The sequence below is a fragment of the Lithobates pipiens genome, unplaced genomic scaffold, assembly GCF_037356315.1.
Source record: "Lithobates pipiens isolate NorthernLeopardFrog02 unplaced genomic scaffold, aLitPip1_a1.2 Scaffold_10, whole genome shotgun sequence".
Classification (NCBI taxonomy): Eukaryota; Metazoa; Chordata; class Amphibia; order Anura; family Ranidae; genus Lithobates; species Lithobates pipiens.
Window position 1 is genome coordinate 161,282,507 of NW_027507686.1, and position 60,948 is coordinate 161,343,454.

General features: G+C 41.5%; 2 protein-coding genes across 2 annotated transcripts; one reads left to right on the top strand and one right to left on the bottom strand.

Moving 5' to 3' along the window:
* Positions 1-7,169: 7,169 nt before the first annotated feature.
* On the top strand, positions 7,170-28,381 carry LOC143935099 (solute carrier family 22 member 20-like). The gene is made up of 11 exons (XM_077458727.1): positions 7,170-7,280; positions 7,875-8,268; positions 8,884-8,987; positions 9,643-9,797; positions 11,170-11,338; positions 20,454-20,577; positions 21,080-21,195; positions 23,952-24,166; positions 25,191-25,299; positions 25,783-25,989; positions 27,186-28,381. Exons 2-11 carry the CDS (start codon positions 7,885-7,887, stop codon positions 27,280-27,282), a joined length of 1,680 nt encoding a protein of 559 aa, XP_077314853.1. The 5' UTR covers positions 7,170-7,280; positions 7,875-7,884; the 3' UTR covers positions 27,283-28,381.
* A 561-nt stretch (positions 28,382-28,942) lies between these two features.
* Positions 28,943-59,971, bottom strand: LOC143935105 (solute carrier family 22 member 20-like). The gene is made up of 10 exons (XM_077458739.1): positions 59,597-59,971; positions 57,725-57,828; positions 53,965-54,119; positions 49,213-49,381; positions 48,983-49,106; positions 48,484-48,599; positions 43,381-43,595; positions 39,891-39,999; positions 39,589-39,792; positions 28,943-30,193 (listed from the first exon to the last, which is right to left on the bottom strand). Exons 1-10 carry the CDS (start codon positions 59,969-59,971, stop codon positions 30,112-30,114), a joined length of 1,653 nt encoding a protein of 550 aa, XP_077314865.1. The 3' UTR covers positions 28,943-30,111.
* Between the last annotated feature and the right edge of the window lie 977 nt (positions 59,972-60,948).

Genomic DNA, 60,948 nt, shown 5'->3' on the forward strand with positions numbered 1-60,948 from the left:
AAGGTGACTCTACAAAGTATTAACGCAAGGGGGCCGAATAATTTTGCATGCCCCACTTTTCATTTTTTTATTAGTTAAAAAAGTTTCAAAAATCCAATAGATTTCGTTCCACTTCACAATTGTGTCCCACTTGTTGGTGATTCTTCACAAAAAATAAAAATTTTCTATCTTTATGTTTGAAGCCTGAAATGTGGCAAAAGGTTGAAAAGTTCAAGGGGGCCGAATACTTTCGCAAGGCACTGTATATATATATATATATATATATATATATATATATATATATATATATATTAGATAGATAGTAAGGAAGTAAGGTTGCTACTTATGCCTGCCTTTAAAATTGTACATAAATATTTTGATACTTTGTCATATATAATTCACCATATTTTTCTTATATGTATATTTGATAACTATGTTCATTTAATTTGGTCTACCACATTTATATATTGTTACATTGCTAATCCTTTCCTGTTTTCCAGGACATTCGTTCTCAGGCTTGAGAGCTCAAATTATTTTTCTGCAAACTCAGAGATGTAGTTTTGTAGGCAGGGGGAGGACGTAGCACCCTGGTGTTTAGGCAGGGTTGCTCTTAAATTTTCCTGCCAGGTATTACCTTGGCTAATTGTTGCGGATCAATTGATTTCACTCTAAAGCCTCATACACACGATAGGACTTTGTACAAACTTTCCCTTGGATTTTTGTACAAAGGGCATCGGCCCTGAACTTGTATTGCATACACACAGCAGGACTTTTTCAGCCAACGTTCACCAAATCATGTGGTTTTTCTGCTCTTTACCGCCACCTTTGGTCAACTTCTGTATTGTTGTCTGATCTTTTGCATTGGTTCTGAGCATGCCTGTTTGTACAAAAGTCCTATGCAGGGGCGTAACTATAGGGGGTGCAGCAGTTGCGACCGCAACCGGGCCCTGTGATGCAGAGGGCCCATGCAGCCCCCTCTACATATGGCCGGCAGCAGCATAGGCAGCTAGGGGTACCAGTGCACCATGCACACGGGTGGCTGGAGGTGGAGGGTGACTAGCAGAGCTCCATGCTCGACTATCGCACTGGCTGCTCTTTAGTTGTGCATTCCCTGCATGACCTGTGTCCTCAGCCGGCTCCTCAGAGTACCCCTCTCCTGCTCCATGCATTGCCACTCAGTCTGATGTCTGTTCTCCCCAGCCAGACAGGGACAGTCCCCCAATTAAAAAGAAAATAATAAAAAAAAACTACTGATACCAGTGGTGGAACTACGGGGCTCACAAAGGTCATAGCTGTGACCACGCACTGGAGTTCCACCGCCGGACTCGGAGGGAAGGGCCCTGGCTGGGGTTCAGGGGGGCCCTTCATGGTTTCTTGCATCGGGGCCCTGAAGGTTCTAGTTACGCCACTGGTCCTATGGTTTTCTGTACACACGATCAGACTTTGCTCCATCTGACTTTTGTTGCCAGAAAGTTTGTCCGTTCGCACAGCCAACAAAAGTCTGATGAAAACCAAAAAAGTTTGTCCGATGGAGCGTACACACGGTCGGATGTTGCTCCAAAACAGCTAATTTGCATGTTTGTTGTCAAAAAGTCTGATCGTGTGTATGGGCCTTAATGCTGTGTACACACGGCTGGATTTTTCTACAGCAAAGGTCCGACGGAACAAACCCGTTAGACAATTCGATCATGTGTGGGCTTCATCTGACCTTTGCTGTCGAAAAATCAGACGGACTTTAGATTTAGAACATGTTTTAAATCTTTCTGATGGACTTGAGTCCGGTCGAAAAATCCATTCGTCTGTATGCTAGTCCGACAGACGAAAACTGATGCTAGGGCAGCCATTGGCTACTGGCTATGAACTTCCTTATTCTAGTCCGGACATACGTCATCACGGTCGAATCCGTCAGACCTTGGTGTGATTGTGTGTGTCCAAGTCTGTTCGTTCGGAAAGTCCATTGGAAGTCCGCTGAAAGTCCATCAGGAAGACCGTCGGGCCTAGTCTGCCGGAAAGTCTGGTCGTGTGTACATGGCATAAGTCTGTAATTGCTACACTTCTCTCTTTTGCTGCCAGGTGGCCGGGTACCTGGTGGTATTAGATATGAGAAGGGCACTGCAAGGTCAGATTATAGGTACAGTGGTGTGAAAAAGTGTTTGCCCCCTTCCTCATTTCCTGTTCCTTTGCATGTTTGTCACACTTAAGTGTTTCGGAACATCAAACCAACTTAAACAATAGTCAAGGACAACACAAGTAAACACAAAATGCAATTTGTAAATGAAGGTGTTTATTATTAAAGGTGAAAAAAAATCCAAACCATCATGGCCCTGTGTGAAAAAGTGATTGCCCCCTAAACCTAATAACTGGTTGGGCCACCCTTAGCAGCAACAACTGCAACCAAGCGTTTGCGATAACGTGCAATGAGGCTTTTACAGCGTCCTGGAGGAATTTTGGCCCACTCATCTTTGCAGAATTGTCCTAATTCAGTTACATTAGAGGGTTTTCGAGCATGAACAGCCTTTTTAAGATCATACCACAACATCTCAATAGGATTCAGGTCAGGACTTTGGCTAGGCCACTCCAAAGTCTTCATTTTGTTTTTCTTCAGCCATTCGGTGGTGGACTTGCTGGTGTGTTTAGGATCATTGTCCTGCTGCAGAACCCAAGTTCGTTTCAGTTTGAGTACACGAACAGATGGTCGGACATTCTCCTTCAGGATCTCTTGGTAGACAGCAGAATTCATAGTTCCTTTTATCACGGCAAGTCTTCCAGGTCCTGAAGCAGCAAAACAGCCCCAGACCATCACACTACCACCACCATATTTTACTGTTGGTATAATGTTCTTTTTATGAAATGCAGTGTTCCTTCTACGCCAGATATACTTGGACACACACCTTCCAAAGAGTTCCACTTTTGTCTCATCGGTCCACAGAATGTTGTCCCAAAAGTCTTGGGGATCATCAAGATGTGTTGTGGAGAAATTGAGACGAGCTTTGATGTTCTTTTTGCTCAGCAGTGGTTTTCTCCTTGGAACTCTGCCATGCAGGCCATTTTTGCCCAGTCTTTTCCTGATGGTGGAGGCATGAACGCTGACCTTAACTGAGGCAAGTGAGGCCTGCAGTTCCTTGGATGTTGTTGTGGGGTCTTTTGTGACCTCTTGGATGAGTCGTCGCTGCGCTCTTGGGGTAATTTTGGGCGGATGGCCACTCCTGGGAAGGTTCACCACTGTTCCATGTCTTCGCCATTTGTGGATAATGGCTCTCACTGTGGTTCGCTGGATTCCCAAAGCTTTGGAAATGGCTTTATAACCCTTTCCAGACTGATAGATCTCAATTACTTTCTTTCTCAATTGTTCCTGAATTTCTTTGGGTCTCGGCATGATGTGTAGCTTTTAAGGATCTTTTGGTGGACCTTACTGTGTCAAGCAGCTCCTATTTAAGTGATGCCTTGATTGTGAACAGGTGTGGCAATAATCAGGCCTGGGTGTGGCTAGAGAAATTGAACTCAGGTGTGGACAACCACAGTTATAGTATGTTTTAACAAGGGGGGCAATCACTTTTTCACACAGGGCCATGATGGTTTGGATTTTTTTTCACCTTTAATAATAAACACCTTCATTTACAAATTGCATTTTGTGTTTACTTGTGTTGTCCTTGACTATTGTTTAAATTGGTTTGATGTTCCGAAACACTTAAGTGTGACAAACATGCAAAGGAACAGGAAATGAGGAAGGGGGCAAACACTTTTTCACACCACTGTATATGGCGTATCTCAGCCAATGGGTAAGGGTTTTCTTAAATCCCTTGGCCTGCTGGGAAATCCTATATATTTGGGTGGAGTCAAGTGATCAGGGTTCAGTGCCACCTGGACCGCTGTCTGGGCGGATGTGTGTTGTACTGCTAGGCCAGAGATCGGGCCTATCCGGGGCACATCTGGCTGCTGGGCTGTCTGGGGGCCTATCCAGAAGCAAGAGAGCAGTGCAGGGTTGGGATTGCAGCTTGCAATCCAACCAAAAGTGCCGGTCCTGCCAGCCGGAGAACCTGTCGTGGTCAGAGGTGGAGGGGAAGCTTATTACAGGGGACCACAGTGCGTAACTGAAGCAAGTACCAGACCAGTATTCTCACTAACTGGGAATGGTGAAGAATCAGGAAACTTCAGTGAATATCAAGCCAGGAACCCAGCCAGTGGAGGTGATGCTTGAAGAGCAGCCTTGTGTGTCGAGTCAGGGACCAAGCAGGCCAGAAGGGTGAAGCTTGACAGGAATCCTGAGTGCCAAGCTAGAGAAGCAGGGGTGACATTTGAGAAAGATACCACCATGAAGATTGGTGGAGCTCAAGGGATTCAGTGTCAGTGAATCATCTAGTCTAGTGAGAGAGACTGGGAGAACTACAAGAAGTGATTGTAGTGGAAGTGAAAGAACTGTTACGCTTTGTGTTAGCAACTGTTAAAGACTGTTGCCATAGGAGACAGCATTCCTACCCATGCAGATGTGGCATCCTCCTGGATGCCTTTCCATGCATGACTGTCCTCCTGTTGAAGTCTCGGAGTCTGTCAATTAATCTTGCAACTACCTAAGGGTGTCCTGGCCCTAACCCTCTCTCCTAAAAGTTCTGTTAAGAGAAATAAAAATCTCTTTTGCATTCAAGAAGTGTCGGGCTCCCAATAACTTTTACTATCTTGCACCCACTACACCTCACAACCTACCATATTCAGAAGAATGCCAGCTATTTCTGGCCCTGGCAGTTCTCATTAGAGCGAAGGAGGCCTGGGACCTTGCTACATTTAAACCACTCCTCAAATTCTGATTCACCCTTCTGGGGGCACCTCCCCCCTCAAACTCCGGGGACCCATGTTAAGCTTGATTTATGTCTCCAAGAAAGCGATATCCCACTGAGTATGAATTTCAGAGATGGTTAGATTTTTAAACCTGGTGAACAGCTCACCGAGATCACCCTCAGTGCCATTAAAGGTTTCAAAAACACCATCAGTGTTGACCACTTTGATGGCCCAATAATCAAAAATATCCATCTGGATAGAGGATATACAAGTGAATTCAAAACACCTATAAAAGTGCAAACGGCTGCTGTAATCGCATATCACATAACTATAAAAACAATGGGTAATACAGTGCAATCAAAAATCACGCAAAAAATTATCGCAATCAAATAACAGCATATAACAATAGATCAAAAATAAATTGTGCTAAATTAAATAAAATGTTTTAAATTATTGATGAATTAGTGTTCATAAGCACATAAAAAAAGAGAAAAGAAAGTCCATAAAGTGACGTGAAGTCCAATGTATCCCTCTGTGTTTTACACTTTCACCAGAATATTCACGAATTAGCAAGAAAAGCCTCCACCTCATAAAATTGGTTATTTTTTGGAATATAGATTACCAATTTTTATATGATTAAAATATTTTGCGGGTTTGTTTCGTTGATTTATTTAGTATAAACTATTGATTAATTTAATAAACTGATCATTGTTGCTATTTAGGTTCACTTCCGCTAGTGGCCGCTATCCTGTCTTTTAGAATAGGTGTCCCCGTAGGAGTCTTTTAGGGTCCTCCGGATTTATTAGGATATTGGTAGGAGACCCTTAGAACTATTTGTCTAAATATAGTGTTATATTTATTCAATAGGATTGGTTTGACCCTCATAGATTGATACAATTTGAGGGGATGCCCACGATAGATGTATGCAAATTTAGCTTGTGCGTAACAACTACATATTGTCGATCTTTCGTCTTTTTTGAATAGCGACATCAACGTTGGATCATTAGTTTTATATATGTGGGTGTTAGGCATTTCCTAAAATTGAGTCTGTACGCCACCCGTGCCTGTGGATTATGTCACCTGTGAAGAAATGCCCAGGGAGGAGCGACGTGCTGACATCACCACGTTTGCACAAGTCCTATTCCACAGGCTGCTACTATTATCTGGCCAACTTAATTTTTATGTTAATACATTCCTTGATGTAAGTGCAACCCAATTTTAAACCAATAAACACAGAAGATTTTATACTATGGAGGCCTTATCTCTTTCTGTGATTTACATGTGATCGAACCCATGAGGAGCTGGTAAACGGCCATTTTATGAGGCGGAGGCTTTTCCTGCTAATTCACGAATATTCCGGCGAAAGTGTAAAACACTGAGGGATACATTGGACTTCATGTCACTTTATGGACTTTCTTTTCTCTTTTTCAATGTGCTCATGAGCACTAATTCATCAACAATTTAAAACCTTTTATTCAATTTAGCGCAATTTATTTTTGATATATTGTTATGTGCTGTGTGTATTTCTCAGCATAATTGCTGCTTTTATACTCACATTTTTTTATTGCAGTCATTTATTGCGTGATTTTTGATAGCACTGTATTACACATTGTTTTTAACTGGTAATTTCAGAAGGAGGGCTTTTCAAAGGCCGTTTCTATATGTCTTCAGTAAAAATGTCCTTTATGATTGGTAGTAACAAGGAAGTAGTTGGTGACAGTATGGGGTGTGTTCATAACAAATTTGCATAGCAATTCCCCAGTGAAAGTGCATGTACATTTGTTGTATAGAAATGGGGGGGGGGGGGGGGAGGGGGAAGCCAAATGTTATTATGTTATCATTTGGTCACTAGATCAAAAGGAAATTCCTATGATGCTTAGCACAATCTAGTGACCAAATGTGGTATTTTCTGGCTTCATTAGTCCAGCACATGAAATAGCCTAATAACAATCTTTTTTTTTCCTCATTCACATAGAACCAATGTGCATGCACTATAACTGGGTGCATCGCTATATAAATGCTATATAAATGCTATATAAATACACCCCTATTTGTATAACCTAAGGTGCCAAAATGGTCAGTGACTGCCTTGCTCCTGACTATATTGGCTACATAAAATAAAGGCTGTAGTTGAATTACTTCTGTGTGCTAAACTGTGATTAAAGCATCTTAGCTTACATCGTTTCTTCTCTTCTTTTCCCCTAAACTGCCTGGATGTTAAAAGATTTCCACTTCCCTTTTTTATTCTTTGAATCTTTTTCAGAACATTCTAGGAAACTAAATTAAAAAGAATCTGACGAAATCTGAAGGTTAAAACTACTGAACCACGTAATGAAACATCCAACAACAAAGGTGAGTTATTAACCTACACGGGCTTGGTCTCCAAGGTGTGAACTGTATATAAGGGTTCAGGATATTTTCAGATATCGTCAGATACACAGCCCTCCACTGGAAACCCGAAGTCGGGAGGTTATCCAGAGTTCTGACCTCATCAAATTCTCCAAACAAAACATCTGACAACTCACCAGGTGATCATACAATAAAGTGAACTGTGGCAGGTAGTAAACTGTGTTAGGCATCCTCACAAGCGGCATCATCTTTACCTATTCAGTGTGCATAGCATGTATTAATGATACATTTTATTGCTTGAATGAGTTGAGACTAGAACAGGAACAGAGGGGAAATCATTCAATGGGGACACTTGTTCTGGTGATACCTAAGAGGGGATTTTTGTATTTTGGAGAAATCCATTTATTTTCTGTTGTATCTGGTAGAGGAAGTGAATTTAGTTCACCCCTGAGGGTTGCAGCTGGCAAAAAAAAACAAAAACAAATGAAGGGGTTTTTAACTATTCTCTTCTCTAGCTAAAACAAAAATATAAAATAAGCATGGGTCTATAAATCAGGCATATAGCTAGAACGTGCTCTGTATTCTCTGCATAGAGGTTGATGAGTTCTTATTAACCAATAAATAACTAGAATTTGCAAGTACTACTTGCTGACCCAATCAGCTGCCTGGCCAGGAGTGGGTGCCCCAACTTACTGTACTAAACAATTGCTGCATTCAGTATTTGACAAAAACTGTCTTGCTTATTATTATTACATTTCCTCCTTGCAATATAGATTTGGCAACATGGCATTTGCAGATCTTCTTGATCGACTGGGTGGAGTTGGCACTTTTCAGATCGTGCACAGTATATTTCTGGCATTTCCCGTCCTCATGGTGGCAACTCACAATTTCCTACAGAACTTCACCGCAGCTTTCCCAGCTCACCACTGTGAACCAAAACCTGGCATCAATGGCACTGATGGTCTAACGTACCAAGAATTTTTAAGGATAACTGTGCCCACTGATCAGAAAGGCCAACCAGAGAAATGCAGGAGATTTACTGAACCCCAGTGGAGCTTCCTTCATCCCAATGCTACCCTGGCAAATATCACAGGAATAGAAACAGAGTCATGTGTTGATGGTTGGGTATATGACAGAAGCGTTATCCGGTCATCTATCATCACAGAGGTGAGTCACTGGTACCATCATAATGTTCCTATCTAATGTAAATGTGCCCCCCTAGAATATCTGTTAATGTACGATCTCTGCTGACCCTGATCAGGTATTGTCCTAGCTTCGATCATTTATTGTCTAAAAGTATGCCAATGGCATATATAGGGGTCTAGGTAAAAGAACTGGTTTGTCTAGTCACTACAGTAGTGGGGAAATTTACCTGTTGAAAAGTTTAATCTGTTGACAGTGTGAAATCAGTTGAGCCATTATATCATGACCTGTAAATATGCAAATTTCATACTGCTCCCCAGCTGGTTGCCTTTAGTGCCGTCAGGAGACGTTTGTCTTCATTGAGCCTTAGCACAGGCCCCCTAGTGCATTCTATCATGATTTTATTAACATTAACTGTTCAAGCCCTGAGGAAGGGTGAAGTCATTAAAGTGAGATGAACTCTTGTACTAGGCATTCTTCAGTACACATCTGAGAATCTAAAACAAGTATGGCTGTAAGGTGAGGGTCACCAACGTTTATAAAGGCTGAAATTTATTTAGATCTTACTAACTTTATTTAGATTTATTTAGATGTAACTGGCAGCTCTATGAGGATTCAAATTTATCCTTTCCATTTCAGTGGGATCTGATATGTGACCTGAGTTCCATGAAGCAGATGGCACAGTCTGTGTACATGGTTGGCGTTTTGCTGGGTGGAGCCATTTTTGGAGGCCTTTCAGACAAGTACGTTTTTTTTCATTGTAACAACTTTCAGATATTTCCATTTTTCTAGCAGTTATAGTTATGAAATGTTTTAGAATTGTGGTTATTATCATCTGCTATGGAACCACAGTTCACTGGAAAGCACTTGGACTTGGTTAACCCAGTTTTGCATAATCTGAACTTGTAAATCGACCGAATGGTATTTTACCTTCCAAAGCTAGTGGTGAAATAAAACTAGATCATCAAGCCTAATTCAGGCCAAGAACCCCATCTCTATACTACACAGTTGCCCAATGAAATAGTTACATGCCTTCATTCATGTTTTTATATACAAAGTATTCAACTTAATGCAAAACAAGAAAAGAACATCTCCATAAAAAGTCACTGGGGGATATTCTAAAACTCTCACTTTAACTGTATTTTCAGAAATGTCACATTTGAACCTCTGAGTTTAAAGATGAAAAAAATAAAAATAAATATAGAGTTAAAATAATGCTAAAATTTTATAGTTCATGCAAATTCAATTCAATTACTTTATCATCTGTAAAGCTGATATTTGCTAACAAGCCAACCTGTACTTTCCAAAGTAAAATTCTGTTTAATTTGTAGCCCTGGACCCCTCTTGTGATATCTACCATTGCCTGCATTAAAAAGTGAATCTTCTGTTTGGCTGCAGGTTCGGTCGACGGACAATCCTCATCTGGTCATATATGCAGATGTCAGTAGCCGGTACTCTTGTTGCCTTCCTGCCCAACTTCCCATGCTATGTATTCTTCAGACTTATTAGTGGAATGACCTTCTCCAGTGTCCTACTTAACACACTGTGCTTAAGTGAGTTTCCATCATTCATGAGAAAAAAGATTTATATATGTGTTTTGATGCTTTTGCAATTCTTAAAGAGTGACTAATTCTATATCACTGATCAGAACAGCAAAAAACAGCCCAAAGCAAATCTGCAGAGTACAGTACAGCAGCATGTAAATGTAAACTATTCAATAATTCAGTACCAAACTGGGCGTAAAAAGGGGGCATACTAAACTGCATATTGAGATGATGGGTTGATTGGATTATTGGCTGCACTAGATGTCAGTATACTTTATACACATATACAGTATATGGTAATGATGTTTCTGGAAATGTTATTCTTTCCTGCAGCGCTTAATACAATGCTGCAAGAAGTAGTTGCTAATGTTTAACTGTTCACTTTCTGATATATATATATATATATATAGAGATGTACAACAGAATCATTGTAAATTATACAGAAGTAATGGAAAAATTACATTTGACCTGTTTTTGATGGGAATATGGGTAGAATTATTATTTCTCATGGGGTTTATGGGAGGAATATCATGTTAACAACTGGCAATGAAAATATTTAACCCATTACCGATAATAACATGCATATAATTATTTTTGTAGATGGGGATTATGGGTGGAATATTGTAGTTAACCACTTCAGCCTCGGAAGTTAAATATGTTCCCATGTATGTTTAACTACAATATTCCACCCACAATCCCCATGTAGAAAAATAATTATATGTATATTCATATCAGAAATAAGTACATCACAGTATTGCAGCCAATAATCCAACCATCCCATCATCCCAATATGCAGTTTAGTACATCCCCGTAAAAAGAAGCCCTTGCATAAAAATTATGTTACCCTATATCTCTGCATGTAACCAAAATTTCCTGTGCCAAGCAGAACAACAAGGCTCATGAACTGGTTTTATGATGACTTGGCAAAACATTTGAGGCCATATAGATTATGTAGGTGATAGAATGATATAGTGTACTGTATAAATATTGATAAGTAGACCAAAACACTCATACCAGCCAACAGAACATTCCACATACCCCAGAATGTTTGGCATCTGCCAGGTCTTATATTGATGTATATACAGGTCAGCAGATATTTGATCAACAATCTTCAAATCCGTTGGATGACATTAGTGGAAAACCTCATATATTGCAACAAACCAACTCACTGTTCTGTAGTGTAACACCTAAAGGTCATATGGTTGTTTACAGATAAAAAGATTTAGACAACTAACACTTAATACTTATAGTTTAACCAATGTAAAATATTTAAATTGACACAAAACAGCATATTTTAAATGTCTGTTAGATTGGTCTTAGCTGATGTCCATGGTTACATGAATCCATAGTCCTATAACTAATGTCTCTATTTGTTTTACAGTGCTGGAATGGATGCCAGTCAAAGGACGCACTCTCGCTGGTACCTTCATTGGATACGTTTTTACTTCTGGTCAAATGGTGCTTGCAGGACTGGCATATGCTATTCGTGATTGGCGCTGGCTGCAGTTTTGTGTCACGGCTCCTTTTTATTTTTTCTTCGTATATTCATGGTGGGTAAAAATGTTCCATTAACTCTTCGATTTATGTAAAAGTGGAATAGAACAGTGCTTGGAATAATTTACTTTGGATCTTAATGAGCCTTTGGATATAAATGGTATATTTATTGCAATAGCAATTGATCTTGTTATTATGGAGTCTGGGGCGGGGTAATTCATTGACAGGTCATATGCACTGATTACAAAAATTAATTGTCTTTCTGCTGTATTCCTAGAGCCAGGTAGGGTGATAACCAAGTAAGACAAGGGTAGGCTCTAAAGGGTCAGTTTACCAAAGGTAAACAACAGTGTGTTCACATTGCATAGGAAGTTGCACTATGCAAGGGAATTTCCCCCAAGCTTAGTGAATGTGGTGAAGCTCTGCTGATATCCATCATCCAATCATGTGCAAGCAAAAATGAATTTTTTTATTTTTGTTTTCCTACCATGTGATTAGGTATCGTTTGCAAAGTGAAATATACCTGCATTCACTAAACTCTGGGGAAAATTGCCTTCCAAAATGTAACATCCCTTGCAAAGTGAACACCTTTTTGCCTTTTGTAAATCAATTCCTTTGTCACTGAATTATTCTGCCTGCACACTAGTTTTTGCCAAATGGCAAAGGGGATTTAGATGAACCTTCTGCTTTCAAGAAAGCCATCAATGCAGTCACAGCTGTTTCACCAATGTAAAATAGGGCTTTAGAGTGTCTCTCCACTGCCTGATTACCAATGTAAAAGGGGGCTTTTACCTAAATGGGCACACCGCTGATCATTAATGTTACAGGGAACTCTTTCCTTGTCAAACTACAATGTAGAGCAGTCTAGAGTAAAGTAATGAGGGCTTACTGTATTATAAAGGACCCTTTACACTATAAAAGTGGTGGAAAAAGGGTAGCGTGCAGGGGTGCAATATTGGCTGTTAGCCACCATTGGCAACTGGGACTATCATTTTTTTTTTTAACCAATTTCTCTTTATTAAGTTTTTTAAACACAAGTTTACAGTGGCTTTCACAAATCAAAAAAACCCATCGTCTCATACATATATAATAAAAACAAAGCCATATACAATATTCGAGTTACTACAGGCTTTCCTACTTAACTATCCCTCAGCCCCCCTCCCCAGCCCTCCCCCCCACCTCGAGCACGCGCTGTTTGTCCCAGCCACCTCAATCATGGTTGGCTGGTTGGGAGGTCCTGGTCGCCATGAGGAGAGAAAAAAAAAAAAAGAAAGGTAGAGGAGTAGCACCCGCAGAGAGGTCCACCAAAAGGGGGTGGAGAGGTGGAAAGCCCCCCCCCCGCGGCCACGAACCAAACTAGCAGGTTCTGGGTCTATCCTTCGGCAACCCCACTCAAGGGGTAACCCATATCACTCAACCAGGGGTTCCATAGTGCCCTGAATTTCTTTAAATAATTTTGCTTTATGAACATCGCTCGTTCACACCAGATTGTGGAGTTAATTGCATTTGCCCATGCTTCCAATACAGGAGGCTTTTTGGCTTGCCAGTTTATTGCTATTAACCGCCTAGCCTGGTACAGGCACCTTAGTATAGACGTCCATGTTGGAGAATGAATTCTACCCTCCTCTAGGATGCCCAATAAGCAAACCTTGGCCTCTGGTTTCAGAGTGGTCTTAAAAGTCCTATTTATTCTCTGTACAATTTCCATCCAATACCTGTACAATTTTGGGCATTTCCACACCATGTGAAGAAGGTCACCTGGTGCCCCACATCGGGGGCATTCATCCCTGCGTTTCCTACCCATTTTCCACATCTTATGGGGGGTATGGTATGCTCTATGTATAAGAAACAAGTGAGACATTCGCTGTGATGGAGATATGGAAACCAAACTTCCCTGTTCAAGTGTCTCGTCCCATTGCTTCTGGGTTATCGGCCCCATATCCCCTACCCATCCACGCCTGCTCTTATCGGGTCCCTCCCCCTTCAAGGTTCTATCCCTAAGTTTTATGTAAAGCCTAGAGATCTGGCCCTTTGCCTGCCTTCGGTCAATAAGGCCCTGGAACAGGGAAGTTTCGGTCCTTTCAATAACTAGTGACCCATACTGTGCTAGAATTCCATGCCTCAGTTGCAGGTATTTATAAAACGTCTTGTTGGAGATACTAAATTCTTGCCTAAGGTCTTCAAAGGATTTCATAAGATTCCCTTCATATAGTTGCACTAGCCTACTAATCCCCTGCCTCTCCCATTCCAAGGATCTATCTATGCTGCTTAATTCAGCCAGGTTTCTATTGCACCATAGAGGGGTATAATCGGTCACTCCCACATAACCCATAAGTTGCTTTACTGTCCGCCACACCTTCCCCACTAGTGCATTAGTAGGGCACCTATGAGCAAATGAGTCAGCTTCCAGAACTTCAACCAATGATTTATGCGGGGCATTATCAGTCATCAATTTATGATTTGGGCACTCTCCACTTTGAAGCTCAGCCCCAGCTAAATGCTGGAGTTGAGCTGACAAGAAATATGATCTCAGATGTGGTATCGCCATTCCTCCTCTCTTGACCGGGAGCTGCAGTGTCTGTAGCCTAATCCGAGCTTGCCCTTTCTTCCAAGCTAGATCACGAAATAGCGATTCCAATTTCTTGAACCACTCTTGGTTGATCCATATTGGAGAGTTGTGCAAGATATATAAAATTTGTGGCTGCCAGATCATTTTAATTAAGTTGCAGCGCCCCGCCACGGAGAGAGGGAGACAACACCAGTTGTTAACCTTCTGTTTCAGTTTTATCAACAGTGGTACCAGATTCTCCTTGACATACTGATTTACTTCTCCAGTAATCCAGACACCCAGGTACTTCAGCTTAGACACCACCTCTAGACACATAATTGTAGGTGGGGATGAATCCCCAGGTCTGGTCAACGGCAGGAGTGCTGATTTATTCCAGTTTATTACCAGACCCGACTGTTGCCCAAACTCCCCCATCATCTGTACCACATTGTTCAAGGTAGAATTCATATCCCCGATAAAGAACAAAACATCGTCCGCAAACAAAGCGATTTTATCTTCCCCCCATCCACGTCGGAATCCCTGGATGTCCGGACGCGATCTCGTCAGGACAGCCAGGGGTTCCATAGCCAGTACAAACAGGAGGGGGGACAACGGGCATCCTTGTCTCGTCCCCCTTTCAAGCTGGAATGTTTCAGAAAATACAGTTCCCATTTTAATTTTTGCCCTAGGTCTATTATACAGCAGCTTTACCCATTGGATAAATAAAGGGCCAAAACCAAAGCGCTCCAGCACTCCCCATAGGTAGCCCCATTCCAAGCTATCAAAGGCCTTAGTGGCGTCTAGAGCTAATATAGCTCCAGGTCCATCGTTGTCCCTAGGTATTTGTATATTAAGAAAAATTCTCCTTATATTAGTGCTGGTTGACCTGCCCGGGATAAATCCAGACTGGTCTGGGTGTATCAATTTATGGATACAGTTGTTTAGGCGAGTCGCTAGGGCCTTGGCTAGTATTTTTACATCGGAACATAGCAAAGATATTGGCCGATATGACGAAACTTCTTGATGATCCTTCCCCTCCTTAAGTATTAAAGTGATGTTTGCCTCCAGCATGGAAGTGGGAAGTTCACCCACCTCCAATGCCTGATTTAGCGTTGCCAGGAGTTCCGGCAACAGCACTTCGCCATAGCGTTTATAGATTTCTATTGGTAGCCCGTCAGGGCCTGGGGATTTATGATTGGGCATTTCCGCCACTGCGTTTTTTAACTCTTCTAGCGTGAGTGGTAGTTCAAGACTCATTTTATCATGTTCTGATAGAGTTGGAATTGCTGTTTGGTGTAAAAAATCAACAGGATAGCCCTGTATAGTGGATTTGTATAAGTTTTTATAATAGTCGCTGAGTACCTTCATGATCACAGAGGGATTGGAGACAAGGTCGCCATTCGGCGTTTTGATCGTTTGTATCGCTGTCGAAGAGCTATTAGTTTGAACTAAAAGGGAGAGGGCACGACCCACCCTCTCCCCCTCGCCAAAATAATGTTGGCGTTGAAATATACGCCTATTCTCCGCCTTCTTCAAGAGTGCCATTTTATATACCTGTTGGCTTTCCTGCCATGCCTTCTGCCTGTCTAGCGATGGATCCTCTATGTACGCTCGCTCCGCCTGGATAACATCATTTCTTATTAAGCTCTCCTGATCTCGAGTTTGCCTCTTAATTGTCGCAATTTGCTGTATTAATGTACCTCTAATATAGGCCTTTAAGGAGTCCCAAACTATTCCAGGTGTCGCTGAGCCCCTATTGTTTTGGAGGAATTCCCCCATCCTGTCCATTATATGACTAGATCTTCCAATGAGTTCCAGCCAACCTGGATTTACCCTCCACTCCCCAGGGCCCAGTCTATCTCCCGCACTCAGAGTAATAGACAGGGGGGAATGATCTGAAATCCCCCTTACGCCGTACTCTATGTCCTGTACTAACCCCGATGCCTCCTTATTCCCAAGGACCATATCTATCCTTGATAGGGTACGATGAGTGTTAGAGAGGCAGGAGTACTGTCTCTCCTGGGGGTGTCGTATTCGCCAAAGATCACTCAGTCCTATTTCTAATAAGAACCCCTGCAATCGACCTATTTTATTCCCATCCGGGCAAGGGAATCTATCCAGGCTACTATCCAGTGTTTCATTAAAGTCCCCTAGTATTACCCACGGGATACCTAGTTTATCCAGGCTGAACGCAAATAATTTATGCATAACCTCCAGCTTGAAAGGAGGAGGTATGTAAATATTAGCTAAAATATAATGTTGCCCATCAATCAGACAGTACAGAAAAACAAACCTACCCTCCTCGTCGATTAAGGACTCCTTACATAGAAAATCCGTACCCCTCCTTACTAAGACACTCACTCCCCTAGAGTAGGAGGAGTGGAAGGAATGGTAGTATGCCTGAAACTTCCGATTGTTTAATTGCCAAGCTGTATTTGGGGTTAGATGCGTCTCCTGTAGAAAAAGCAGACCAGGTCCCCTTCCCTCTGTTTCTAGCATAACCGCCGCTCTCTTGTTTGGGTCTCCCAGGCCTCTCACGTTCCATGAGGTAATACTCACTCTACTCATTGGTGTCAGTGTTTATAAGAAAAAATAGTGAAGGGCGAGGGGAAGAGGGCGGCCCCCCCTTCCCAAAACACCCCCCACCCCACGTCCACCATTCCCCCAGTACATACAGCGCGTGCTCGAAGACCCACCCATCCCCCTCCCGCCCACCCACCCCTCCCCCTCACCCACCCACCCCACCCACCCCCCCACCCTTCCCCTCCCTCACAGCCCTACCCACTTGGGTCTCCCCTAGGGGTCCCTGCCGTGGCCCTCTCATTCTCTATACACCCTAATACCAGAGCACCGTCCCATCCCTCCACCCTCCCCCTCTTTTATAAGCCCCACCTTCCCGATATCAATCAGACTGTTAAACATCAAATTCCCACCCTTTAGTTCTAGTCCCTCATCCCCCCCCAAAAAAAAAAAAGAAAAAAAAAAAAAGAGGCTAAAATTTACAATAAGAGGGAGGGGTAAGAAGCGAGCTCGTCCCCCCCATTCACCCTATGTATTAGTATACCATGATTATGCATATTTTAAGTTTCCACTTATCTCAAACCCCCCCACTCCCTACCCCTATCCCCTTTGTGATACATTCCCAGTTCGTACCATGGCATGGCGTAATACCCCTCATACCGACATTTCCAATGCTGTGCATTTCAATACCAAAATAAAACCAAGGATAAAAGTAAGAAGAAGAAGAAAAAAAAAAAAAAAAGAAAAAAGAAAAAAAGAAAAAAAGAACAAGAAAAAAAAAAAAGATTTCCAATGGAGAGGAGGGGGATAAGACACCAGCTCGTCCCCCCCATTCACCGTGTATATTAATATACCATAATTATACATATTTAAGGTTTCCACCTATCTCAAACCCCCCCCCACCCCTCTCCCCTTTGTGATACATTCCTGGTTCGTGACATGGCATAACTTGGCACCCCTCATACCAACATTTCAAATACAGTGCATTTCAATACCATTAATAAAACCAAAAATGGAAATGAAAAAAAATAAATAAAGCCAGGGGGGGAAAAAAAAAGGGATTTTTTTCTCCTTTCCCTTCCTCCCTTCTTCTCCCTTTTCTAAATGCCCATATTCCTACACCTCACGTGGGGGGAAAAGAGTAAATAAGCAAGTTTTAAATTGATTCTTAACATTTTTTGTGTAAACAAGTGTGGTATACATTCTTACCCTGTAAGATAATACCTTGTGTATATTCCCCACCCACCTCCCCCCGACCCCTTTTTGGTCACTATCTAACTGACGACTAAACACACCACACCCGATACTTTTACAACTACTAGTTAACAGCTCCCCTCTGCTTTTTTCCAAAGCACAAACAAAACTAAGCAAACAAAAGAAAAAGGAAAAAAAAAAAAAAAAGGGGGGGGGGGGAGAAATCACAATTTCTAAAACGTAACAATCGTTAGAAGTCCCCTTTATGTTCCTCCAGCCATCTTTCAACGTCCTTTGGGGTATTGAAAAAAAGGGTTGAGCCCAAGGCAGTCATCTGTAATCGGGCCGGATACAACAAAGCGTAAGTTATTTTAAATTTCTGAAGAATGCGCTTAACAGGGATAAACTCTGCCCGTTTTTTTTGCAACTCCGGTGAAAAGTCTGGATAGAACGATACTCTAGTCCCCTTATAGAAGATGCCCCTCATATCTCTGGTCTTTTGCATCAGAATCATCTGGTCGTTATAATTCAACAATTTAAATAATAATGGTCTAGTGCGTTCATCTGGCTGCCGAGACCTAGCAGGGACTCTATGTGCTCTTTCTATTGCAAATAATGGAGAGAAAGAGGTATCCCCTAGAAGTTCTTTCAACCAGCTTTCTAGGAAGGCTACGGGGTTAGAGCCCTCGCTACCCTCCGGCAGCCCAATCAAACGCACGTTGTTCCTGCGATTTCTATTGTCCATTTCGTCCAACTTATATGCCTGCTTAGCAATTTGATTCTGTAATGCCATTTTGTTGTAGTGGTGGTAACTCGTCCTCAACTGAGCTTAGTCTACCTTCAAGTGCAGCAGTTCTTTCAATGGTGTTGCTCAGCAATTGGCTCATTGATTGTAATTCACTTTTTATACCACTCAATTGGTTATTAAGGCCAGAGATAGAGTCCTTACATTCATTTACCGCTAGGAGTATATCCCGCAGTGTAGGTTCACCATCCTCAGTTTCTGGGAGTTCTACTGGGTTGCTTACCCCATAGGTAGCCCTACCATCCCCTGAGCCTAGATTGCTCACATTTTTCCTGGTGCTTGGGGTAGCGGAGCCTGGTACAGGTTGACCTGCACTTCTCCTATCTGCACCTGCGACCTGCACCTTTGTTTGCCCCGCCAACTGATGATGGCCTCCTTTTGGTGGTGAGGCTGCATGGGCAAAGCGTTCAAGTTTTGCGGCTGCTGCCACTGCAGAAGCCTGATTCGCTTTCTCCTTTGCTGCCCGCGTTTTATGGCCCCCTCACCATGCGCCATGTCTTCGGTGGACCTCTTGCTTAGCATAATTGTAGATTTATATAGCAAAACAATTAGATCAAGCAAAGGGGAAGGTCAATCAGGGAAAGAATCCGGCCAACATAAGGAAAGGGAAGGAGTTTTGGAAAAGGGAGCGCCAGGAGGGGGGGGGGGAGCAACGCCTTATCCCCACTTAGACAGCCCCCAGTCCGTCCTCTCTGGTGTCAGTATGAGAATGCATGTCCAAGCTATAGTGCCCCCAGTAGCCCAGGGGCTCCCCCACTCGCTCCCCCACAGGTACCTCCAATAAGCAGGTCCAGTCCTCCAGTCCTCTACAGCGCAGCCCTTCTCCTCTCTGTGGTAAACCTCTACGAGTGTCCCTCCGAAGTCCCGCCGTAGCTCTTTCAGCAGTGGGGCTGCTCTCCTCACACTTCCATACGCTGCGCTCCACGCTGCATTCCACCACTCCGGAAGTCTCGCGGGAGCCCGAGCAGCGGCGAGATCTTCCCCCAGCTCCTCCGAGTCCCCGCTCGGTTCTCAGTCTCAGCTCCTCTTCGGCACACGGTTCGGGGGCTGGGCAAGCACAAAGCGGCTCAGGCGGCAGGGCTCATCGGGTGGGTCAACGCTCGCACCCAGTTCCCATCAGGGAGAGCGGTAGGACGGTGGACGGTGCATCTGCAACCACTCACACACACTCACACCCCCATCCGGCCACGCCCCCCCAACTGGGACTATCATTAAATGTGCAGCTCTAGTTAAGTAACTGAGTAGATGCTGCTTCTTTCCCCTAGTTATTATGCTATAACATTGTAATATTTTAGTAAATCACAAGCTGAGAGGTCTAATTTTTCTAGGACACCATATGAAAAACAGCTAAAAAGGCAAGACTGTGTCACCTCTGATCCACCATCAAAGGTCAATAAATATTATGCTGACTCATTCACACTAGCAGCAATCTCTGAAGAGAGATCCATGTTTGGATTTCTCCTATTACAGAGCATTTGAGAGGTGTTTGATCGCCACCTCACTTTAACCGATCAATCTTTTCACTCGTGTGTCACAACCGTATGCATTGTATTCAATTGAATGCGTTGCATCCTAGAAAAGTGACAGGGATATAGTTCTTGCCACAGCGTGTGTACACCTCCGGTCTCTACCTCTGGAGCTAAAGAAGGTAGTGACTGGAGGGAAGTAAAAGCTTGGCTCAACCCCCTCAACAAAATGTGATTATCATGCATGCAATTAGCATTAAATATTATGTTTGATGCTAGGTCCACCTTAGCACAAAGTCATCCACTTACAGGGCTACCCTCTCCTCCAGCCAGCCCACACATAGGCCCTTGATGTGTAGAGACTGGTACAAAGTGCCTCTGCCACTGGTTCTATGGCTATCACTGCTACGTCTTTAATGTTAGAGATTTCACAGTCTTCTGACCTCTGCAGGTAAAGCAGAATGGTATTTTTGTGGTTCTGTTTTCAGTAAGATGTCAACAATGGAAAAATCATGGCTTTATTTAAGTCCGCCATTAACAACAATTCTGAAAAAAATTGTTTTCTAATGTATATATGCATGAATGAAGTATCACTACAAGTGCTTATAACCGATGGCTTCTGTGTGTGTTGTATGAAGGTTCCTGCAGGAGTCTGGTCGCTGGCTTATTTTAAATGGGAAGACAGATCAAGCACTGACCAATCTTCGACGTGTGGCAAGAATGAATGGCAAGCTTGAAGAGGGACTTAAGATGACTAAAGATGTGAGTTTGGAATCACAAAGACAAGGCTGGATAATAAATGGTTCAGGAGAACCTATGTTGTTATATGTTGTATGAAGTACTATCATCAGCATACAGTATGTTAATATTACAACTATACAATATGTTATTAATAACACTATGCTGTATAGTCCCTATTCCTTTTGTCACCAACTGTCTGATTATTATGTAAAAATGAAATTAAAAAAGGGCAGATAAGCCACCAAGAAAAATAAGTAATTTTCCTGAATTAAAGTCCGATTTTTGGTGACAGCCCCCGCCACCTCTCCCTCATCAGTTTTTACACTGAGTCTTCCCCCAAATATCCAATGTTGACCAAGGAAGTACATAGGAAGTATAAACACAAATGTTAAATGTTGTGTTCCCCTCCATATACTGCTGTCTCAGGCACAGGTAAACACATAATTGATGGCAAATACGGCCCTTTCTGATAGGCAAACTTACACTGGTTATGAGGCTCATCAATTGTGCTCTTTATTTGTAGGAGATGATTGCAGAGATGCAACATGAAATTTCTAGCAGAAAATCTTCTCACAGCATACTGGACCTTGTGCGAACTCCAGGAATGAGACGTATCACGGGGTGTTTGATGATGGTCTGGTGGGTCTTTAGAATTACTCAATTAAAACAAATATTTTTCAGTTGATAGATTAAACGCAGTAGTGGAGCTGATTACTGAAAATAGCAGCAAAAAAAAGAGAAAGTTAACCTTCCAGTTGGGTTTTTGTGATTTATCTGTAAACACTTAGCCCTTGTACACACGGTCGGACATTCCGACAATAAAATCCGTCGGATTTTGTCCGACGTATTTTGTCCGAAACTGGTGTTGCATACACACGGTCGGACAAAGTTGTCGGAAAATCAGATCGTTCAGAACATGATGACGTTATTTAGTTACGACGGGACTACGTTCAGGGTAGTAGCCAATAGCTTTGGTCTAGGAATTTGATCTGAGCATGCGTGGCACTTTGTCCGATCAGAATTGTTTACAAACGATCGGAAAAAGTCTGATCGGATCATGTTGCCGGAAAATTTTTATATCCAGCTCTCAAAGTTTGTTGGTCGGACATTCCGATGGTAAAAGTCCAATGAAGCCCACACACTGTCGGATTATGCGACAACGCGGTCCAATCGGACATTTTCCGTCGGAATGTCCGACCATGTGAACAAGGGCTAAGGAGTTAAACCATTGTAATGTTTTGAGAAGAATGTGACTCACTGTCTTGGCAATTGCTTGCTCAGGCAACCATTGCTATTACATGGGTTTAAGAAATAGCATTCTGCCCTGTGTAAGCTCCAATTCATGACTTGAGGCTTAAACAGGGCCAGCAATCCCAACAACCAAACAGGGTGAGATAGCGAAGAGAAGGTATGTGCTACTGGTAGAGGCCAGCATTAAAGTGAACCTGTTGCTGTCCTCTACTTTTTTTCAAAGCATATATTTCTTTTAATAGATTGGGGTTTGTGCACCTGTTTGATGTTGATCTATTCACATGGTTGAACGTTCTTCTTCAGCCTTCAGTTATAGATAGATCAATGGTAGAATACCGCTGAAAAGGTTGTGCCTGTTCATTCAGCCCCCACCTGCAACTGTGTTCAAACACTTAAAGCAGAGTTCCAGCCATAATTTTTTTTTTTTTTTAAACACCTTAGATGTTCATCTAACCTAATTTTACAAATGCTAAATATATTGCCGGATTCTGTATTATAGAAAATTATAGCAAATTTAACACTTAGGAGTTAAACCATGGTAATGTTTTGAGAAGAATGTGACTCACTGTCTTGGCAATTGGCTGCTCAGGCAACCATTGCTATTACATGGGTTTAAGGAATAGCATTCTGCCGTGTGCAAGCTCCAATTCATGACTTAAAGCTTAAACAGGGCCAGCAATCCCAACAACCAAACAGGGTGAGATAGCGAGGAGAAGGTATGTGCTACTGGTGAAGGGCAGCATTAAAGTGAACCTGTTGCTGTCCTCTACTTTTTTCAAAGCATACATTTCTTTTAATAGATTGGGGGTTGTGCACGTGTTTGATGCTGATCTATTCACATGGTTGAACGTTCTTCTTCAGCCTTCAGTTATAGATAGATCAATGGTAGAATACCTCTGCAAAGGTTGTGCTTGTTCATTCAGCCCCCACCTGCAACTGTGTTCGAACACTTAAAGCAGAGTTCCAGCCATAATTCTTTTTTTTTTTTAAAAACACCCTAGATGTTCATCTAACCTAATTTTACAAATGCTAAATATATGTCAGGATACTGTATTATAGCAAATCTTATGAGAAAATTTACCTCTATTTTCTGCCTGCAGCATGCTCCCATCTTAATTGTGGGCATGTGAAGCCTACAAGTGTTTTCTTCCGGGAATCGCTGCTGCTGGTTACCCAGCATACGCCTCCGGATCTCATGCTTGCGCATAAGACACAAGGTGGGGTACCTGATTGTGTCTCTGGTTGCCATCACAACGGTGGGGTCGTAGGAAGGTCCCACACCATTGTTATGGCAACCAAAATCCAGCTAGACAATAGACTTCTAAATATACACACAGATCGCCACTCTATCCACCTCCGCCACCACAGCTGCCTCTTCTGTATACAAAACACAGACAATGGCAACAAACACCTTGTTTCCCTTTTCAAAAATGGTGCTTAGCCCCATCTTGCATTGCGTCATTTTCTGTTTGGAAATAATGCTAGCAGGAAATGATGTCCACTGACACCTGGGAATGATGACACACGTCTCCCAGGAGCAGAGACACTGCAGGATATGACGTACCTCGCTGCTGCGCCGAAAGAAGAAAATAGAAAACACCTTAGCAACAAGGTAAACAGAGCTTGAAAACAAAAATGCCCGAATGTTGTTTAACGTGCGGGATTGTAGCAATTAAAGCAAAGATGAAAATGTGGGTGGAACTTCGCTTTAAGTGTACATTTGGTTAATACAATGAAAGCAAATTAAACATATTACCTATTTAAAATGAAAAATATGTGTTAGAATAGTTAGGGCTTGAAAAATAAATCACAGAAGAAAGCATTTGCAATAATTGTAATACAAATGATTCTGTAATTACATATAAACACATGGGGGGAGATTTACTAAAACTGGTGCACACAGAAGGATGCAGTTGTGCATGGTAGCCAATCAGCCTCCAGGTTTTATTGTCAAAGTTTAATTGAATGTGCTCAAGTTAGAAGCTGATTGGTTACTATGCACAGCTGCACCAGATTTTGTGTGCACCAATTTTAGTAAATCTACCCCATAGTTCATGGGGTGAGAAGGTAATACACATTTGAATAATAGTAAATGTGTTTATGTGTATTCTAAAGAGTATATTTCCTTGTTTTGTTATGTGTAGGTTCTCCACTAGTTTTGCATACTATGGCCTAGCTATGGACCTGCAAAAATTTGGAATCAGTGTCTACCTTGTGCAGTTTTGTTTCGGTGCCATTGATGTCCCAGCTAAGTTTGTGGCAGCCTTAATAATGAGTTATGTAGGACGACGAGTGGCACAATCCACATTCCTTATCCTTGCTGGTGCCATGATTATCATCAATATTTTTGTACCAATAGGTAAGATACTCTAAATCATTATATTGTCTAGTCTAATTTCTGTCCATCATTCCTTAACTTTCAAATTTCCACATTGTATATACTGTAAATTTGCTCCAGCTTGAAGGGGCCATTTTTTTTACCAGTTTTCCAACTATGCTAGTATGTAAACATCAAAGCTAAACGTCAAACTGATATAAAAGATTCACATTGTTGCAGCTCTGTATTAATGAATATATCATTAAACCTACTATATATTGGTTACCTGAATTGGATTTGTTGTCAACCTTTTGTAATCCACTGTACAGCAGAGTTCAGACTCAGAAAGGGAGGATCAGCCCAAGGAGCCAGACACTTGTGCTGTAGTGCTCATGTGCTAACATAGAACATATTGATAGGGGGGAGAACAGAGCTAGGCAGCCCATACTTTGATCATTTTTTTTCATTCAACCAGTGGGGTAAAATAAAATAAAATTACCCAGTTCCCCCATCCACATATTTGGTGGATGGGAGAATCACTCCCTCCGTGCTATTGTGTACTGACAGTGGGGAGACTTCCCTACCATCAGAAAGCAATGATCAGTGCTTCTGGCTTTAGCCAGTGGCACTGATTAATCAGGAATGACCTAAGAGGCTGAATGTACAGAAGTCAATCGGTACATTGACTTCTGTACTACCAAGTTGCCCATACATGGATTGAAATTTGGCCAGTTCCTGCTGAACCCGTTGAATTTTGATCCATGTATGGTTTAACAGAGAGGTAAGCTCATTATTGTGCAGCTTCTATGTCACTGTTCATCGATAGACTAGGGGTAGAGAGAAGACATAAGTGCAGCAGAGAAAAATCAGGTCTCCTACCTTGGCATACAGGGTTGTTTTGTGTGGCAGAGATGTGTAAATCTCCGAACACGATAGATAGATAAAGGACAGAGAGATTCCATATATGTATTTCATCTTTGTATTGAGCTGTCTGCCTGGAGGTCAGCTTTCAACTGTGAAGTCTTCCAGCAACTGTTTAATTATGATCCTCTTACTCTTGTCTTAGACATGCGAGTACTGAGGACCGCATTGGCTGCTCTAGGTAAAGGATTCTGTGCCTCGGCCTTCATGTGTGCCTACTTGTATTCTGGAGAACTCTTCCCCACCGAAATACGGTAATTGCTACATCTAAAATTCTATTATAGGACTGTTACAACTAGCTTGCAATTTTACCTTTGTAAAAGAAGTCATAACCCATGGATAAATATGTAAAGATTCAAAGAGATTATTTATTATTACAGACAAATAAACAATTTATTTGAGTGGAAGATTAGCACTTTTGTAAAAAAAATAAAAAAATTTGCAATGTTCCATTTGATAAACTTACCTTACTTCCTGCTCCACTAATAGAGATTACAACACAGTAAACAAATTTTAAACACAATGTATTTCCTGTCTAGTAATCTCAGGGGAGAAAATCACCAAGTGTAATCTTGTGTCACCTGTTTCCAAAAATAAGAGCTATGTAAAGTAGTAAGCTGCACATCAAAGGTTTATACTGTAAAGGTCAGCTGCTTCTAAAGAAATAATTTATATTATTGCAATATCTACTGTAATACACGCAGTGCATAATGCTTAGGATTTAATATGTCTTACAGGCAAACTGGCATGGGATTCTCAGACGTCAATGCTAGAGTTGGTTCTGTTGTGGCACCAGTGATTCATTTAATTGGAGAGCACATCCCTATCCTACCAGCCATCATCTTTGGTACAGCCCCCATTCTGTCGGGTATTGCTGCTGCATGTTTTCTTACCGAGACCCGCAACCAGCCTTTGAATGACACTATACAGGAGGTGGAGGAAAGGTGAGAAGTTGGGTGAATAGCGACATACAAGAAGGTTGTGGTAATTTGGTGTTGGACCTGCTATTAGCCTATACTACTGGTTATTTCACAGAGTTCGCTAAACGTTTTCAGGAGAGCAATCAAGTCAAGAGAATAAAAATGCAGGACTATGAGGTCTACCTAAAGGCTTGTGCCCACAATAGCTGTTTTTTCACAAATGCATCTTATTGTGTATATAAAGCCAAAACATTTTGTGTTTTTGTATAGAGTAGCGAAGGGTTAGACCCCCTGTCTGATTTTATGTATTGTTGGCTGTGTATCTCATAGGGAGATGCATCCTCTCTATATGCTCTGGTAATCACTGTCTCAGTTGTCAGCAGAACAGAAATTGAGAATTTTTTCTAATGTTCTAGTGACAACTGTATAAGGTTCGTTTACACCTTCACATTTTAACACATATGCTGTAAAGCAAAACAATGCATGTGTCATAAGAAGCAATGTTTTTCAATGGTGCTGTTCAGACCCTTGCAATGTGTTGTTCTGCAGTTTTAAAAATTAGCCATGTCCATTTTTCTGAGCTGTGATTCATAATAGAATAATGAAAATACATGTAAACACGCTACAATGCATGTTTAAAAATGCTTTAAAAATTTACAAAAGCAAACATGGATAGATGATAACCTAGCCTAAGTGGAAATTTCCCTTTCACTTCCCATCGTGTGTACAGGACAGGACATTTTAGTTAAATAAGGGAAGGCCTAAAACCTCCATCTAGGAGATTCACCCTTTCTATCTATCTTGATGACCATAATCACTGGGACAGAAACCTATTGGAAATCCAAATTTGCAGTTGTCATAGGAGATTAGGGAAATCATCCAATGGGGACATCTGTCCCTATAACAGTTAATCTAAGAGCATATTTCCCCTCAATTTAGAAAGCTTTTCTCTGACTTCCTGCTGTGTCTTAAGAAGAGAGTAAAAGAAAAATCTCTCAAATAAAAAAAAAAACAGCAAAAGAAAACTATCCAACACTAAAACATATAGCCATATAGTTTAAATATACTTTAAAGCAAGGCTGTGATATTAACAAGTTTTTTTATTTTGCTTGAAAATCAAAAATGTTAACAATAAGCCTTCAATGTTGTTTGTTTCATAACATGAAATTGGTGGTGGCAAGAGAAGACAAGCAGAATTAAAATGTATTTTTATTTTTCAGGAGGTTAAAAAACAATTGGTTAAAGCAAGAAGCATTAAAAATGGAGATTACACCTCTTGCCCAAAAGCCAAACAACTGCTATAAGGATGCAATTTGAGCTCCCGAACATTGAGGATAATAGGACAGAACATAGCTTGAGATCACTCTGTTGCACAGAGAATATTACAACAAGGAATTCTGGATGTTGAGCCTTAACCACCACTGAATCTGGCATATAGGAGTACAGAATATGGCCTGTGTACCTGCCCAGGGTATTGAAGACTGTCGAGTAACTTATAAACACAGGCACAAAATATAGTGAAAATGTATCATTATTAGTGAAAATGGATTAAAAAAAGATTCCCCACATCAGTGAACTGGTATTCTATTAGAGCATTCATATACTTTATAATGAGTTTGTTCACAAGTTTGACGAGCTTTTAATAAATTACTGTGTAGATATAGACAGTTCAAACTACTATCTTTAGTATTTGTTAAATAAATGATAAAGATAGGCAACATGTTCTAGAGATAGACAAACACAAGTCAATTGTGTATATATCACTGTCATCATTCAACAAAATACAATATATATTAGCTTGACATTAACAAATATATATTATTACAGTATTTTGTTACCAATACACATAAGATTCATATTGTAGCAAAACATGTAGATTAAAATAAAAATCCATACATTTTTTTAATTTTTTTTTTACTCATGTCAAACATGATATTTCACAGATATTCATATGTTATGAATGTTTATAGATTCTTAGACTAATTCACAGTTACTGATATTATTTTGAGATCGGCTGTATACAGCAAAAATCTTTAAAGCCACTTATAACAACTTGCAAAAAAAGTCTGTTCACTGTCCTGGGACTTCACTACTTTTCTAATGAAAGTGGAATGTCCCTTTAATGAATCAATCAAATCACACAATTTGACTGCAGTAGATGATGTTTTAAGACTTTTGTAGCTATCTTTCAATGTAAAGACTAGCTAATCACCATTTTATCTTAGGTATGGTAAGTTAAATGTCTGAAAGAAAGAGATGTTTATATTTTATTTCCTTACTCTAGTTTGACATGTTATATCAGAAAGAAGGCTGTCAAATTGTACATTGTTTAAAATAGTTTTAAAATATGTATATTGTATCCTGAGCAATGTTGTAAACATAAAGGGGCTATAAAAATAAAGGGATTATTTTTGCATTCAGGCTGTCAGATATATTTTTGTAGCAGTTTTATTAGCTTGACAAAAGATTTCCAGTCAGTAAGACAAGGACTGGCAAGTACTGTTGCTGTTTGTGTTTGGGAAATGTAAATCCATCACAGATTCAGTTTTTAAAAAGCTAGAGTGCACTAAATTTGTGGCACAAAATGTGCTAAAAATGGCACTGCATCCATACGTGTGTGTACATAGCACACATTCTGCACATATAATTCTGCATGAAGCTCTCTAAAGTCAGCAGGACTCTATTTACATGTTAAATTATAAACCAGTGCAGGGCTGGTTTTCAATTCAATAATGTATTGTCATCAAAATGACACAGAACCCCCCTCCTAATGTTCCATTCAGATCCTTATCAAGGCATAGCTAGTCCAGGTTAGTAGAGGGAAAGCAGTGAGCATGTGCCCCCAGCCTTTTAGTACCAGGCCACAAACTTTCTAACATTGGGGAGGAGGGTTACCTTGCAAGATGGAACAGCAAGCCTCTCCCACCTTGTAGAGCATCCCTGTCCCAATACCGAGGGACAATGGCCTCTTCCCCACCTATGTGTGCCCAAAGAATAAGGTGAGGGTAATAGGAAAATGGGGGGGGGGGGGACTTGGGGATTCATATGGAAGACTCTTTATTATAAGGGGGTGATCAAATATTTGTCTTCTCTCAGGAGAATGTATACAGGGGGACTAATCCTTTTGCTGTTCTCAAAAAGAGTTAAAAATTAAAAAAACACATAAACTCCAAATTAAAAATCTTTTAATCAGTCAACACACAAACACAAATACGGTACCTACTGGCTTTTAAAATAAAGTTTATTCATGCCCCAGAAGTAATTCCATGCTGCATCCAGCAAAATAATCAACATCAAACATGGCATCCAACGAGTTAATTTATGTCAGTCACAATAACTTGTCTCCCACTGATCTCTACATGCCGCACACCCGCCACTAAATGACAGATTTCCTGCTGTGGTAATTTATCTTTACCGTGTGGAATCCCATATAACATCATTGACCGAATTTGGTCACTGCCTTCACTCGGGATTGGCAGTGGTATTACCAGCAGTGTTGACTGTGGTAAAACCAATTGGTTTTGGGATTAGCATTTTTGCCAATTTTCCACCTGTTAAGGCGACCTGCCCATGAATGAAACATGGGCATGTTTGAGCAATACTACTGGCCAGGATATAAAAGAGCTCATATATTAACTACACAGTATTCCACAAGAAAAAAATACATCTAATATGACTTTCTCTTTTCTCTATTCTCTAACAAGATGAATGTGAATACACAATGTCTTGGGTCATACCCTGAAATTATTCCCCCACTGCAAACATTCTTAATAGTAAACATGGATCAAATGCTGAAATGTGACCAGATCCGAACAGTTCTGGGATATTTTACCAAATTCTAGGAAAAGTTACAGACATTCATACTATGGAAATGTTACATTTCCTCTTCTCTTACATACTCTATTGAAAAAACGAAATAAAAAACACTGTAAATACCTACTCTTTTAACATATATTTAACTCCCCCACTGTTCTCCATTAAATGATTGGAGCATCACAAAGCACCTTTAAAGAACTCTCAGGTGATTCTTCTATATGCTAAGAACATCGTGGTGACCAAATTTCCATGACGCTGTTACAACCTGTCCACAGCTATAACTCTTGAAGACATCCTAGGTCAGGACTCGTCTGGATACTGTGTTGGCCATCATGGAATTTCTTTTAAATGAACCTGATAAGTGAACTCCTCAGAAAGCGACTCTTCAGAATCTGATAATTTACCTATAATCCTGTGGAGAAAAAATCGTATCTGATCAGAAATTGGTAGTTGCCTATTTTTATATATGTTGTACAAAGGGCCCCATAGCAAAACCATTAACCACTACAATACAGGGCACTTTCACCCCCTTCCTTCCCAGCCCAATTTTCAGCTTTCAGCGCTCTAGCGCTTTCAGTGACAATTGCGCGGTCATGCTACACTGTACCCAAATGAAATGGTTATCATTTTGTTCGCACAAATAGAGCTTTATTTTGGTGTTATTTATTCACGACTCCGTTTTTTTTTTTTGCGATATAAGCGCAAAAATAGCGGAAATTTGGAAAAAAAACAATATTTTCTTTTTTCTATTTGAAAAGAAATCCAATAAAATCAAATTTTGTCATAAATTTAAGCCAAAATGTATTCTGCTACATGTTTTTGGTAAAAAAAATTCCGTTAAGTGTATAATAATTGGTTTGTGTGATCACGGACATATGTACGCAAATGATCATGTACATATGTGTGCAGGTGATCACGTACATATGTGTGCAGATAATCATTGGGACATGTGATTTTAGTGGGACATATGTGGGGGACATGTTTTTATTATTAGGGACATGTGTTTTTATTATTTGGGGACATGTATGTTTTGGGGACATGTGTGTTTTGGGGACATATGTGGGGACTGTGTTTGCACTGTGTTGTGTGTTGTGTGTTTACACTACACTGATGATCAGTGAGTAAAAAGCTGTAAAAAGCAGCCCATACTCACTGATCATCAGCCGGCTGCAGCGTTCTGCTCTCCTCTCCTCAGCGGTGACTTCCGTGTGAGGAGAGGAGAGCCGATTGCCTAGCAACCGGCTGTTTGTTTACATCACATGACGGCCGTGATTGGACACGGCCGTCATGTGATCAGGAGGGCCAATCACAGAGCCCTCCTGCCGATCTGAGATGTGCCGTGTCCGGGTGACACGAGCACATCGGGATCGCGCCGCTGCGCGGGCGCGCGCGCAATCCCGCTACTCCTGAATGACGTTCCTGAACGTCCTATCAGGAGTAGACGGCTCCCACCCGGCCGTATATATGCATTGGCCGGGTGGGAAGTGGTTAAAGGATCCCCAGTCTCGCTAATCTTTATATCAAGGCAATTTCTCTTATGGTACTATATACAATTTACTTTTATAGAAATCATATAGAGATTTACAAAATCCTTGTAAATTGATTTTATCCAAAATGTACTTGCCCAATGCTACCTACTTAAATCATTGCACAACCAGATAATTTAACAGCCCATTGATTGGACAATACCTAATTTCAAGAGTCATTGTACTTGGAGATCCTCTCTATGTTTAATTATACAAAGGTTGTATGTTTAATTATACACAGGTTATCCACACAGAAGAAACACAGTTGAAAACATAAAAAACTGGGGGTTATTTACGAAAGGCAAATCCACTTTGCACTACAAGTGCACTGCAAAAAAATATGATGTTTTTTATTTTCCTTGCATGTCCACCTCGGCTTTACAGCGACTTTACTTCGAAGAGCACTTTCAAGTGTTGCTTTTAGTAAATAACTTCCCAACTTTAGTCCCAAAGTCCCAAATTTACACGCATGCCCAATTTTAACATTAACAGCAATCATCATCAGCATCATCATCAAAACAATAGAAACAATTAGTTGACTACTTTTTGATTGTGTATTGACATTGCACAAGGTAAGTAGATATGTAGATCTTACATATTCACATTTGCATTCGATTAGGCCCCTTTCACACGGACGGATAGAATGGTGTTTTTAGCTGCGGATTTTCTAGTTTTCTACCACAGCTAAAAGCACACAATACTTTCCTATGGCCCCATTCACAAACAGCGTTTAGCTGTGATTTTGTCACATGCGCTTCGGTGCGAATAGAAAAAATAGAATTGAATGCGTCCAGGTGTTATGTAGCGCAGCTATATGCACATAACCGCAGGTAATCACAGTCTTTGGTGTCAACTGTGGATAGCAGCGTGAGAAGGGATTCAAAGGACCAAAAATAAAAATTGCTACAGTATATATGCGGAAGGCGGTCGGCAAGTAAATCTTCCTGTATTCTTGTAAATATCTCCTAAACATGGGTAGTTTAGGAGATATTCATTGTTTACTGCACCCATTTTGTCATCGGCGCATGCAATTTGAAGAAACTGCTGCCCGTGCTGTTTCTTCCGAAGCCTGTGCTGTGACCGGCGGCTCCTGCACGCATCGCAGGAGTGACGTCACGCAGCTTTGGCCAGTCACACAGCCAGGGTCACACTGCCATGCATACTAGCACATTATGCCTTCACTCTGCAGGTAAGAAAAAAGTAGAATAAAACCCCCATGTTTACTTCTTCTTTAACCGGTTCCCAACCAGCGCACGCCGATGTACGTCAGCAGAATGGCACGGGTAGGCATATTGGTGTACAGGTACGTCCAATCTTCAATGCCGCCCTGCCATTGCGAGCACGCCGCCGGCGGCGTGCTCGCGTGCCGGTCGGGACCCCCGTGAGTCCGGTCGCGGGTCCCGCGGACTCGAACGCCGCGGGCATACCCGCGATCGTGTCACGGGACGGCTGAATGGAGAAGTGCCGTTGTAAAAAGCATTTCTCCATTCTGCCTAGCAACTAGTGATGCTGATCTCTGCTCCATGTGATTGGAGCAGAGATCAGTGTTCACTAAATGACAGCCCAACCCCCCACAGTTAATAACACACCCCTAGGAACACTTAACCCCTACACTGCCACCCACTGGTTAACACTTTCACTGCCAGTGTCATTTACACAGGAATCACTGCATTTATATAGAAGTGATTGCTGTATAACTGACAATGGTCCCAAAAATGTGTCAAAAATGTTCGATGTGTTCGCCATAATGTCGCAGTCACAATAAAAATCGCTGATCGCCGCCATTACTAGTAAAAAAAAATAATAAAAAATTATTAATAAAAATGCCATAAAACTATCCCTATTTTGTAAACGCTATGACTTCTGCGCAAACTAATCAATAATCGCTTATTGCGTTTTTTTTTACCAAAAATATGTAGAAGAATACGTATCGGCCTAAACTGAGGGAGAAAAATGTTTCTTTATATATTTTTGGGGGATATTTATTATAACAAAAAGTAAAAAGTAATGCGTTTTTTTCAAAATTGTCGCTCTATTTTTTTTTCTAGCGCAAAAAATAAAAACCGCAGGGGTGATCAAATACCACCAAAAGAAAGCTCTATTTGTGGGAAAAAAAGGACGTCAATTTTGTTTGGGAGCCACGTCGCACGACCGCGCAATTGTCAGTTAAAACGACGCAGTGCCGAATCGCAAAAAGTGGTCTGGTCTTTGACCAGCAAAATGGTGTGGTCTGTAAGTGGTTAACATTGGCAGGAACTGTTTTCTGTAACTGGTGATAAAGTTTGAACTGGAGTTTGAGTTCAAATTTGTTAGTGTGCTAATACATTTAACATTAAACTACCTAACACCACCCAACCCCCCCGACTGACAGTGTTGCTGTCTGCTGTGCCTCCTGTGCTCATTCTTTAAGAGTTGTGTCTCAGTTATACAGGAGGTATGTTACTGGCCAGATCATCTAGTGAAAACAGAGGAAAAAAAACTAAGAAAACTGATGCAGCCACCACATGATTGTAAGCTGCAATATATATTTTTGGGGGTTTTGGCTTTAATACTGCTACCTCCAATAGCAATAAGCCTTTATTCACACCTTGGCATTTTGTAGTGTGTTTATTTACACTAGATTACATTCAACGTGCAGAATCCCATAATTTGTAATTGCGTGTTCACATTTTAATACTCAGTCCCTTGCATGGTCTACAATACTACTCTCAAAGAAGTATGTGAGCTATTTTTTAGCTTAATTAGGCATTGTTGGCCCCATAGATTTCAATAGAAGTTTCTGTAAATATGTAATACATCCAGGTTCACACTTTTTTTCACCTCATAAACACCTCTTTTCCAGCATTGCTCTGCAGTCCTTGCCCAGCCCCAGAAGATCACATGTGGCCCGCAAAGCCATCTGATGTGGCCTGCGACCTCCTGCTCTGGAATGGCAGGTTGGCAAGCCCAGATCATGAGTTGCTGAACCACCATCCCAGACCATCAGTGTTGTGAATGAATCTGTCAGTAGAGGATTCAAGCGGCTGCAGAGCAGAGCCACATAAACCGATGCTTCCTGTATAGCGCCAACTCCTGTCACAGGCGGAGTGATACCAAATGTGCTCGGGCTGGTACAGCAACAGCCGGCGATACCTCAATTGATAACTGTTATTAAAGGTACGTTTATTACTATATATGTGTATATATGGGCATATCTGTTCTGCAGTGGTTACTGGGCTGCTTTCAAACTGATCCGCAGGTGCAGCACAGAACACCTGCAGGTTATCTGCACTGAGCCTTAGACTTCTGTTATTACCCGCAGGTTTGGTGCGCTTTCAGAAAGTGCACCACACCTGCAGGATATAATAGAAGTCTATGGCAAAGTGCAGCTAACCCGCAGGAAAGCCACAGGTGCACTACGCTGCACCCTCGGTGTGTAAACCACGGCACATCAGTGTGAAAGCAGCCTTAGGCCCATTTGACATGATCTGTCCGGCCCAATCGGACCCTCCATTCACCTCTATGGAGCCACAGATGTAAACTGGCTTGTGGCCGTTTACACCCACCAACCTCCAATCCGATCCGCTAAAAAAAACAAAAGGGGAGAACCATCCTCTTCCATCTAAGCAGATCGAATCAGAGGGCCCATAGAGTAGTGTGGGCTGTGTCGGTGTCAGCTCTGGATATGGACCTGTCATCTGCCCGCTCCACTCGTTGTGGCCAGCGACCAGTTACCAAGTCGCTTAAGTGGTCCTCGCTCATTAAACGGTTGGGCACCCCTATATTCAGTGCTACTTATTTATGATTTATGATTCATTTAGCCATGGTGAACATATACCCTCTCCCATAGTATAAAAGAGAATATTCCTGCGCCTAATCAAAGAGTAATCTAATTGTTGCACCGCTGCACACACTGAAATGGGGTACTTGAACCCCAATTGGAGAAGACAAAAGGTAAAAAGGTAGTGGTGCGCGGTACTATGGTGAAGAATCTAGTTAGAACAGGTTTAATATATTCAATAGGTACTCAAAAGATTAGAAGATAAATGTAATATCGTCTCCACTACAGGTAATAAATGGAACGTAGAAAAAGAAAAGACAATATATGTATATAAAAAATATTAAAAATATATATATATGTATATATAGTGAGGGACCCTCACTCCTATGCGTAGTAGTATTTTGAGTGGTGGACAAATGGATAAGAAAAACAATTAATGATAAATAAGACTAGTGGTCCCAATGCGATTTTTTAGGTAGCAGAGTTGCATAAAGTGGCAGTGCTGAATATAAAGAAGGTCCGTGAAAATAACTACTACTGTATTTGTTTCAGTGACTAAAGTACTATACATAAAATAGTGGACGAAATAAAAAATATATAAAGTGAATCACCATGCGATTTGTTAAAAATGATGAAAAACGCATACAAAGTGCTAATGCTGAACAATAAATAGATCTGAAAAGAAAATCTGCTAAGTCAAAGTATATGTGTAACAGTGTACAAAAGTAATCATTAGCTAGATAAGGCAAAAGATGTAAGTAATGCTTGCCTTGTGACTAAAGAAATCGCATATGGTGTTAAAGCCAAGGGAGGGTTAAGCAAAGTGACTCTGTGTGGGTGTCTTTATACCATAGACTTAAATATCGGTGCAGTGCACTAAATTGAATCATACAATCAAAGAAAATAAATCAAATTGTTGAATCAAAACAAAAACGCATAAACGATCCAAGTGTTGGTGAGAGGGAAACAACCCTCTGGGAATAATCCAAAACAGAAGGAAAAAGGTGCACAGTGTTTGAAGCTATAAAAAATATAAAAAACAACAATGGAACAGTAATCCTAGTTAAAATTGTCCATTCAGCTGGTGCAACAACAAGTGGCGATTAGCCCAAAATCGCATGTAACAAGACAGTCGCCTGCAATGCTGGTGCTTAAAATATATGTGCACTATAAGGTAGAGATTTAAACAGTGATAATGGTGATGGTGGATATCTCCCACGTGGTCCTGTGTAATCAGAATATGGGTGTCCCCTTACCTTACTGCTGTAAGGTAACAGCATATGGTATATGTATCCTCAGGGTTCACGGTGGTCCTTATCCCTCGAGGTCCTATTCACGTGTCCCCGGGTCCTGGCGTCTCCTGCTTACTGTGCCGTATTGGGCTCTGTAAGTGGTCCCTCAGCGGTACTTCAGCGTGGGGGGGGGGAATTGGTGGTATACCTCGGCGGTTTTATGCAAGGGGTTAAACAGATAAGGAGGAAGGGAGCCCCATAGTATAGTATTTTTCAACAGTATTGAAATTTATTTATAAAAACAGCTTTGGTACTCACAAACAGACAGAGTTTTTGTATGGTGTATAAACGAGCCTCGAGCTCGATTGCGTCACTTCCGGTAGCGTCCCGACTAGTGTTCATCACGGTCACGTGACTTCATCATGAAGTCACGTGACCGTGATGAACACTAGTCGGGACGCTACCGGAAGTGACGCAATCGAGCTCGAGGCTCGTTTATACACCATACAAAAACTCTGTCTGTTTGTGAGTACCAAAGCTGTTTTTATAAATAAATTTCAATACTGTTGAAAAATACTATACTATGGGGCTCCCTTCCTCCTTATCTGTTTAACCCCTTGCATAAAACCGCCGAGGTATACCACCAATTCCCCCCCCCCCCACGCTGAAGTACCGCTGAGGGACCACTTACAGAGCCCAATACGGCACAGTAAGCAGGAGACGCCAGGACCCGGGGACACGTGAATAGGACCTCGAGGGATAAGGACCACCGTGAACCCTGAGGATACATATACCATATGCTGTTACCTTACAGCAGTAAGGTAAGGGGACACCCATATTCTGATTACACAGGACCACGTGGGAGATATCCACCATCACCATTATCACTGTTTAAATCTCTACCTTATAGTGCACATATATTTTAAGCACCAGCATTGCAGGCGACTGTCTTGTTACATGCGATTTTGGGCTAATCGCCACTTGTTGTTGCACCAGCTGAATGGACAATTTTAACTAGGATTACTGTTCCATTGTTGTTTTTTATATTTTTTATAGCTTCAAACACTGTGCACCTTTTTCCTTCTGTTTTGGATTATTCCCAGAGGGTTGTTTCCCTCTCACCAACACTTGGATCGTTTATGCGTTTTTGTTTTGATTCAACAATTTGATTTATTTTCTTTGATTGTATGATTCAATTTAGTGCACTGCACCGATATTTAAGTCTATGGTATAAAGACACCCGCACAGAGTCACTTTGCTTAACCCTCCCTTGGCTTTAACACCATATGCTATATACCCTCTCCCATAGCCCCCCCCCCCCGCTAACCATATACTGTCTTGGGTAAATAAATCAAGTTTTAAGTGTGTGTCAGCACTCATGAATTTAAAATATGGGAACTGCTCTTGCTGACCTTCTTAAAATTCTATCTGTTTACCAACCTAGAACAAGGTTAGGAAGGTCAATGTTTAGTCAGAGGTTCTTATATGCATATTGGTTTCAGGTCAGTAACTCACAGAGGGTCAGCATGACAACCAGCAAGTAGTATTTTCAGATACCATGTCAACTATGGCAGCCTTTATGTTCCTCTTGTAGTAGCTATGATTAATTAATCTGTCCTCTGTACTGATTGCTTATTTATGCAATTTATTGCAATATTTCCAGTTCAGATTTGTAAACTGGTACCTAACTGACCTTCATATTTCACATCATCCATCATAAATGCTTGGAGATCTGTAATTTTATCACATTTTTGCCTCGTACACATGATCGGAGTTTCCCACAACAAAACCATGGAATTTTGTGTGAAGGTGAAGGATGTTGGCTCAAACTTGTCTTGCATACACACGGTCACACAAATGTTGGCCAACATTTACAAATGTATTGACGTACTAGACATACTAAGTGGTTGGCTCTTTAGTGCCACCCTTTGGGCTCCTTCTGCTAATTTCGTGCTAGTAGAAGTTTGGTGAGTGTTGATTTGCTCTTTTCTTTTTTACATTTTAATTTATCGCTTTTCAGTTCGTTCCTGAATGGCTGTTCGTCAACCAAACATGTTGCAGAATTGGAGGAGATAATGGGGATTATTTACGAAAGGCAAATCCACTTTGCACTGCAAGTACACTTGATAGTGCACTTGGAAGTGCAGTCGCTCTAAATCTAAGGGGTAGATCTGATATGAGTGGAAGCTCTGCTGATTTTATTATCCAATCATGTGCAAGCTAAAATGCTGTTTTTTATTTTCCTCGCATGTCCCCCTCGGATCTACAGCGACTTTACTTTTACTTCCAAGTGCACTTGCAGTGCAGTGAATAACCAATAATGCATTTATTAATGGCGTTGGAGTTATTGCTTTGACATTATCATTATTTTTTGGTTGAATAATGATTTGATTTGTTATATTTGCTATATTTTTGGATGCATAGAATGCACTTTTTGGTTAAGTTCTATTGGCAGATAGCATGTCTATTTTTTTTTTTTTAATGCACAATAAAAAATACTTGGCTATGGGGTTGATTTACTAAAGGCAAATCCACTTTGCACTAGTGGATTTGTAAATCTGAGGGGAAGATCTGAAATGAGGGGAAGCTCTGCTGATTGTATCATTCAATCAAGAGCAAGCTAAAATGCTGTTTTTTTTATTTTCCTTGCATGCTCCCCTTAGATCTACAGCAACTGCAGCACCAGCAAAGCAGCTTCATTATTATCCCATTAAAGAAGAAGAGAATGTGGGCTGCATTTCGAGATTTCATAATTTGCCACGTCACGAATGTTAATTCTCCATTACAAACGCTAGTTTACAAGACCGACCGCTTCTGCTTCCGCGTATGCGTGCTTGTATTTTTGACTTTTGTCCGACTGACTTGTGTACACACGCTCGGAAAATCCGACAACACACATTTGTTGGCGGAAAATTTGAAGACATGCTAGCCAACATTTGTTGGTGGAAAGTCCGACAACAATTGTCCTATGGAGCATACACACGGTCGGATTTTCCGCCACCATCCAACATTTCCCGGCAAATAATCTGATCGTGTGTACAGAGCTTGAGATCTAACTAACAACAAGGCAGTCCAAACAACTCTAAGCCCTATGACTGGTGGTCGTGTTAGAAAACATACAGATTTAATATACTGTACCAATCCATTCTTTATGATCTTTTACAGTTGTGTGAAGGTAAGAATGTGTTGCTTGCCACTTACCCAGAAAAAAAGAGATTGACAAAAGGACTCAATCCCAAAGCTAAGGGGGGCGTGAGATAATTAGCAAAGGGAGAAAAGTAGAACTCACCTATTTTCCACTTCATTAATAGTGTCAGGTAAGTGGGAATCTTTGGTTTCCATTAGGAAGCAGGAGAAAAAGCCTGCAATAATAGGAGAGATTCCAAACAGCATAGGAAGTATTGTAAAAGAGAAATCTCCTGTTAGATGCAGAATAGAGGCAACAGCAGAGCCCAGACGAGCATTCATAGCACTAAAACCCATTCCAGTTTGCCTGTGGGTCACAAAACACAATGAATGTAAAATCTTCTAGCATTTATCCTCTGCCCATATTCATTTTCAGCTACACAAGGTAACTCACAGGAACCTTACCTTATTTCTGTAGGATACAGCTCTCCCGTGTACAAATACATGCAGGTTATAGCACATGCCAGGAAAGCTTTTCCCGTCACTGCCAGGGCTGTACACAGCAGATTCTTATCTACAAGTAAAAATAATAATAATTATGAACAGTCTGCTCTTCAGGGTTGACACAATTTACAGATACTTCTTGCTATTTTATTAATGTACAGTAAGCAATAATAAATCTGCTTCACTCTACCACTTGAATTAGGAACATAAAAGCTGATTGTTGCTACTTGCTTATAATTTAAAGACTAGATACTGAAGGAAGGATATTTTAATTTAGCAGGGATGTCATCACATTTAACATATGCCTCACATCTTTCTGTAGAAAGTAATTAAAATGTAAATTCATTTTTTTTTAAATCAGAAAGATGCTTGCTTGAAAGTGTTTAAGTATCAAGAGGAAAAATGTTTCCCCTCCAAAACTTCTGTTTTTCCTGGTCTGGGAACTTGGAACTACAAGTGACAGACGATACTGCAGCATGTTTTTTTATTTTATTTTTTTCTAAACCAGCAAAAACGTGGACATTTTTTGAATAAGATTAAATAGAAAATACCTAAAAAAAACTTTGTAGTGGTATAAATGTTCAACACAGAGTTCAGCAGTCTGAGGAGTATAATGTACATAATGTAGCAGCTTGTACAACATTACTATGGTAGCAATCAAAAGAGATGTGTCAGTGGAGAAGTGTATCAGTAAGGTATCAGTTGGCAAAACACTTTGCTGGAACAATGGTGGTCAGTGGGGAAGTGTCTGGTGGCAGTCATGGTGAGCAGAGTATTGCACTGTTTCACAGTGGTCAGTAAAGTAATGTGTAAAAAACAGTGGTGGTCAGTGGAGGCACGTACGTTGGGACAGTGGTGGTAAGTGGATAAGTGTGTATCAGCACAGTGGTGATCAGTGGAGTATTGCGTTGGTTCACAGTGGTTAGTAAAGTGCATGTTGACACCGTGGTGGGCAGTGGACTAGTGTATGTCAGTACAGTGGTAGTTGGTGGAGAAGTGGGCAGTGTGTTTGTAGTCATTGGGAATTGCACATTGGCATAGTGGTAGTTAGTGGGGAAGTGACTGCTTGTAGAGTAGTGGCCAGTGATTAAGTGCACATCATTACAGTGGTGATCAGTGAAGGAGTATGAACTGGTACATTGGTGATTAGCACCAGTCCTCAGGAAGGATGTACTGGAAATGTAGCGAGTACAAAGAAGGGCAAAAAAGCTAATAAAGGGTCTGGAGTATATTAGTTATGAAGAAAGGTTGCGAACACTGAACTTATTCTCTCTGGAGAAGAGACGCTTGAGAGGGGATATGATTTCAATATACAAATACCATACTGTTGACCCCACAATAGGGATAAAACTTTTTTGGAGAAGGGAGTTTAACAAGACTCTTGGCCACTCATTAAAATTAGAAGAAATTAGGTTTAACATTAAACTACATAGAGGGTTCTTTACTGTAAGAGCGGCAAGGATGTGAAATTCCCTTCCACAAGCGGTGGTCTCAGCGGGGGGCATTGATCGTTTTCAAGAAACTATTAGGTAAGCACCTGAATGACCACAACATACAGATATTTACTATGTAATACTGACATATAATCACACTCAAGGGTTGGACTTGATGGACTTGTGTCTTTTTTTTCAACCTCACCTACTATGTAACTATGTAGTTGAGGAGTGATTTTCAGTGGAATAGTGAAAACATTGATACCGTGTTGTTCAGTGAAGAAATGCATACATTGGTACAGTCATTGGAAAAGTGTGTCTTATGCCGCATACACACGACCGGACTTTCTGGCAGACTAGGTCCGACAGTCTTCCCAACGGACTTTCAAAGGAACGGACTTGCCCACACACGAACGGACTAAGTCTGTTCAAAAGTCCATTCGTTTTGAATGACATAAGACAGGAATAAAAAAGGAAGTTCAATAGCCAGTAGCCAATAGCTTCCCTTATCATATTTGGTTAGTCGGACCAGCATACAGACGAACGGTTTTCCAGATTGGAATTGAGTCCATCGGACAGATTTGAAACATGTTATATTTCTAGGTCCGTCAGATTTTTTAAATGAAAAACAATCGAGTTAGCCCACACAGGATCGAAATGTCCGACGGACTGATTCCGTCGTCCCTAGTCTGCCGGAAAGTCCGGCGTATGTACGCGGCATATGTGGAGTAGTGGATCTTCTGTGAAGAAGTGCACATCAGTTCAGTGGCAGTCCTCGAATAAGGTGTTGTAACTACAGTAGTGGTCAGTGGAGAAGTAGGTGTCAGTGCTGTTATGGCCAGTGGAAAGGTGAATGTTGGTACAGTAGTGGTCACACTGATCAGCGGAGAAGTGCATGATGGTGTGGAGGTGGTCACTAGAGAAGTGTGTGGCTTTTGGAGCTGATTGCTGGGGATCTGTTTGTCCTATGCATTTTTAGGTGTTCTGTGAAGGTATTTACATCTATATGGCAGAATTAGGGTTTACTTATTGCTACAAAGGGTGCAAAGACTTCACAGGTTCTCAAACAGAATTGCCTATTATATTTCATGTAGCAAAACCCCATTAACATAACATGCTCAAGTTGTTTGAGGTATGGTGTACACAGGGCATTCTGTTCTACTCTGCCATAACATTATGTCATAGACGTGCGCACAGGGTGTGCCAGGTGTGCATGGACACACCCTAATCACGCTGTGCTGTGCAGATTTCCCCTGCTGCTTGGCTGCAGAATAAGGGACCGGGGAATCTTTGTCCCCAGTCCCTTTCTCTGTTTCAAAAGTGAGACATCAGACCAAAACCCCCAAATGAGGCTTCTAAAAAATTGTGAAAAAAATGGTAATAAATTATTGTAAAAAAAATAATGAAATAGTAAAAAAGTTATAATATTTAAAAATACCGTACACTACTGACACCATTTACTGCTATAAATATATATGTATATATATATATATATATATATATATATATATATATATATATATATATACATATATATATATATATATATATATATATATATATATATATATATATATATATATATATATATACACACACACACACGTGTGTGTGTGTTTGAGGTGCACACTCTAATGCAATAAGCTGTGCACACCTATGCATTATGTTTTTCTACCCTCCAGCCCACCATATATTCCAGTCTTTGGCTACTCTGTGCAACCTTGGAACTACTAGATCTCTGGTATAATCAGTTTTTGTCTACAGGTTAGCCATTGACAACAACAACTAAAAGTGATAGTTTAGGATGCAGGAGCATAGTGTTTACTAGAAAATGATGATTATCACCTTATTTTATGCTGTTTGATATTATTAATTATCGTATACAACACTGCTGCTTAATAACTTTGAAATTAAGTGCATTCACTATATTTAACTTATTTTTTTTATTTAAAAGACAAAATCCCAATATATTTTCTTTATTATTTACATCCGTGATTTACTTAATTTAGGTGGGTCACCTTGAGGCATGACGCTGTAAGATACAACCAATACTCCAGCCATGAACAGGGAAGCAAACTGCATGACTCGTCTGCCCACCAACGTCATCACCAACATCACTATGAGCTTCGCAATCATTTCTACACCCCCAAACAGCGCTTGTGCTAGGAATACACCAAGCCCAAAGTCCTTCAGATCCATGCTCAGCCCATAGTAGGCAAAGTTACTTGAAAACCTGCAGGAGAAAAACAATTTTGTTATTAGTCTCTCTATTTTGAATGTGGTACAAGCAACCCCAAATTTTTTATTTTTTTTGTATTACATACAGGTAACCCCAAAATAATATTTTTCTGCATTACCTGCAGTCAAATGTGACCTAATTAACAGTTTGTAGTGGAAGCTAAATTAAAACTGCAATATCCCTAGTGCTTATGAATATAAAGACACCAAATAGGAGTACACTATACAGATTGTAAATTATTATATGCCTAGAAATAGACATAATCTCCCAAGCTTAATAAAGAGCAGCGAAAGGTACAAAACTGTATCCCATTACCTGTGCCAGATTAAATGAATGTCAGAGTTTTACAATGCCTCATGGGATGTGTAGTTCCGCAACAGCTGGACGGCTGAGGTTTGGACATCTCTGCTCTAGTGGGATAACACTGACCTAAGTAATGTGCACATTGGGCGCTAGATGGAGATGAAAATTACTATCATACATTACACGTACATAGGTTGCACCAAATTTTTTATAAAATGACAGCTGAAAGAAGAAGTGCTTTAGGCTGGGTTCACAATTGAGCATACAGCGGCTTACGGCAAGAGACCAGTGCGTCTCTATTCACTGTTTCAGGTCTGATTTCAGCCCGAATTTTGGGCTGAATTCAGACCTGAAATGGACCAAAAGATGCACAGGACTCCTGTGCGATTTGCACCGGAGCCACTGCGGAGATGTGTGAACCGGCTCCATAGAAAGCCGGTCACAATCTCCTGCTATGCGAATTGGATGCGAGGAAACCCACATCCAATTGGTCACAGTGTGAACCCAGCCTGTAAAAGACAAGGGGATTTATTTACTAAAGCTGAAGAGTGCAAAATCAGGCTCACTTCTGCATAGAAAGCAATCATCTTTCTTCCTCAAGTTGCTCAATTATCCTCCCTAGCGGTAATCCAGAGTCTGGCTCGGGCTGGGATTTCAGTACCATAAGCGGTAACCCCTGAGCCAGACTCGGGATCGCATCGCTGGATACAGGGAGGACACAGAGAAAAGTTACTTACCTTGTCCCTTGGATACAGCGATGTCCTCCGCGCTGTGTGATCGAGCTGTCCTCCGCTCGATTCACACAGTGCCCGAGTGCCGCCGAGCTCCGCTCCCTGCGACGTTACGGTGCACGGGAGCGGAGATCGGTGCCAAATTCAAAAAAGTAAAAACACACACAGTACTGTAATCTTACAGATTACAGTACTGTATAAAAAAATTACACACCCCCTTTGTCCCTAGTGGTCTGTGCAGTACCCTGCATACAATTTTATATTATAAATACTGTTTTTTCTGCCTGGAATTTGGAGATTGTCCATAGCAACCAGAAATGTCCCTTTATGTCAAAAGTGCTTTTGGACCAACTAGAAAACAGCGATAATAAATTAGAATCACTTGCAGAATTGAGCGATAGCGATTTGTGGGGAAATTCGTCATCACAACTAAATCTAATGACGACAATTCTGCAAATGATCAAATTTCTGTGTTTTTGGATTTGATTACATTATTGAATAATTTTTATTATCATTTATTATATTATAAATTTATCATACCCGGGATGTTTGCTAGACTCTGGTTTGAACAGATTTAAGAGAGTTATTCCTAAGAATTACAGGACTACAATATAAAACGCCAAATTTCCATGCAAAATAATTGTACCGCTTTCAGCACCTAAAACCAGAACTAATCATACCACCAGGGAGGTTAAGCTTTGTAATAAAACCTGGAGCTAATTGGTTTCTATGCAGAAGTGAGCCAGATGTTGCACTCTCCAGATTTAGTAAATAAACCCCAAACTGTGAACCTGATGTCTATAGTTTATATACTTAACGTTGTTGGGTACATTACAGGAATACAGTATTTTCTTTATAGAGTCTTTTATATAAAGTTTTTGTTTCTTTGAGTTGATTAATTTTTTTAAATCTTTTGTGAACACATTTAGGAAAGCTTTATTGTAGTTTTTTTCCAGATCAAATCAATATTATTTTGATATGTTGTCAGAGGGCCCTTAAATGGCATGGGGCCCATAGGCTGGTTCCTACTCTGCCTGTAGGCAGATTGCCTACAAGTGTGGGTTTTGATATAGGAAGTGAATAAGCCTCAAGGTGTACTCAACTTTCCAACAGGAGACCGTCTTTAGGAGTGGCTGCTAGAGAAATCCCCTCCCCCCTCCCCTCTAGCATCTAATAGCTGACAGGGTTTCATTAACATGTAAGTCAATCCACATAAGAATATACATCCCATAATACTTTTCTCCCAAGGGAGACAGAAACAATAAAACAATGGGATACAGACACATCTCAAACAATCTAGTAAAAAGTATACAACAGTCTATGAGACCAAGCTCAGACAGTATCCCAGCAGTTGGAAAGGAGGAATTTATCTTCATATATTTATTGAGGGATATTGTTCAGAAATATTATTGTCCCAAGTGAAAGAGCCCCTTCATTCTTTCAACACAAACCACACATATAAGACTCTGGATAACAGGGGTAACAAGAAATGCTGAGTCCGGTGTGATTGTATGGTGAGTCTGGTAAGTGCAGACCCGACTGGGATTCTCGGTCACCATGTGCCCCTAATAGAAACAGGGTCACTTAAACATACTAGGGGCTGGAGGATCTGGACAAGGAGTTTCCAGAGCTCTCTAGGGTAAACTGGGTTCCACAAACCCCCCGCCCAAAGTGACTCCCATCACAGGGCTCCTTTGCTGGGACCACACACCTGGTATGGAGACCCCATGTACAGGAGAGTGGGGGAGTTATGTAAGAGCATGCATAAGGTCCACGCTAGGTGCTCTGTGGGACCCCATACTTCCATTGGGAGTGAGGGGCAAAGGTACGCTGGACTGGTAGAGAGGACACAGGCTCAGCAGTGTCCCTCCTAAATGAAACATACAACAAGAGGAAGGTGTGTAGTGACATGGGACAGCACTTTTACAGTGAATGGCTCATCTATAAGCCAGTGTTCTGCAATAATGTTTGACTTTCACAAGAATGCAGCCCTGTCTGTTCATGGGCTTTGATAAATGCATGCACTGTAAAAGGTACCCCTGCGTGTAGAGAGCCTCGTATATCATGTCATATCGCAATATATGACATCAGTCATATCGCAAATGGAGTGATGTGTGACACCACCATCCCAGGAGGCAGTTTCCAAGATCTCTCACATGCACATACATGCCGTGTTGTCTGTGCCGTTATGTCACCCTAGGCTAGGGTTTAGCAAGAAAAAAAAAGTTTTTACTTTTCAAATATATTTTTTTTTTGGTATGTGTAAAAGGGAGGGTGGAGGAAATAATGCACACTAGATTAAACTGTATGTAAACCCCAACAATGAACATCTCTTATTTTCTCCCTTTTGGCCTGTTAAATGCACCATTTTGTAAGTGCTTGGTTTTATCTGCTCAATAACTGCAAAAAAATTACAGTGATCCTACAGGCTGAAGGAGTTTTACCTTCATGCATTCTATGCATAAAGGTAAAAAAAACCTTAGTTTGCTGCCCCCCCAGTTATATTTACCTGAGCCCGATTTCAATCCATCAATGTGCATGAGAGCAGATGCTCTCCTGGCTCTCTGACTCCTCATTGACTCAGAGATAGAAGTGTGAGCCATTGACTGCCACTGCTGTCACTCACGGAGGGTGAGCATGGAGCAGGGCCGGGCCCCACCCTGTGTATCTTATGGACACATGAAACAGGGGTCTGGGGTGATTGAATACTCAGCACGGGGGAGGAGTCAGGAGCACCAGTGGGAGACCCAAGAAGAGGAGAGGGCTGCTCTGTGGAAAGTTATTAACCTCTCTGGCGGTAACCCCGAGCCAGACTCGGGATCGCATCGCTGGATACAGGGAGAGTTACTTACCTTGTCCCCTGGATCCAGCGATGTCCTCCGCGCTGTGTGATCGAGCTGTCCTCCGGTCGATTCACACAGTGCTTGAGTGCTGCCGAGCTCCGTTCCCTGCGACGTTACGGCGCATGGGAGAGGAGATCGGCGCCAAATTCAAAAAAGTAAAAACACACAAAACACACACAGTACTGTAATCTTAGAGATTACAGTACTGTATAAAAAAATTACACACCCCCTTTGTCCCCAGTAGTCTGTCCAGTGCCCTGCATGCACTTTTATATTATAAATACTGTTTTTTCTGCCTGGAATTTGGAAATTGTCCATAGCAACCAAAAAGTGTCCCTTTATGTCAAAAGTGATTTTAGACCAACTAGAAAACAGTGATAATAAATTATAATCACATGCAGAATTGAGCGATAGCGATTTGTGGGGAAATTCGTCATCAAACACTAAATCTAATGACAGCGACAATTCTGCAAATGAGCAAATTTCAGTGTTTTTGGATTTGATTACATTATTGAATCATTTTTATTATTATTTATTATCATTATTTATTATATTATAAACTTTATCATACCCGGGATGTCTGCTAGACTCTGGTTTGAACAGATTTAAGAGAGTTATTCCTAAGAATTGCAGGCCTACAATATAAAACGCCAAATTTCCATGCAAAATAATTGTACCGCTTTCAGCACCTAAAATCAGAACTAATCATACCGCCAGGGAGGTTAAACAAAGCAGGTAAGTAAAACATGTTTGTTCATTTTTTTAAATAAAATGTTTACTTTTAGTATCACTTTAATTTTGATCATGTCAGACATGTAAAGCTGTCCTGTTTCCTGTACACACTGTCTAATTAGCTCTCCTTGTTCTTATTTAATAACAGAATGCAAATAGCAATGTTGCACAAGATCAATCAGATCAATGAAAATATTTCATGCTTGGTTTCTTAAGGTTACTGCACTTTTGATTTTACCCAATGTAAAAAGCTTGCATACATGTAAGACTTACCAAACTATAATGAGACTCAGGGACATGCGCCTCATAGTCGGAGTACGGACAAGGTCAAACACTGAGTTTGATGTCCTTATTATCAGGATGTCTTTCTGCATCTCAGAGCACAGTATCTATCAGAAGAACAAGTGCATTGATTATGAAGATTGGCTGAAAACAATGTCTAGAATGTCTAAGCATACAAGTGGATCAACATTTACCCTTTGATGGTAGATTATCATGCCAAGGTAAGTGGACCGACTTCTAGACTATAAAGATATCCTATTTTCACAATGACAGAAGCTGACAAGCTGCAATACAGTTTATACTACTGTTATCATTATCATGGTGATTATTATTATTACAGCTACTTATTGTAGAGAAACAGATAGCATAGAGCCTGCCCATTAATGGAACTTGATGTTAGACAATCCATTCATGTCCTTGGTCAGGATTCAGTTCCGTAAGTATCTAGTATCCAGATTTTCCTGTTAACTAAAGTACCTACTTTACTTACCTGTACAGTTAATTTTTCACCTTCCTTTTTTTTCCCATTAACAATGGCAACTTTTCGAAGGTGATTCAAAGCTTTTTCTGGCTCATCCCGGAGAATTAGCCATCGTGCAGATTCTGGTAACCACCTAAATGGAAAATATGGAGATTGTGGTGGGTAGTATAATACTTTAATTTACTGTGAACATTATCTGCCAGTTTTCAATCCGGTAAAGATAACAAGTGAGGTCTTACCAGGAATAGATGAAGAAGATACAAAATGGAGCTGAGACAGCAAACTGAAGCAATCTCCAGTCTCTGATCTTGTACGCAATAGCAGACAGAACCAATTGTCCAAAAGAGTATGAGAAACCAAAGAAGTTTCCAGCCAGTGTGCGGCCATCTTTGGGCATCCATTCTAGTACTTGGGGAAAAATTAGACGAGTTAGTCCACTCACAGTCCTAGAACATTGGAGGACATATTTCACATCCCACAATTTATTTGAGCAGTTTTTTTTCAGGGGATGTATAGAAAACTACCATTTAAAGGGTTGGTCCACTTAAAATTATATCAGTTTTTGGTAGTTTCTGAAGTTTCTTATAAATCTCTGGATAGCTATTGGTGAGATATGTATTCCTGGTTCTGTACACATGCTGTGGCCATTGTGAGGTGGTTGTCTCATATAAAGGAGGCCAAAAGGGGTAATGAAGAATGCAAACGATGGACAAAAACTCTTATGCGAACAGGAACAGGGTTGGGAATTATGGCAGAGAAATTAATGGAACAAGCATTCAAAGCATGTTTACATTTAGCTGGCATAACTACATGTACCTGTCCTGATATCAGCCTCCTTTAATCCTCTGTAAAGCAGCAGTTGTAATGTGTTTAATAATGTTTTGGAGTTTAGCTTTAATATACATTAAAGCTCTTAGATAATTAGAAATGACTTTTTATTCAAGTAGATTGAGCAACTGGTGAATTCATGTGTAGCATCCTCCTCTAGTTATTCTGCTAGGTTAAATTTAGTTTTTGGCTCTATTGTAGTGAGTGGAGCAGTAACTGATTGTTTTCTTCCATTAAGGGTTTCCTGAACTTAGAATTTGATTCTTTTCACCTTCCTCTGAAAGAAGTTTGCAAAGTATAGGGCATCGGAGATCCAAATTATCAGTGTGCATATTCATTATGCCCTAACTCAGTTTCTGGAAGGAGGCAACCAGAAGGTGGCTGGAGAGGTGAAAATGTTTAGGAAGCCTATCTAGAGTGTTCTTTCCTCATCGAGGAGGGTTCCAGTCCTCCTGGGGCTGCTGTCCCTAGCAGAAGAAACATGGGGCAAGAGACTGCAGTTTGAACTTGAGGGCCTGGAAACAGATTGCTAAAGGAATATACTTGCTGGGGGACACTGTCTTTAAGTCCTGGTCTGGAGAAGATTCTTGTTATCTTACTCACTGAGGATCTACCTATGGATGCTGGGTGGCACACAGCTCTTGAGACACTGTGAGTCAGGCCCGGACTGGCCATAGGGCAGACTGGGCATTTGCCCGGTGGGCCGGTGGCCGCTGGGCTGCATATACATGCAGCCCAGCGGCCCCCGGCCCACCGGGCACATGCAGAGTCGGCCGCGGGTTCTGACATGCAGGACCGGTGTACTAACACCGGCCGCTGATGTTCCGCCAGTGGTGTACTAAGTGGGGGGCGGGCCGCCAGTGACAGGCTCTTTGAGAGCTGTAGTTGCTCTTTGCAGTGGGGGGTGGGTGTGTGCTAGCCTTCGGAGCCGCACTTGAGTGACACACGTAAGCACACGGGGGGCAGAACCCACAACGATTCCCCTTCTCTCTGGCACGGTGGAAGTGGCTCTGATCAGTCTCAGTTCGGCTGTCTCCCACAGCCGAGCAGAGTGAAGACGCCTTCCCATACCCCTCCTCCTTTATGTCTACACGGGGGGGGACTCGACATGCAGTCCTGTGCTGATCTCAGGACCTGAGACTCAGGTACATTATGGGTCTGAAGGGGAGGTCTGTAATGTAGGGGGGTTCTGTATTGTAGGGGGTTCTGTATTGTAGGGCATTCTGTAGTGTGGGGGGGTCTGTAATGTAGGTGGTCTGTATTGTAGGGGGGTTCTGTAGTGTAGGGGGGTCTGTAATGTAGGGGGATTCTGTATTGTAGGGGGATTCTGTATTGTAAGGGGGCTCTGTAGTGTAGGGGGTTCTGTAGTGTAGGGGGGTCTGTAATGTAGGGGGGTTCTGTATTGTAGGGGGGTTCTGTAGTGTAGGGGGGTCTGTAATGTAGGGGGGGTTCTGTAGTATAAGGGGGTCTGTAATGTAGGGGGGTTCTGTAATGTAGCGGGGGGTTCTGTATTGTAGGGGGGTTCTGTAGTGTAGGGGGGTCTGTAATGTAGGGGGGGTTCTGTAGTGTAGGGGGTCTATAATGTAGGGGGGTTCTGTAGTGTAGGGGGGTCTGTAATGTAGGGGGGGTTCTGTAGTGTAGGGGGGTCTATAATGTAGGGGGGGTTCTGTAGTGTAGGGGGGCTTGTAATGTAAGGGGTTCTGTATTGTAGGGGGGTCTGTAATGTAGGGGGGTCTGTATTGTAGGGGGGTTCTGTATTGTAGGGGGTTCTGTAGTATAGGGGGGTCTGTATTGTAGGGGGGTCTGTATTGTAGGGGGGTTCTGTAGTGTAGGGTGGTCTGTATTGTAGGGGGGTTCTGTAGTGTAGGGGGGTCTGTAATGTAGGGGGACTCTGTATTGTAGGGGGCTCTGTAGTGTAGGGGGTTCTGTAGTGTAGGGGGGTCTGTAATGTAGGGGGGTTCTGTATTGTAGGGGGGGTTCTGTAGTGTAGCGGGGGTTCTGTAGTGTAGGGGGTCTGTAATGTAGGGGGGGGGTTCAGTAGTGTAGGGGGGTCTGTAATGTAGGGGGGTTCTGTAATGTAGGGGGGTCTGTATTGTAGGGGGGTTCTGTAATGTAGGGGGGTTCTGTAGTGTAGGGGGGTTCTGTAATGTAGGGGGGTTCTGTAGTGTAGGGGGGTCTATAAGGTAGGGGGGCTCTGTAGTGTAGGGGGGTGTGTAATGTAGGGGGGGTTCCGTAGTGTAGGGGGTCTATAATATAGGGGGGTTCTGTATTGTAGGGGGTCTGTAATGTAGGGGTTCTGTAATGTAGGGGGGTCTGTATTGTAGGGAGTCTGTAATGTAGGGGGTGTTCTGTATTGTAGGGGGGAGTCTGTAATGTAGGGGGTTCTGTAGTGTAGGGGGTCCGTAATGTAGGGGGAGTTCTGTATTGTAGGGGGGTCTGTATTGTAGGGGGCGTTCTGTAGTGTGGGGGTCTGTAATGTAGGGGGTCTGTATTGTAGGGGTTCTGTAGTGTAGGGGGGTCTGTAATGTAGGGGGTTCTGTATTGTAGGGGGTTCTGTAGTGTATGGGGTCTGTAATGTAGGGGGAGTTCTGTATTGTAGGGGGGTCTGTATTGTAGGGGGCGTTCTGTAGTGTAGGGGGTCTGTAATGTAGGGGGGTTCTGTATTGTAGGGGGGGTTCTGTAATGTAGGGGGGAGTATGTAATGTAGGGGGGTTCTGTTGTATAGGGGGGTCTGTAATGTAGGGGGGTCTGTATTGTAGGGGGTCTGTATTGTAGGGGGGTTCTGTATTGCAGGGGGTTCTGTAGTGTAGGGGGGGTCTGTAATGTAGGGGGGTTCTGTAGTGTAGCGGGGTCTGTAATGTAGGGGGTTCTGTATTGTAGGGGGGTCTGTATTGTATGGTGCGTTCTGTAGTGTAGGGGGTCTGTAATGAAGGGGGGTTCTGTATTGTAGTGGAGTTGTGTATTGTAGGGGGTTCTGTAATGTAGGGGGGTTCTGTAATGTAGGGGGAGTTTGTAATGTAGGGGGGTTCTGTTTTTTAGGGGGTTCTGTATTGTAGGGGGGTCTGTAATGTAGGGGGGTCTGTAATGTAGGGGGGTCTGTATTGTAAGGGGCGTTCTGTAGTGTAGGGGGGTCTGTAATGTAGGGGGTTCTCTATTGTAGAGGGTTCTGTAGTGTAGGGTGGTCTGTATTGTAGGGGGGTTCTGTAATGTAGGGGGGTTCTGTAGTGTAGGGGGTTCTGTATTGTAGGGGGGGCTGTAATGTAGGAGGGGGTCTGTAATGTAGGGGGTGTCTGTAATGTAGGGGGGTTCTGTATTGTAGGGGGGTTCTGTATTGTAGGGGGGTCTGTATTGTAGGAGGGTCTGTAATGTAGGGGGGGGGTTCTGTATTGTACGGAGGGAGTCTGCACCGTAGGGGGGTCTGTGTAACATGCAGGGGGTCCAGAACTGGAGGTTCAGGGTGCTGTGTAATGTAAAGGGATCCAGAGGTTCAGGGTGCTGTGTATTGTAAAGGGGTCCATAGGTGCAGGGCGCCATGTAATGTAAAGGGGTCCAGAGGTGCAACCCCACATCCCATCATCAACCGCCCCCATGAAGCTCCGCTGCCCCCCCCCCCCCCGAGCTGCTCAGTCTAAAATGCCCGGGCCTATTTTTTGTCCCAGTCCGGGGCTGCTGTGAGTAAAGACCTTACTGTGGACTACTAGTTGTTCAAGTACCAGGAGGCAACTGAGTGCCAGAGATTGCTATATGGACTGCTACTGTAGGGTTGTAGATATACTGGCCATTCCTTGTTACGTTCAGAAAAGCCGCTATTGGAAGTATTAGAGAGAAGATTTTCCTCCTATTGTTGCTACTAATCAGTATGGAGTATCCTTTGACCCTAAACCCCTCCCCCGTTGCTGTGCTTCAGCAATAAATACTGAAAAGTCATCCCCTAGACTGAGCCTGCATTGTCAGTGTGTGTGTGACTGAGCTTACATGACTGGCAGCCTCTGTACTGTTATGGGAGACCTGGGTACATATTTAGCGTAGGGTAAGTGATACCCATGTATGCTAAAGACATCCAAGCCTGTTGGTCATTTTTGCTTAACACATCTTTATAAACCTAAACTACCATATGTGTAATGGTTCTGAACAAAAGCTGTGTAATAAGTGCATGCACTTACTTAAAGAGATGCTATTGACAGAGATAGCAGAGGAAGCCACACCACATAGGAAGCGGAATGCACAGTAGGCATCGAAGGTTGGCAGAAATGCAGCACAAGTGCCAGCTACACCCATTTGCAAGTATGACCACGTCAGGATCTCCATGCGGCCTACCCTGGGATTAGAGAAATACATTATCATGGCAAACCCTTTATTAGTACTGAAAAATAGGATTATGTTTAAAATAAATAGACAGCTTTGTCACCAAGAGTTATTAATATCTGATGACTGTCACTCTTTAATCAAGGATTTAGAACCATCAGATATGGAAATGTCTCCCCTCATTTACAAATGTGTCTTCTCCCTTTTCCAGTTCAGGACATTCATAGTGAACAAATTATTTCCTTTCTGGCCTGTGTGAACTGTTTCAGTATACAGAGAGGGCATTATTATGTCTTGTCTATAGAGCATCTGCTTGTTACAAGAATTGATTAAACGTTTACTTCATAAGGGTATAGTATCACCTTTAGCTAAACTACAGGGTTGATTTTAATATTTTTCTACTGAGCAATTCAAGCACTCGATGGTAATCATTTTATCTGTAATACACCAATATCAAGATACATGCATAATTCAGTCAGTGACTGATCTTTGTAATATAAGACCTTTCTACAATTATGCATGTTTGTATTAAGCAAACATGCAGGCTTATTCCTATTAAGAGTGGAGAGGGAGCACTGTGGAAACAAACCCATCATTCAGGGATACAATAACAATTAACTCTTGCTGAGAAAGATCCACCTTGCTCAATTGCCTTTTTCCCAAAAGATAGCCGTGCAGGGGATGTTAATAAAGGCCTACAACATTATGAATGTTCCCCAATCCAACCCTAAATGGCTAGAGCTGTATGTATGGTGCATTGTGGTGTGTTACCACACACTAATGCGCATTGCATTAAAGAAACTCTTGCATTTTCAATGGGCTGCCAATGTACAACACAGTTAAACTTGGACATGGGCGTTGCTAGTGCAAGAAATTCTGGGCATGTGCCCAACATCCAGCCGCAATCCTGGGTCTCAAGCCTGAGATTTGCCAACATTTTTTTTTGTTTTCTTCATGGCACTACAATTCCTGTGGCATTTGCACTACAGTGCCACTTCTGTCAGCCAGACAGCTGCAGTTCTATGGACACATGGCACAGCTGAGGGGTGGACTTCAACTCACTGTAAACAGCACCTGAGGTCTCTATTGCAACAGGTTATTGAATTTGGGGAATGGGGTCTGTATTGATGGGGAAGGAGGCAGTCTGTACTGGGAAATAATTCTGTACTGGAAAGGGGCTGGGTGAGGCTTTGTTCTCAGGGGGTAGTCTGTACGAGGGAAGTCTGTACTGAGGGGTGTTCTAGGAGTAGGGGTCCTTGATGAATGGGAAGTTTAAAGCTCTGGAGGGGTGGGGGGTAATCTGTCCTGAGGGGAAATTGGAGCCGTTGGAGGATAGCTGTACTGTGGGGGTTATGGGCCTGCAGGGTTTTTATTAGGAGGAGGAAGTCATTTTTGGTTGTACTCTGTATACTGGCCTGTATGTTACACTCTCCTGACCCATGTACTCTGTGTGTTATGTACTCCTGACCCCTACTCTCAATATGTATGCCTGACCCTTGAACTCTGTGCGTTATGCACTTGTCAACCCCATACTCTGTGCATCATGTACTCCTGGCCCCTGCACTGCACTCTGCAATTTGGTTCTACTCTGTACATTGGCCTGTGTTTGACACTCCCCTGACCCCTGCACTCTGTATGGTATGCACTCCTGACCTCTGCATCCTGCAAATTACACACTCTCGGCCTGTTAACTCAATGCTATAGGCACTCCTGAGACTTGCACTCTGCATTACATACTCCTGACCCCAGCTTCTCTGCATTACGTACGTCTGATCCATGCTCTCTATGCGTTATTCACTCCAAACTCCTGCATGCTGTGCATTTTACATTCACATGAACTTTGTATGCACTTCTGACCCCTGCACCCGGTGTCTTACATATAGGAACTATGTTGTACATATCATACTCCTGACCACTGTACTCTGTATGCTGGGATTTATATGACTCCCGAACACTACATACAATTTATTACTGAAAGTGGTTCCAAAGGCAGAAGGTTTATTTACCTTACCATTCTCTGCATTATGGTAAAAAATCTGTGTGCAGCCTCCCTTATACTTACCTAAGCCCCATCTCAATCCAGCTACTCTCGCACTGTTTCCTGTTGCTGCCAATAACAGCCAGTGAGGAGGGAGTGTGGTTAGGGCCAATCCCCACTCTGTGGGGTTGATTTACTAAAGGCAACTAGACTTTGCAAAGTTGCACTCTGTAAGTGCAATTGCTCCAGAGCTTAGTAAATGAGGTAAGGCTTCACTTTACAAAGAATACCCAATCACGTGCAAGGAAAAAAAAAAACAGCATTTTTGCTTGCACATGGTTGGATGATGAAAGTCAGCAGAGCATTTGCTCATTTACTAAGCTCTGAAGCAACTGCTTTTACAGAGTGCAATGGCAAAGTGCACAGTCGATTTGTCTTTAGTAAATCAACCACATAGGGTAACATTGAGCTGCTTCTGCAGGAAAAACACAAAACTCCGGTAGAAACAGCAATTTTTACTACAGTGTGCATGGACTCATAGGGGTTGATTTACTAAAGGCAAATAGACTGTGCACTTTGTGGAACTCTGCAAGAGCAGTTGCACAAGAGCTTAGTTAATAAGGCAAAACTTCAATTTGCAAAAAATACCCAATCACGTGCAAGGAAAATAAAAAACTGCTTTTTTGCTTGCACATGATTGGATGATGGAATTCAGCTGAACTTTTGCTCATTTACTAAGCTCTGGAGCAACTGCACTTCAGAGAGCAAATGCACTGTACAACGTGCACAGTCTATTTGCCTTTTGTAAATCAACCCCTGTGTGTCAACGGAACAAGTCGCTTTCTATGGGGGCACTCGTGGTGGTGGGGGGGGGGGGGGCAGGAGTGATGGCGGGGGACCTGGGAAGAGGATCAGGGTTGTAAGTAAATATAACATGTTTGTTATTTTTTTTATTACATTTTTAAAATCACTTGAAGTTCTTTTTTAAGATTTTTTTCAGGTTTTATTTAACTATGCCCCTTTAATCCCTCCCACTGTGTAATTTGGTTACACTTACCCGTTCTTCTCATATGGTGCATTTGGGTGACTATCACAAGAAAACATTGCAACTCTGATTCCACTTTATTGTGCATTACGGCAATGAACAATTTATCATGTGTTACTGCAACACTAAGGTGTGAAGCCAGCATTAGACTTTACATGAGCCATATTGTTTTTGTAAATAATTGCGTAGTACATAGAATGACTACTTATCCAATATGTAGGTACAATTGTCTTTATCTGAACTTCTTTCCATAATACAATTTACAGTTAGTAAGTGGTTAGGACATCTACATAAAGCAACCTAATACAGGGCACAATTTCATTCTAGGCATAATTTAAATTTAACTTTAATTACTGTCCTCCCTTGAACTTTTGGTTCAACTATTTGTTATAGTGTTCAAAGGCTGATATGAAAATTATATCACAACCAGTGCCAAAATATTTTTAATTTTCTTTACTATCAGAGTCTACAGAACTTAAGCAATTGATTTAACACTATTGAGCTTGGTTATAGAACAAGGTGATTTGTGGCACTATAACCACACAGTCTACATGAGCATGCGGTGTCATACTTGTTGTCATGTGACATTACTTACTTGTCAGCAAGGCTGCCAAAGACTAGAGCTCCCAGAAGCACGCCTGTCATGTAGATGGAACGTGCTATCTGTCTCAGCGAGCTATGGTTACAAACTAGATTCCACTGCAAGAAAAAAAGTATTTTAGAGGATTTTCTCTTTATAGCAAAATACTGTACATCCACCACATATTGTGAAATGTGAGAGTTGGAAAAAAACTTTGAAAAAGAAAACAGAAATGTGTGTACCAGCAAATTCATGAAGATCAATTAAAACTCTTTGGCACAACAGAAAGTAAGGTTATTTTACAAAGTTCATTATAATGTTATACAATCAGTAGTCTCAAGTATTTTAACAGGAACTAAACAGAAAAAAATGTATTGGTGCATTGAACTGCTATTATTTTGAATGGCATCCCACTCACTGTAACAGTAGTGGCAAACACAATAGTGAGCAATGCGCCAATACTGCAGCACACCAATAACCCACATACTGCATTGTGGTGTGCTGCATTAAAAAAGTGTCTGGTCCAATGTTTGGGCTGTTTCTATGCTGTTCATCATGGGTGAGCTGCCTTATTGCAACACATAGTAATGCGCAACATAATTGACCTTATCATGCATGCTTTAATGCACCGCAGTGGCCCAGGAAAAACGTGAGAGGGCACTAAGAGAACAAAAACAGTTTCTAAATGATTGCTTTTGATTACAGTACTTTGAACTTAGTTCTTTGCCAGAAGAATAATCTACGTATTAAGGCAAAAATCAATCCACAAAACACAAAAAACTCACAGAAACCAGACATCCATTGTTCTGGCTACTGCAAAAGGCACATAAACAGAGTTCATTTTTTATTATATTTGATGATTCTATTATTTCCTGCGATACATGATTATTATGGTTTTCACCAACATACTGTATACTTATGCATATCACACACCATATCTTATACTTTAATCTGTTCGCATGGTTTATTTTTCCTACACAGTAATCATAATTCATCTACTATCCCGTTTGCAGCAAGGCACCCTTGTTCTTTTAAAATCACTAATTTCTTTCAGATTTAATTACCAGTAATCCTCTACATTTATTCCAATTAGTCACACTTACTTATACTGTACAGAATCTTTACTCTTCCTCCTTACATTGAATCAGAGTCAGATAACAATGTGTTAGATTGATGGCTATTTGCTGTATTTCTCTGGGCTACAATGAAAAATGTGTACCAGCATCCCTTGACTGTTATTGCTAATACCTACCATACCACAAAAAATACATCATTGTCCTCGTACATCATTCTTACACAATATCGCATATTAACTTAGGATAATGGAGAGCAAAGGGGTAGCAAACCTAGCAACCCCATTAGGGCCCAAAGACCTGACTGAAGATATTATTTATTGCTGCAAATGACGTGTCTTCATGATGTGTTTACTGGCTATAGGACATTTTTGTGTTCTTAAATGTTGTTATACCATGTAAGATATTTGTATTCACAAGTGTTATTAAAAATGAGTGGCGTGGGCTTTTTCACATTTGATATTAGGGCATAGAGAGCTTAGTCATTCTCTGACTCATGCATTGAAATTCAGTTGTATCCTTAAATCTTTAATCCTTGTAAGAGCCGGGTCAGTCCAATTCATTGGGCCTCATGGTGATTTCTACCTCTGCTACCCTACTGCCTTAAAAAGAGGTAGACTATAGAATTGTGGTCATCATCATCCTCTTTTACTGCTTTGTACTGTATGGGTTGTACCACAAGAAAGCTAAACAAGTTAGTTCACACTTCCTTTGCTATGTCAAATTCTGCCCTAGGCTTCCTCCTCTTAAAATACAGATATACCTTTCTAAGAAGCAGATCTTAAATGTTCGGGCTACAAAACAGGTTTCATACCTCAGTAACAATTGTAGAGGAAAATACACTTCTGTCATAGGTCCATCCATCCTTGCAAAATTCAGTGCCTTTTTCTTCCCACTGATGTGCTGTTGCGTTGAGCAGAAATCCTTCGACAATTTGGTACCGGGCACACCTCTGTGGCTTTTTGTTCTTGTCCAGTGGGATGTACAACTTGAAAAGCCGTGTCTCATCATGGCTGTTCATAACTCTGGAAGAGGGAAGTTTGCAGTAGTGGTCAGGCACAGCTCCAGTGAAGTTCTGTAGAAGGTTATGGCAAGATAACAAGGCCACAGGTACCAAAAGAAGAATAGTATGCAATATTTGAAAGCACCCAACTCCACCAATAGACACCAGGATATCATTAAAAGCCATGGAAATTATTTCACTCAAAGCTTTTTACAATGTACAATGGTATGAAATATGTAGGTCCTTTTCAACAGAGCTGTATACAGATGTGGATGCGGAGCTGCGTAATTTGAAATGATGCTTGTGAAATTGCTTTTATCATATACGTTCTTCCTACCCCCCCCCCCCTCCCCCCATGTATACACACACACCTCCTCGCATCATGTTCTGCACCTTTTTTTTTTTTTTTTTGTACCTATCTATGAAATATCAGCTTGCAGCTTTGGCCACTCTCCATGTTACAATTCTGAGAATGTCACTCTTCCTTTCTTTAAAACATATTGTCCCAGAGCATGATGAAATGACAGCTCTTGGATCCAAGGAACAAAGAGTTAAGTCAAAATGTTACTGGCTGTTTTACAAAAGGAAGAATGTAGATGTCATTATAAAACTGCCAAAACTAAGAATCTAGTGGATGACTGGTTTTTTGGCGCATGAATATTAACTCTACATCATCAAGTGCAGAAAAGAACAAAGTGAAGGTTTTCCCCAAATGGTTTATGTAGAAGGTTTATAGGGCTCCAGGGACATCTTAAAATGTATCTAACACCAAATCATTTTGCACTAGGACAGAACTAAATGGAAAAGCCAACAGTTAACTCTGGAACAGGAATAGAGGGTACATTTTCCAATGGGGATGCCTGTTTCTGGTGACAACTGTCTAAAAGGGAATTTCTGCTCCAAAAAAAAATACTCCTCAGCTTCAACAATGATGCACCGCAGTCCACCCTTGCAATTGCACTATCTGTCATACTAACCAGAGGTGCCTGGAGCAGAATGTAAGAGAAGCTACCTGTAACACCCCTTCCTTGTTATTGTGGTCAAGTCCCTCAGCCATGACGGTAACCAGACTCTGACCACTCCACTCTTGTTTTGTCACCAGATTACCACACATTCCTTGCAACATAATTTTGGCTGGATACTGCTTACTTACTAAGTGCCCA

Excerpts from the sequence above, each read along its gene's own strand:
- LOC143935105 (XM_077458739.1), bottom strand. The coding sequence starts at position 59,971 with ATGGCTTTTAATGATATCCTGGTGTCTATTGGTGGAGTTGGGTGCTTT. Across the intron at positions 54,120-57,724 it reads TTTGGCAGCCTTGCTGACAA|GGTAGGCCGCATGGAGATCC; the intron begins GTAAGTAATGTC and ends CTCTAATCCCAG. Across the intron at positions 49,107-49,212 it reads ATCTTCTTCATCTATTCCTG|GTGGTTACCAGAATCTGCAC; the intron begins GTAAGACCTCAC and ends TTTTCCATTTAG.
- LOC143935099 (XM_077458727.1), top strand. The coding sequence starts at position 7,885 with ATGGCATTTGCAGATCTTCTTGATCGACTGGGTGGAGTTGGCACTTTT. Across the intron at positions 8,269-8,883 it reads GGTCATCTATCATCACAGAG|TGGGATCTGATATGTGACCT; the intron begins GTGAGTCACTGG and ends TTTCCATTTCAG. Across the intron at positions 21,196-23,951 it reads GGGTGTTTGATGATGGTCTG|GTTCTCCACTAGTTTTGCAT; the intron begins GTGGGTCTTTAG and ends TGTTATGTGTAG.